Raw genomic sequence first — 72089 nt, 5'->3', positions numbered from 1 at the left:
ATGTTTAGTGAAAATAAATTTAATACTAAAGACAGAAGCCAAGATCAAATCTACGGTAAATGTAGAAATGGGCAAGAAAAAAAAATGAAATGAAATGATTGGTTTCCCATAACCTAGAGACAAAACTCTCCCTCACTTCCTGCATGAGAAGAAGAAAAGAAGACACCTCAGTTCCTATGTTTCCATAGTCAAAGTGTAAATTATTTTTAAATCAACAAAGAAAAATCTTCCTACCATTCCTTTGCCATTTTTTTGCATTAACCACCACGCTTTAATAACTCCAGTCAAGGATTCTCACCTCTTCTGAGAAAAGTAAGTGGAGAGTCCAGGCAACTCTGTTGCTAAGGTCACTCACCCTCAGGTAAAAGTGGGAGAAATAGATGAACCACTTAAAACCTGTTCTTGAGAAACAGAGGTAGAAAAAATTATACATCTTTAAAAAGAGAGAGGTTGAGGTCCTGGGGAGGGAGTAGCCGACTCAATAAACTTCCTCTCATAATGAAGTAAAATAAAAGGGAAGTGTCTGCTACTACCTTAGCAGAAGCCAGAACAGTCTTTTTATAGCCACCTTGGAGGATATCTTCAGGATTTCCAAGTGTTCAGATATTTTCAGCGTCAACCTCTTTAGCACCTGGGGCAACAGGAAGGGCGTGTGTAATTCCCTTAGCGGCACCCTTCGGAAAGGAAGCTGGGTGCACTCTTCAGGACTGCTTCTCATTTCCCTTTTATGAAGACAGGCAGAATTCAGTGACCTTTGTGCATGGTTTTATTTGAATGCCATGTGACAGCAAAATAGCAAAATGGTCATTTTTCTTTTTTCTTACTGCTTTCTTTCACCCCAAGCAGGAAGTAAGAGATGTTGGACTCTGGGTCCTGGGAAACCAATAATTGGCATTTATTTTTTTCTTCTTGCCATTTCTATATTCTTCATTGATTTCATATTGGCTTCTGTCTTTATCATGAAATCTGCCTTTAAAATTGAGCAATTCTAGTGAGATGATTTCTCTTACACACACATTAACATTTTAGTTAATGTCTTACATTCTCCTAAGGCAGACCTTAGGAAAAAATGACTTGGGAAGTAAATAGTACATATGTATCAGAAAGCCGTGATCATCCTAGTCTTCCCTCTTTCTGCTGAGCTGGATGTTGGCTTAGGCATCCAGGTTGCTACCTCTTATTTCTATGTCTATGAGTTTTGTTGTGTAGGTGTTGAGTAATGAGAGAAATGAAGAGAGAAAGGGAGGGAGAAGGAAGGAGGCAGAGAGAAAGAGGGAAAGAAAAAATATGAGTAAATACCCGAGAAGACCCTCCAAGTAGTACACTGGGGTATGACTTTTCCCTGGAAGGTTACAGAACAGAAAAGCAGAATAGCTGCCCCTATGCAGGAAGGAGGTACTGAGCTGTGAACGCTAAGGAAGTGCTTGGGCCACACTAAGGAAATTAAGGTAACTGCTTTCTACAGGAATAGTTATGGATATTATGGGAACAGAAGATGTAAAAACAATTTTCTCTGCATTGTAAGCAGAAGATATCTGACACTTTTCAAGATACTTCAACAGAGAAATAAACTGCTTTCCACTGCAGTTTGTAGGTGCTGGGCTGGATTCTTGTGGGTACCATGATGGTCTGTGAGGTGGGAGCAAAAATTCTGCCTTCTTGTGGCGCTATGATTTTCATCTTCCAGACAGCAAGGAGTCCATTCATTCTCCTTAACAGTTATTTAAAAGACTCGGATGTCACATCAGTATCTTAGGCCCTACCTGTACAGATTTAAATAATTATTTTAACATAAGGATAGGTTACTTTAGTTATTATATTCATGTTTATTATTACTGAGTAATTATAATGCATAAAGAGTTGTGCTAAGTATTATCCACAAGGTAATTTTATTAATCTACCTGCAAACTCTATGAAGTCTGTGCTGTCTTTATTTCCATTGTAAGGCGGAGGTACTGAGACACAGATTTAACAATCTGGCTCATCCTACAGCAGCTAAGTGACCAGGCCAGAGTTTGAATGAAAGCTCCCTGGTTTCTACCCTGAGATTTCATACTTTGTCTCAATGATTCTTCTTGCCTTACACATATAACTCTGAAAGAAAACCACAGAGACAGTTTCCAATTTAGAATTCTAAAACACATTTAGATTCTTAAAGGCGCACTCAAAATGATAGATCCTAAAATCTTGCATTTGAATTGACTGGGTTGATTTTTCAATGGAATTATATCATTCTCCTTTGGGAGAAAAATAATACTTTGGATTATGTTACCAGAGCTTCCTCCTAGAGAGGTGTCCAGAAGGAATTAGACCTTTCCCTTTTCCTTAAGGCTATTCCACCTATCCCAATTTAATTTGAAAATTCTATGTTGTAATTTTGTTTATAGTCTTCTTTTCCAAAATCTAAGAGATCTGAGCGACAGCTCAAAATCTGACACTAAATTCATCACTAATTATTTTTGAAAGTTACATGTTGTGAAATGTGTGATGTCACTTATTCTCAACACTTGATGGATTGCTCACAAAGAGACAGAAGGTTCTATTTCTGAGCTTCCCATCCCACAGCTTCAAACTTTGACTTATAAACCTGCAGACAGACTTCGGAGGAAAAAAATCATGCTCTTCTAGCTGTTTAGAAAGTGAATAGATATGTGAAGGAAAAGGAGTGTTTCTTTTCTTTAGCTCTTGAAGTTTCAATGACTGTATCTCTTTTTCCATTTATGCATGTATAGACACATAAATGTCCACACGCATACATGTGTATAAGGTTTTACTTCCTACAATGATGCATATAAGCAAATCCTCAAATGCATACACATTTATATACAATAATACATTTTTAAAAATCTAAGTCAATATTCTTAGCACACTAAAGCCTTAACACTAGAGATTACTTTTATGAATTACAAGCTTCTAGCAATCCTGGCAGTTTAAGAATGGAAAGTTCTGAAAAAAGTCCCTCACCAGATGCCACACACAAATGAAACTCTGCTTTGAACAATCATCCTCCAAATATCTCCACACTCATTACCAACAGGGATTGCCTTGCAGCACGTGATGAGAAGAAAGAATGATGTAATTTAACCAGTCTTTAAAGAGCAAGAAGGCTGTCTGCAGGCCCAAGGAGCAGGTCAGGATGAGAGAAACCACGAGGGACCTACGTGCCATGTGTGTCCTCTTATGGGAAGCATGATGAGAGGAAATTTCATAGTTGCACCTATAATTAGATATCTAAATATAAGACACACAAGTAGAAATAATGCCCAATTACAAGAAGGCAGCAGCACCTGCTTTGCTTTTCATTGTATATTGAGACCCCAACATATCATTTGTCACTTGTGTGTATACACTTGTGCTGTAATCTTATTTAATGTACTGATCAACTTTCTTTCAAATAAAATTTGTTTTGGACTCATAACTCTCCCTCATTTCTTCCAGGTAGCCCAAGAAACTTTGCAGTTACAGTGCACTTTACATTGAATTGAGACAATGTTAGGATCTCAACTAATTTGTCAGGGTTCTTATATGACAGAAAAACTACCAACTCCCTAAGGCATTACCTCCAACAATGCAGTTTTTCTAGAAGAAATTCCAACCCTAAATTTTATTTAGTCTCACCATGATGGTTATCTGAGATATGGGGGCATTCTTGCTCAGAGCACGTTTTACTGTAATTACTTCAGACACTGCAAAACAGCCACTCTTAAAATGTTATGATGGCTGATACTTATGAAGCCACAGAAACGAACACCTGTTATTTAATATGGCTCTGAAGAATTTTAGAGAATATTTCCATCATTTTATTGAAAAATCTGAGGTGGAAGACATCTTCCAACTGCCATATTTATTCATAGACAAATATTATATTTCTTGTTACATCGCAGTATTTTTGCATGAGGTTTTGGAAAAAGAAAAATAACTTTTTTTTTTGAAAGGGGGGTTTTGCTAGTCTTTTGTTTTTTTCTTTGCAGTGCTGGGAACTGAACCCAGGGCCCTGTCCGTGCTACTCAAGCACTCCGCCACAGAGCTGTATCTCCAGTCCCTCAAAATGCCCAGCTGCGCTGAGATCCGTTCCTCTCACTACTGTCTCTTTCCGTAATCCTCTCCTTTTATTCTTCCTCAGTAACTAGCTTCTGCTATCGGGAACTCCTATGCTGTTCATAGTTCCATAGAAGTGATTATTTTCCTGAGGTATGCCTATTTTCAGACTAATGTTCAAGACTTTAAAAAGAAAAACTAGTGCTTCTTTTTAAAAAATGCAGGAAAGATGGGGTGAGATAGTATAAAGATATTAGTGCTTGACAGGAAATGTTACAAAAAATCAACAATAGGGATCTCATCTTATTGAAAAGCTTTCTCAGAGCAAAAGAAACCACCAATACAATGAAGATGCATCCCATAGAATGGGAAAAATTTTTGCCAGCAAAGGACTAATATCTAGAAAGTATAAAGAACTAAAAAATCAGAACCCCCAAATTTAAAGACCCAATCCAAATGGGCATCTGAAATGAAAAGACCCTTCTCAGATAAAGAAGTACAAGCAGCAAATAGATAAAAAATGTTCAACACCACTGGTCATATGAGGAATGCATATTAAAACAACATTAGGATTGATCTCACTCCAGAAAGAATGGCTATCATCAAGAAATCAGCCAATAACTGCTGGCAAGGTGATAGAGAAAATGGAACACTTCTTCACTACTGGTGGGAGTGTAAATTGTTCCAACCAATATGGAAGTTAATATGGGGATTCCTTAAAAGCACTAAAACTAGAGATTCCTATTCACTTTTTTCAGTATCCTCCTGAAAGAGTTAAAACCATCATACCTCAGTGATATATGCACACCCACATTTATAGTAGTACAGTTTGTAATAGCTAAATCTTGGAAACAGCCCAATGCCCATCAATGAATGAATGGATAATGAAGATTTTTAAAAAATACAATGGAGTACTACTCTGCCATAAAGAAGGATAAACTTGAAACATTTCTAGGTAAATAGATGCACCTTGAGACTATAAATTTAAGTGAAATACATTTGACACACATATTTAAATGTTGCATTGTTTCTCTTGTGTGAGAAACTAAAAAAGTAAATTAGTAACAAAATGAATGATAGATATTGGGAAGTAGAGAGAAAATGTTCAAATGGGAGGAGGAACATGGGGGAGGAAAAAAGCATAGAAGGAAAAAATGGAAACAAAGCTTTTGTAAGTAGGGAAGGGAATAAGGATTGAAGGGAGGGGAGGGGAATGGGGATAAAAGAAGAATCAAATATATCATGTATAGGTACAAATTCCCTATGATGAATGTGATCATTATTTACGTCAAAAATATGCCAATAGAATTAGTTACAATGAAAACTAAAAAGCAAATAGTAGAGCTTGTAAAGGGAAATTTATTAATGGAAAATTTATATCATCTTTCCTTATATGGTTCAGAAAAAATTGGAAATTATTATTCAAACAGGTGTGCATTTTAATTTAAAAACATTCAGACACATAGGATTAAGCTTGTAGCTGGGCAAACAAAAGCAATGCAGAGATTCAAGTACATACTGCATTTAGAAAAACTAAGCAACAAAATGTACAAAAGAAGAACCAATGGCCCCTTGTTGGATCCATGAAGCACTCAATTCAGATATTTTACACAGAAAAATGATTGCATACCTTGTTTTAAAAAGTCTACCAATTGAGAGATTTATCTTACAATTTTAACTTGGAACAATACTTTTTAAAACATTTGTAGCTCTTAAAATCTAAACTAAAGGTAATGCACATTTGTTATTTGAGTTTACAGGAAAATAGAAAAATAAAAGTGTATTAGTGTTGGATGCTTTTGTGCTTATGCAACAAAAAGTCTGGCTGAAATGCCTTGGCAAGTGTGTAGTGCTTAATATAGCGTAATTACTTATGGTGCTTTGGAAGAAAAATAAAGCTGTAAGATATCGTGGGTTTTGAACTCGGCAAAAGAGTAATAGAATGAAATTGGCCCAGGTACTTTCACTAGAACTTCCACAGTGGGGAACAGACTAAGAACGGTATATAAGGAGGGATGGGAAACTAACCGCATTGAGTCCTACTGTAACCTTCTTAGTATCTCTACTATTCAGTCTTAAAAGGAGATATTTTTAATGAGAAATGTCCCCAGGATATCAAAAAATGAACGTAAAGCCATATTTTATCTGAAGTTATTCTCTAATGGGGCTGTAATAGAGCAATAATACATGGACATTGATAATACTTAGTAAATGCCTTCTATGTTTTGACTTGTTGGAAGAATACAAATGTGTTAGTCACAAAGACAATCCAGCCCCCGCCTCTGTTCTCATAGTCTTCTAACATAAGTACAGAGCAATAAAAATTCTCCAAGGCCAGATAATTTACGTGTTAAGAGAGAGATAGCATAAGAGAGATTGCGTACTTCATTGGGCCAGTTGGAGGATCAGGAAAAGGCTTTGCTGGTATTGCTCCCTATTCTTTACAAGAGAGGAACTGTTCCATTCTCCACAACCAAGATCAAAACGTTAATAAATGACAGCACCTTCTCCAAGAACAGGAAAATAATATAATAATGACTACAGGATGAAGAAAATCCTCCAATACGCATATTTCCAGTGTTACAGGAATGCGTAAAGCGTTCCTTCCTTGGGAGGGTGGAGGAGCGCTCCCTCTTCTTTGTGGTGCTGTGTTCCAGCTCCTGCGGCTGACCTGGCTTGTGCAGGAGGTGCCCCTGGTTCGGAGGCAGCACCACTGGGGCCTTTGGAAATGGGTGAGCTCTTACTGTTGTTATGATGAGAAAGGTCTGAATGTCCTAAGGAAAAGTACAAATGGTCTAGTATTGTGTGCTAGAGCAGGCAAAGACTGAGGACTTGTTACCAATTTCTGACTAGGAATCAGTAGGCTTTTTTCTGTTCTTTGAGTGAATCCTATGAAAATAACCCTCAGAAAACCAACCAGAAGTGGTGTCATACACCACTGGTAGCTCGGAAAGGATTTTAGGATTTGGCATCCCAGCTGTTTCTTCTTTACAAGTGTTTTGAGAGAGTTTTGAAGTGAACCTTGAAAGTCACACAGGATTTCAACTCACAGAAATAAGAAGATTCTAGGAAAGGGGAGTTGTATATATGCAGGTGTCCAGATGAGTGGAGGAGGTTGGGTAGTCCTATTCAGTTTACAGAAAGATAAATGAATGTTTTATGAGAGAAATAGTGTTGAAAAAAATGTTGGGCTCATACTGCAAACCAGGATGAGAAAGTTGGGTTAAATTTAGCAGGACTTAGCTGTCTTTAACCTGTATAGTTATGCATGGGACCAAGAGGCCTTTCGGGCCTGGGGCTCAGCGGCACAGTGCCTACCTGGCAAGCACAAGGTCATGAGTTCAATTCCAGGTACCGGAAAAGAAGCCAAAAAAATAAAAAAGTATTGTTTGCCAGGTGTGGTGGTGCACACCTGTAATCCCAGCACTCGGGAGGCTGAGGCAGGAGGATCACTGCAAGTTCCAGACCAGTCTGGGCTTCAAAGTGAGCTCAAGGCCAGCCTGAACTGCATAGTGAGACCCTGTCTCAAAAAGACCAAAAAACAAAACAAAACACACAAACAAAAAAACCCAAGAGGCCTTTCATAGGTCCTAGAGAAAGATGACTTTGTTCTTTGACGTCTGTTCCTTTGAAACTGCTCTATGGACTCATCTTCTCACTCCTGGATGGAATATTGCGGGTAGGTCTCGTAGCTTTTATGGGTAATCAATAAGCAGTCTCATTTTCCAGGTGTTAGAAAGCCTTATCCAGGACAATAATACAACTCAAAGCTGTCATCTAATCTACAGCTTCTGTTTTTCATCAGCCTGGGCATCTGGTGGGGGAGAGTGGCTGGATCCTTCTTTTCCTTGGACCACTTCCTCCCTTACTTTCTACTGCATTTTCTGGTGACCAAAGAAAGGCAGGAAGAACAGGAAACAGAAGAGAAGTCTTACTTGACTCATACAGCTAGAAAGGCACTGTCATTGCAGATGACAAAAGTTGACCCTCTTGCGGGGCACTTTTGAGAGTTCCTTAAACCCTGAACCCCTCTCAATTCCCAGGACTTTTACTGTCTGTCCGGAGCATCCTAACTTCAGTGCAATATGCCTCCCTTATCAGCAGTTGCACTACCAGTGATTTCAGTAACCCATGATCAACTGCAACCCTACAATACTATATTAAAAAATCCCAGAAATATATAATTCACAAGTATTAGATAAATTTTATCATAGTATATTGTTATAATTATTTCCTAAAATCATGTATACTTATCATGCATGAGATCCAAGTAGGATTCCAAAGGCCCTTGCTTTTGTGGACTATATTTAGTGATATTCAACATATTGAAATAGCTACTTTTAAGGCACAAGATTACACAAGCATCTGTTTTCTTAGACCTCAGAGCAAAGACAACATCCTACAACATGGAGCTTCTGGGAAGCTCCTCTGGGCACCTAAGAGAGCAGGAGAAAATTGCACAGAACATCTTGATGATGTTATGGAGGCAGTTTTGACTCATTAATCCCCAAAGGGAGCTGGGGAATCTCCAGGTGTCACTGGGCCATATTTTGAGAACTGCTGGTCTAGGGTGAGGAGGGCCTGGGGTCTAGGAAAGTGGGATTGTGTTTAGAGCTCTCAGGTGAAGAATTTTGATTGTGCTTCTGAGAAGACTGAACAGCATAAATAAAAATTGTTACAATCAAGTATGTTTTTTAAATTAGAAACCCCAAATATTCTGATAACCCTCTGCAGAAACAAGTACTTCAGGTACCAAAGGGGTAGAAGAAATTGAAGTTGAAATACTATTGAAAGCTAAAAAAGTTAAACTCATATTTTTGGGAATAACTGAAATAGATAGCCAAATCACCAAATAACAATATTGTCTATCGCAATTCCAAAAGGCATATTTTATTACTTCTGTTATAGAATTATTTATTCAAACTAATAAAAATACTAAGATGTTCAATAAATTAATGGGGAAGAACTGAAATAGACTGTCACAAAGGCAGATTGGATAACAGGGTTGGAAGAGGTACTAACTAATGTAATGACAAAATATATACCCATGAAGTTAACCATAGATTTTTTAAAAAGTTTCAGTGTTAATAAGATGTGGTCCCTAACGTACCCTTGCATGAACTCTTCTAGTAACCATGATTTTCAAAAGTCTTGGAAAATAATTTGATAGTGTGCATCATAGATCTTCAAATAATCACGTTTTGATTGAAGAACACACATAGATCATATATCTTAAAATCAGTAATAAAAATTATCCCACTAAAAAAGTCCAGAAACAAATGGTTTCACTGCTAAATCTTATCAAACATTCACATCAGAATTAATACCCAATCTTATTCCACAAAATTGAAGCATGCAATATTCTCTCAAACTCACTTTGGAAGGCCAGAATTATCTTGATGCCAGAACCTGACAAAGACCCAGCAAGGAAAGGAAACTGTAGACCAAATCCTGGGTGAGCAAAAATCCTCACAGTAGAAGCAAACCCTAACTAACAGCAGATTAAAAAGGTTATTCACTATGATCAGCTGGGGTTCATCTCCGGGGTGAAATGATGGCTCAACATGTGCAAATCAGTAAATGTGATATAACGTATCAACTGAACAAAAGACAAATACCACATTGTAATCTTAACAGATGCAAAAAGGGCACTGAAAAATTTCAACGTCCCTTCACTATTAAAACCTCTGCGTAAGTTAGGTACAGAATGAGTATGTCTGAATATAATGAAAGCTATGAATTAAGAGCCAATAGCTAATATTCTATTGAATGAGGAAAATCTGAACGCTTTTTTTCTAAAGTCTAAAACGGGACAAAGATGCCTGGTTTTGTCCCCTTCATTAAACATTTTCCTGGACATCCTAGCTAGATCAATCTGACAAGAGAATAGAAAATAAAAGGCATGTAAGTTAGACAAGAACAAGACAAGCTGCCACTGTTTACATAACATGATTTTATATATTGAAAACCCCAATGACTCCACCAAAAAACCTTATTAAAACTAACAAGTTAAGCCAAGTCAAAGGTTACAAAATCAACATACAAAAATCTGTAGATTTCTTTTACACTTAAAAAAATGATCTGAACTAGAAATCAAGAAAGTAGCACCATTTACAAATGCTACTAAAATAAAATATCTACAAATAAACTTAATCAAAAAGGTAAAAGAACCACAAAATTGTTGTCTTAGTTACTTTTCTGTCATTGCTGAGACAAAATACTTAATGCCCAAAATTAAGGAAGGAAAGATTTATTTAGCTTGCGGTTTGTGGAGGTTTCAGTCTATACTTGACTGGCTCTGAGGCAGAGTGGTACATGCCAGAGGGCAAAACGTTCATGGCAGCATAAAACAGCAAAAACAACAAGAGCAAAAGGGAGGAATGGCGGCAAGCAGCCTTTTTCTCTCCCTTACATAGTAAACAGGCTACCCCACCCAGGGGGTGTGTAGCACTCACATAATCTTTGCCCTCCTCTTCCACAGGCTCAGGATGTATACAAAGTAAGCACCCTGGCTCCCTGCTGAGTCACTTAGCCACACCTCTAGACTCCCCAAGTTGACACAATGTATCAACCACAATATTTGTACTAATCAAAATAGTATAGTTTTGGTGTAATAACAGTCACATGGACCAATAAAGAACCTAGAAGAAAACCCACATATCTATAGCCAGTGGAGTTTCAAAAAAGGTGTTAAGAACACATTTTGGTGAAAGGACAGTCTTTTCAATAAATAGTCATGTGAAAATAAGATATCCACATGCAGAAGAATAAAACTAGACTAATATCTTTTGCCACTTTTGAATGAAGACCAGAAACTATGAAACTAGTAGGAAAAAAACCATAGAGAATCACTTCAGGACATTGGAGTAGGTAAAGAATTTTGAAGACCACCAAAATATGGTCAACAAAAGAAGAACTAGACAAATGAAGTTATATCAGACAGAAGTTTCTGAGCAGAAGGGAAATAATCAATGTAGTGATGAGACTTACAGAATGAGAGAACTATTTACCACCTATACTTCTGACAGGGGGTTACAATCTAGCATATGTGAGGGAAACTAAAAACTCAATGGCAAAAGAATAGCTCGTTAAAATAAAATGGCAATAGATCTAAATACACATTTCTCAAAAGATATATAAAAATGCTCAATATCAATAATCATTGGAGAAATGCAAGTCAAAACCAAAATGAGATGTTGTATCACTCCATTGAGAATGATTATTATAAAAAAAAACCCGAGAAAACAAGCATTAGAAAGGAAGAGGCGGGAAGGGAACCCTTGGGGACTGTCCATATGTAAATTAGCATAGTCATTATTAAAATTGTATGGAGGACCCTCAAAACATTAAAAAGGCAATGACAGTCAAATATCCTTCATCAGTTAGGTATATTTGCATGGTCTTTCAATGCAATGACTCATTCAGACTTCATTTTCTGAATTAACTGAAAGAAAGGTGTTTGAACTTTTTCACCACAAAAAAATGATAAATGTGTGACTAAATGGATATATTTAACCTGACCTAAACATTACACAATGTATATATCTAGCAAATTCCATATGGTACTCATAAATATATACTATTTTTATGTGTCAGTTAAAAGTGCATTCAAATTTAAAAACTTTGAGTGGCAAAATGATAATTACATTTCTATGACAAAATAAAAACAATTGTCAAGGTCAGGGAAGTGGTTAATTATAGTCCATCATTATAATGAAATATTATGCTCCCTCTTAAAAATATATTTGAATATTTTCGAAAGTAGGTGTATCAGCCGGGCATGGTGGCATATGCCTGTAATCCCAGCACTCAGGAGGCTGAGGCAGGAGGATAGTTGCGAGTTCAAGACCAGCCTGGGCTACAAAGTGAGCTCAAGGCCTGCCTGAATTGCATAGTGATACCCTGTCTCAAAAAGACAAAAAAAAAAAAAAAAAAAAGTAGTGGTATCTTGGGGTCAGTCTATCATTTTTCAAATCCCCATGTATTAGCTGTGTGTCCTTGGTCAAGTGACATAACCTTGGTAGGCCATTTTCTTCATTTGTAAAGCAAGATAAAAATGCTAATTTTTTCATATGGTTCCTGTGAAGATATTTTTTATATATATACACACACACACACATATATATATATATATATATATATATATATATATATATATTGAAAATACTATCTGGAATGTAGCCAGCACTTAGCAAATATTAGCTATTATTATTATTATTACTAAAAGATATACAGAAGTTTATATTTGTCAAGATCATGGGTGATAAAAATATATATGAAAATGCTGTGTTCATATGTGTTTTCTTCATTGAAATGTTTAATTTTTTACTTTATGTATGTTATAATGAACGTGTGTTAATTTATAAGAGGAGAAATTACTGAACTATTGGAATCAATTGAAAAAGTTTGAAAGAAAGGCATGCTGTCTGTTCTCAGGAAGTAAGAATTCATTAGGGCACCAAGTTAAGAACAGGAATAACCGAGTTAGGGCAGAACGTGTGAATTACTTGCACCGTGATAGGAAGGAATCACTCCAGCAGAAGACAACAGACCTGCTTACCGGGGAAGGCAGCGTTGGGCTAGGGCCTGAGTGAACTAGATTTGACAGGTAACGTTAAGTCCCGGGGAAGATCTACCTTTCTCAGACTGAGAGAACAATGAAGGCAAAGGGAACAATGAGCAAGGGATGACTGCTGACCGATAAGTCAGTGGGAGTGGCTGGGGCATGTGATACTTGAGGTTATCTAAGGCAGAAGTTACAAATTAAAAGTTATAAACTGGCAGTTGGGTCCATTCAGGTTTTATTGTTCACCATCTATCTAGGAAAAAACATAAGGTTTTCACTTTCACTGAAATATGTCTTCTACCTAAAGATATTAAACAGGATTACTGTCACCACTTGATTCTTCTCAATGAATGAGCTTCTCCGCAAACTCATGCTTGTAGCTGAGACACGCAGGGCTTTGCCTGCACCTAACATCCCCAACCCTCTCTCAGGGTTGGCCTGCACAAGGCACTCTGCTGCCCACCTCCTGATAGATGCTCCTCCCCACATAAATGGCTTTGGTCAAGAGACTCCCTTGTCTGCTGATTTCCACACCCGCTCAGATTCTAGCTTGGCTTTTGTCAGGTATAAAGCAGCTCTCGCTGAGCCTCCATGCTTCGTTTCTCCCAAGAAACAAAAAACAGCCTCCTACAGACTGCCCAAGATCACTCAATATTCTTGACTTGGATTTTTTTTTCTACTTGGTATTCATTTTGGAAAGCTGGGTCTGGGTAGATTTGGGAATCACCTGTGATGCTTCTTCGTATCCTCTGTACAACAACTCAATTCTTACAGAGTCAAGGCTCAGTTCTGATTTTTTTTTGCCAAGTCGACAAATTACTCAGCAAAGAAATGTGTGAACACCCGAAACACACAGGAAAAACCCTCTCACTCTACCTTGTTCTGTTTCTGCTCAGATATGTCAAAAGTAGACTTAATTTATTCTTAAACCCATCTAATTTTCAGATGTTATTTGTATTTCTACAATTCTTATGAAGAGTTTTAGATATTTAGCAATAATTTCTAAGTACCATAGCCAGACAAAATTGGTCTCAGGCCCAAGAGTTATTTTTCCTTGAGCACTTTTTGAACGTAACCAAAAATAGCATCTAAATTTAGAACATACTGAATTTAAATGCAGTGGATAATATTTACAGTTTACAGCAGCCCATTTGGAGACAGTTAAATTATTTCAGTTTTGCAACTAATAAAGATGCATAACAAGAAGAAGTCCAGCCCACAGAGGATGCTGTATCAAAGGAATGTCATGATGAATGTTCTGGCAAGGAATATCGGTCACTTTCCCTCAGTAATAGCTTAACACAGGCATGCCCATAAAGCATTTGTAACTTCACTTTGGTTTTCACATTAAAAGTAGGACTTTGAAGAAACAGTAAACACGGGGCTTGGCAAGTGTGTGCAAATGAGGCCTTTCCACTCCCTAATAGGAGTACTGATTGATTCCCTATTTCTGCAGCATAACTTAATACCTATTTTCGGAGGCGTTAAGAAGTGTATTCCCTTTAATATACCCATCTTACTTCTAGGAGTTATTCTAAGAATATAGTCCTGGATATGTGCATCACTTTGGCCACGAAGGTGCTTATCACTATGCAAGTAGCATAGTCTGAGTTAGAAATCATGAAAGTGTCCTGCAATTGCAGACTGATCAAAGAGACTTATGACATACATACTTATATATGTATAGTCACTATGTATAGCCACCATACAATATTCTGGGAAAATGTTTAGTAACATGGAAAAGCATTCACAGTATGGTCAGTTCCGGTGAACAGGCCAACAAATACTTCCTGAGATTGTTCTAAACTCTGGAAATAACAGGTGACATGGAAGTGGAAAGAAAAATGCTATCTACACATTTGAATGGATTTCAGGTACTGTTAAGGGGAACGGAGAAGATAAGATTGGTAAGATAAGAGCCCTGGGAGCTTGGCATGGGGGTACTTTGTCTACGCTGGTCAGAGAAGGCCTCTCTTCAGAGGTGACACTAGAATTGAGACTTGAACAAAAATATGTAGAACATCTTTAAGCAGAAGAAAGTACAAAGGACAGAGGACAGAAACAAGTATTGAGTTAATACTCCCTATTTATCGCAGGCTGATCAAGTCTGCAATCTCCTGAATGGCTTTACAGTGAGGGCTAAATAAAAAGAGCCAAATGGAATGATTTCAGGGCTCCAGGAGGATCAGCACCCTCTCACAGAATTAGAGATTCTTCTAGGGCTAAGACGGAGACCTTCTCTGGATAGCCCATATTTATTTGGTTATCAGAAGAAGGGAGGGGAGTACTCGAGAAGGGTGGAACCACTCAAGAACTTCTCTAACTAAGGTATTAAATTAATCCACCCAGCAGTGAGATGCCTGAGGCTATAGTCTTTATCTAGTTGAGATAGGATCCAGGTGTCCTTGGCTGTGATCTGGTCTTATCCTTTGAGGTTTTCTGGCTTCATCCACCACTACAGGTTTTAGTAGGGATATTTTGTTTGTTTGTTTTTTGACTTTTGTCTTTTTGAGATAGGGTCTCCCTATGCATTTCAGGCTGACCTTGAGCTCACTTTGTAGCCCAGCTGCTCTCGAACTCACAATGATCCTCCTGTCTCAGTCTCCTGAGTGCTGGGATTACAGGTGTGTGCCACCACGCCCGGCCTTTCAGTAGGATTTAGTGACTCACAGAAGTTCACTTATTATGAGTCCACCATTTCCAGACAAGGAGCCTAGGCCTTGGTCAAATTCACAAGTGAACATGAAAAGCCAGTTGATCAATTTAAGTCCCGCTCAGGTCTGCTTCATAGTGGTCTCCATCAAACAAGTTTACAATGTCTGGAAATACATATCTCAGAATGCTGATAATGGCTGTTTCCTATTACATGGTTACAGATAAATATGCCTTTTATTTAAAAATCTGTAAGCTTATTTTTCTATAATTGACATGGATTCATTTTTAATAAGTAAAATGAAAAAAATAAGGTATAATGTTACACATATTTATACAATATCAGTGGCATTCCCAAAATGATTGCTTATAGTAACAAAGATAGGTCTTACTCTAGAAAACTACTGGAGTTCATTCTGCCAACTTTATGCTTGGAGCAGTCTACTTCATAGGTTCTTTTTATCTTGGCCTTTTGGTTTTTTTTTTTTTTTTTACCTTTTTAAGGAAGAAGGTGCTGGGCAATAATTAATTTGACCTAGGTAAGAAATTCTACGGATGCACAGGATAGTTTATTATTGCATATTTCCTGAAGAAATTGGGTCTAGGCTACTATAATGGGCCTGTGCATATCTGGGAATATTTATTTTGGCTCAAAGTTATATTACACAAAATGCAGTCCACTTACCTAAAATTAAAAATCAAATGAGATAAGCATATCTGTCTCATTTACTTCTTTGTAGTGAAAATGTTAAGAATCTTTTATTCTAGTTGTTTTGAAACCTACAGTACCTTGTCATCATCTACAGTCTCCCTGCTCTGTATTAGCACATCAGAATGTATCTCTCTTTTCCAACTAAAACTTTGTACCCACTGACCACCCTGTCACCATCCCTCTGTCTTTCTTACTGCCCTCAGCGTCTGGTAATAGCTATTCTCCTGTCAACATCTGTGACACAGTTACCCTGATTTGAACATTATGCAGTGTATATGGGCATCATCACATGATATTCCGTCAATATGTACAATTTTTAATGTGTTACCTAAAAAATTAAAAATTAAATGGGAGGGAGTAATCCATCGCATGGGACTTCCAATAACAAATGCACAAGTAAGTGCAGATATGCTATATATGATCATGTAATCAGGGCTTCCATGTACCAGCAATCATTGAATCATCACATTTCTTCCCAGTGAAATAAATGCTTTGGTCTTTGGTCCATTTTCTGATAAGCGGTTAATAAATGATCCGGGAGAAAACATTCATTGGAAATCATGTTGTGTAGCTATTTTCTTTTCATTTGAGTCAATTTGATTTGATCTCCAAACACTGATTGTTTGCTGTGGCACCAGAGAGAAATGTGATTAGAACCACAAGGCTGGTTAATGCACTGAAGATACAGAAGGTCTATGGGAACGGGAGCTATTCTTTTGCTCACAGTGTAAAGTTAGCAATGCAGACCTTTTTGGCAAAGTTTTTGGCAAGATGCGAGAGGCTTTGACCTCTACTGGGCTCAATGTTTATGAACAATTTTATCATAAATTTGATATTAAATATGTGGGGGGTTTGGAGTAAGCATACCTTTGGGGATACAGAAGAGGCATGGATGCTTTGGAGGAGAACTAGGAGGAAGAAAATAATTTGTTCACAGTTTTTACTTTAGTTTGGCTCCACCTAAAAGTTTTTAGGATTTATTTGATCTCTGATATTGTATTAGACTTTACCTTTTAATGAAAAGAAGAAAAGATTAAACATCAGCAGAGGCTCACTGGGTAGAAATTTTAATGAAAATTGAAAGTTTACAATAATATTTTTATTAAATATTTAACTCTAGTCAATGTTCTTTTAGGTGCATTTGTTGTTTAAAAATTAACTTCTCTGAAGATATTACAAGTTTACAGTTTAAAGTATATGATAAGGTAGACAAATGTTCATGTTTTATATAGAACAAAAGATCTCACATAATCTTGGTGGAAAGATGATAAAGAACACCACACTTCCATGAAGTACATGTAAAGCAAATAATACTACAGTTTACCTTACTGAATAATAGAATAGATAGAACACATGGTGCTATCTCTAAGGGCTGAAAAGGATTTCTGGAGTTATTACATTTTTAGCCAAAAAGAGTTGCCTTTCAGAAGATTTGATAAAAATATGATGTCCAAGAAATAATGGAAGTCATATTATTATTGAATAAGTTGCAGATTTGGATCTATTTTCACAAAAGTTGCTGTAATTATAGGTGTCTATAATACTTTATGGGAATAAATAAAAACAGCTGGAAAATGTATTTAAAATGTTACTACAACAAAATACCCAGGGCATTAACTTATAAAAAGTAAAGGCTTATTTAGCTCATGATTCTGGAAGTTCCAGTTCAGTATCAAGTGGGTACACTGCTTTGGGCTTCTGATGAGAGTGCTGGACAGCAATGGTGGGAAGCATGTGTCAGGGCCAAACATCTACAACACCAGTGAGAAAGCAGAGAAAAACAGGTACCTTTTGAGGGTTTGCCCCCAATAACCTAAAGACCTCCCACTAAGCCCCACCTTCCCAATGTTCCACTACCTCCCAGTAGCATCATCCTAGAGACCAAGAAAGACATTTGGGGGAATGCTATCCACATTCAAATTGCAACAAATAGAATAAAGTAAGCACCTAATAGGAGTCTGTCATTGCAAACTTTGCTGTGGATTGATGAACACCAATCAATTGGTGGTATTGTAGCTATTACAACAGTCATTACAGAGTGAATTCTAACTTTTTTGCCCACTACAAATCAATTCTCTGTGACTTTACTCAACAAAGAGGCTCTGGATAATTGGACCCTGCCACTGAACAACTAACAGTTGTGTTCAGTTTTTTGACAGGATCGTTATAAAGGAAGACACAGGTAGAATTCTATAAAATACATTCCTAAGCACACATGTCCTTGAGCAGTGTGTTTTCTACATCCCACTGAGGAAGAACCACCTTCAGGACCACCTGGAGCTTTGAGCTATTTATAATGTAACCCCTGTGAACTTTGGGGGTCTACTGTATTCTTCTACATATTGGTAAAATTGGATACTTCCAGATGTTCTTATTAGTAAGTTTAGCTGTACATTTTTTATCTGAGATTATACATTTAGTTCTTTTTCTACACTGACTATTTATACAACTCTTTCTACTCTATAAAACATACAGATCTAAGCTACAGAACATAGACCATTCACAGCCATTAGACCACTGAAGGATAACCTCCTATACTTTGTGTACACCAGTTTATTTGTCTTATACATGTAAGTATTAAATGAAATGCATATGTAACAAGGAAGAAACTTTCAATGAAAATTAAAAGTATGAAATGAAAAGGACTTACTAAAAAATGCTTCTGAATTAGATGTGGGCAAGAAATTTGTTGGTGGGGAGTGATAGCACATTCCTGTAATCCCAGCACTTGGGATTCTGAGGCAGGAGGCTTGCTGTAAGTTTGAGGCCAGCCTGGACTACAGAGTGAGCTCAAGGCCCAACCTAAACTGCATAGTGAGACCTTGTCTTAAAAAAAAAAAAAAAAAAAGGAGGAAAATATTAACATTCTGTATTCTGTTTTCTTTCCAAGTGTCTTTGAGTTGTCACTGTATTAAAAAGGAGGTATAGAAGTTGATGAATTACTGATAAAGACATTTCAGATCCCTTTATTGTTTTGATCCTATACCAAAAGACTAATTAACAGTTAGTAGTTTTAAGTTAAAATTAAAATCTTAGGGTATGTGTATATCTTGTTTTCCTGTCTCCCTGTTTTAACTAAGTTTTCCAATTAGCCAATAGCTCTTTCAATTACCCATCTCAATTACCTATGATTCTGTTATCACAGAGCAGATAGATTAATATCTTTAACTTACAATGATTGAAGCTCACAAAATACTTGAGGCACCGCAAAAAAAATATGTTATGTAAAAGTATAAAACCAAAGTCCAGGTTTTAAGGAGAAAAGGAAAAAAGTGGGAGAGAGAATAACGAAGCTAGTTTTATTCAGTTCTGAGGTTTGGGCCATTTTAGTTTTTAACGTCAAGGCAAAGACACAAAATGACTGCAAAATCCATTGTACCCAAATTCAGAAACAGAAAGAAAGGAAGAAGAAAAGAAGAAAGAAAAAATGAAAACCGAGTTCTGCTGGCAAAACACAGACTTCCCTGATATTGAGAAAAATCTGATTAAAAAAAAAAAGCAGATCAATCTGGCTAGATTATTTGGATACTGGCATTAGCTGAAATAATACATTTTCTTTAAAAATGCTTTAAAAACCCAGTTACATCATTAGACAGCAATCCTTTGGTGTAAATTTCTGAGATAACCTTATGCTGACATATGGGGGAAGGGCCCTGACAGGTTGTTTTCCCGGGCGAGGTCCCCGGGAAAGGAAAGCCCAGGGACTGACGTTAACCATGGCAGCAGCAAGCGTCTTTATTGTTTGGCCTTTACATTCGCCGTTATCAAGCATTACATTCTTGTGTACTGACATAAACATGAGGTACATGCATGGTTGCCGGTGCTAGGTCACACTTAGATAAATGTATTCCACGTGTGAATGTGCTAGGCCGTGGGATCATATCCTCACGGGTCCTCAAATGCCCTGGGCTTTGAGGTAACGCAAAGTGGCTCCCCTACAAAACAGTAGCTCGTTTAAATTTTTTTAAATTTAGTTTTCTTATTAGTACACATGTATAGTACTAAAATGTTTGTAATTTACAATGTTTACATTTCTTGAAGGGAATAAGTGCACGTACCTAACACATATCAATCCCTTTTTTCATCTGCTTTCCTTCCCCACCCTCCAGTTCTTGATCGTCTTTCCCTTTGAGAAAGACCTATCTCCCTACTGCTTATTACCGTTTACTGTATTCTGCTCTTTTTTTATATATTGGGTTTCTCACACAAGCTTTTTCCATGTGTGCTTTTTGGCTCCACCCACCAGAATTCTGATTTAATCCATCTGGGAACAATTGTGGATTGGTCTCTTTTTAAGCCACCTTAAGATGAGGGCCAGTGGAGATGAGGGAAGCAAGCACTTCTTTACTCTTGGTGATAAAGGAGGATTTGAGAAATAATTATCCAGTCCTTAAATACACTGGGAGGGGGTGTGACTGCAGAATGATCTGTTTTGCTGCTTCTCGGTCCTAGATTTGGGAGCTCTTAGGAGAAGTGATACAGCCCCTCACTTCTTCGGATTTTATGGATTTGCCCAAAATACCAGGTTAATTTTAAAAAAAAAAGTTTATTTACTTCCTCATTCCATTCGCTTTTAGTCAGCCTTGAAGATTCTTCTGCTTATCCTTGCAGGTAATGAGCTACTCTAAAACTTCGTGGTATAAAACACCACGATTTCATTTTTCTCAGAGATTCTATGGGTCAAGACTTTGGATATGGCCTAGTAGGTGTGGTTAACGTAGCTCCATGCCGCAGGGGCCTCAGCTGAGAGGCCTTAAATATCATTAATGCAGATGCCTGGAACCATGATGGGCAGAATCACCTGGAGATGTCTGTGCACACATATCAGGCAGCGGCTGTAGTACCCTCTACCCTGGCTCTGCCCTGGGGCCTGGCCTCCTCCCCTCTCGGCCTTAGAGTAATTCAGCTTTTTCCAAAGCAGCCAGGGCTGTGAAAACTAATGTTCCTCCTTCCTCACATTCATGGTCTTTCCACTTTCCTGCTCCTTTCTGCTCTAATCTTGGATATTCATTTTGTGTCACTTCTCTGTACTCTGTTGGTTACAACCGTCATAAAACTGCTTAAGAAGAGAGAAAGACCCTAAACGTGCTTTTTAGACTCAAGGATAAAAATTCATCTTCATGTCTCCCTCCAAGTATGTAATGCCTATCTTAATGAAAACTATCAAATATTTGTTGAATGAACTAGAAAAACCAATACACCTTAAGATAGCATTTACATTCTATTGGGAGACACATAGAAACGTGCTCTTTAAAGTGCATTTTGCTCAGCAAGAAACAAGGGTAAAGGGAGCTCCCTCAGAGAGCTCAGAACATGACTTTAGAAACCATATCCCCGCCTTGCTCCAATCCCAAGCCAGATTTTCATAGCTGGACAGCGCTGGTCATCAATGAGATCTGAGCAAAACTAATGGTTCCATTCAAAGTAATCAATCTTACTAGAGAACCACCTGAAGTATTGCTATTTATAAATGGTTTGATGAATAAAACAGAGTTCTGGGTTTTCTGTATAATGTTTCAGGTTTTCTTTCCTTTTCAGGTGTTAAGTGTTGGGCATTTCAGTAAACTTTTCGGGGATTATTTTTGGTCTCACTGCTGGGTTTGATAACAATGGAAAGTCCTAGATTTGTACTGGGACATTGGATTAAAATTATTCCTTCAGTTTCCTTTTCTTGTTTACTTAAACTGGGTTAGGTAATTGGTGCACTTATTAAGTAGTCTTTTGGGAAGTTTAGGTTAGTGTTTGTTTCAGCTTTGTACTAGGAGAAATAATGATCCTCTAAAGATGTCCAAGTCCTAATCCTCAGAACCTGCGAATATTGGACTATGAAGGAAGAAGAGACTTTTACATGTAGTTCAGGATTGAGATGGAGAAATTATCCTGGATTATTAGTGGGCCTAGCATAATTATTAGAGTCTTTATAAGAAGGGGTAGGGGCTCAGAGTAACAACAAAGAGAAGCAAGAGGTGGGGACGGCACAAGGAAGGGTCATGAGCCAGGGAATGTGAGTGGCCTCTAGCAGCTGACCTCTGCTCAGCTGAGGAACCGGCCTGCCGACAACTTGATCTTAGCCGAGGGAAACTGATTTGGGGCCTTTGACTTCCACAACTAGAAAATAATAAACTTGTGTTATTTTAAGGCACTAAGTTTATGGTACTTTGTTACAGTAACACTAGGAAACTAACAGAAAGCACAGACATTCTTTGAGACATACTGCTGTATAGTCCACTTGCTTGCTGTGACTGCTGGGTAATTTGATTCATAGCCGAGTATCCAAGTTCAGTGAACTGCTGTCAAAATACAATCTGCCTTTGGCTTACATTTCATTTGTGACTTGAGAAAAAGTTACATGTGGCCATCTTCGAGAAAAGTAATTGAAATTCAGAATGAAAGGTCTTATAAAGGGTGGCTGGTCATTTTACCAAAGGATGTTTTGTTTATTAAAGGCAAATTTACTGCTTGAGTCTTCAAGTTATGGAACCCACTAAAATGTTTCAAAAGTGAGTTGATCAAAATGTCAATTTGCTTCTAAATTTTAGGAGCACATCTATTTCATAAAGAAACTGAGCAAGCGAAGAAATAATTTGAGCATTTCAAATTCATTCAACTACTCACTTCTTTTTAAGGATGAAGAACTCTAGGCTTGCTTCATTAATCTAATGCTTTATCTTGGATTCCCCATTAGCACCCAAATAAACTAAGCTCTAAACATAAAGTAAGATAAGTAATGTGCAGGTGCTGGATTAGTACCTGGCACATGGTAGGTGTACAAGAAATATTAGTTGAGGGTGGATAGAGGAGGTGGTGGCAGCTGATGCACTGCCGATGACGTTTATTGGAAGGTGATGGATGTCATGCCCAGCTCAGAGCTCAAAGAGAACAGGTTTTCCTTTCTTTTAAGACAAGAGAAGGGGAAATGGCCTCTTTACTCTGGCCCTATGCCAGGGCCTCCAGCTATTAATATGAACTACCATAAACAACTCCTATCCAGGTGGCATGCTTCTTGACAGTCATGTCTTAATAATGTTAGAGAATCTCTAACAAGAAATGAGTTTTGAAGTATTTACTATATATGATTTATTATAGCAAATCTAAGAAGCTAAGAACACGTGGGTTACTTTAGATTCTTTTTGCTCAATATTTAGGAAAATATTTGATAATTACTCTTTTTGTCAATCGATTATCAGTAAAATATTTTACACTAATGCCACAGTGAGAAAAACTCCCTCAAAGTCATGTGGTGCATACTGTAGGCTGATTCATTGTCACTGATCAACATGAGATCATCTAGAATTTAGCTGGCTGGAGGGCTGAGAAGCAGAGCGCGAAGTGATGCTGAATGCTTGCACTTTGTGTAAAAGGAAGACACTGCATTTTCTAGCTGAAGCAGGATGGTCCCTAATCCAGGGTCATGTTGGAGGCTGCAGACAGCTCTAGCTTCACCTTCTCTTAATTTGTAGTGATGACAATGGAAAAAAGTATTGATAACTTCACACTGCCCATTACATCAGCAAAGACTCAAGCCACACATGGAAACTGGGATTTATGCTTCCCTGAAGTTTGTTCCATTAGAAAACAATGATAGTCATCTATCAAAGTATCTCAGATTCACTATTTGAATAGAGTGAATTGTACCCAATAGGTCTTTCTAACCTATTCTCAATATGTGGTCCCAAAATACCCTGGAGATCTAAATTGACTTCCTGTTACGATTTGTGTCTGGATGTCCCCCCAAAGCCTCACGCAGTCATGGGGCAGGCTTTTAGAGTTTATGATTGATCCCTGATCCAAAGCTGGGATTATGGGTGTGAGTGCTACACTGCCCTGGGGCAGATAGTTTGCATGTGTAAGGGAGAGAAAGAGGTTGCTTGCCCCCACTCCTCCTCTTTTGCTGTTGTTGCTTTTACTAACTTCCCCCACCATGAACTGTTGCCCTCTGCCATGGGCCACCCTGCCTTGGAGCCAGCTAAGTATGGACTTAAACCTCCACAGACTGTGAGCTAATTAAACCTTTCCTTCCTTTATTCTGGATGTCAGGTATTTTGTCTCAGCAACCAGCGAAAAGTAACCAAGACACTTCCCTACCTAAGAATATAATTCTGTTTTAAGCTAGCTGTCCTCTCCAGCATAGTATAAATTATTTTTTAAAGCTGTCATTCTCAACTGGATGCACCTGTGCTTCTTCACAGACATCTGGCAATGTTTGGAGATATTTATGGTTGCCACACCTGGAAGTGGAGCGCTACTAGGATCTAGTGGGTAGAGCTTAGAGATGCTGTTAAACACCCCACTGTACTTGGAACAGCCTCAAACTCAGCAAGAGGTGACTAATCCCAAAATGTCAGTAGTGCCAAGAGTAGGAGACTCTTGAATGCAGGTGTGCAGGATGGAATAAGGTAATGTGAGTCAGGGAGGGAAACCTGTTACCAGTGAAAGCCAGCAGTTGTGTTCCTAGGGAGTGTTTTGCCAGTTGCCTAGTTGCAATTTTGCAATGTTGATTATTTAAGAGGAAGCAAAGCAACCTCTGAGTGAGATACAGATGTGAATTTTCTTAACTATGAGAGGTTGCTCTGTCAAGGATGCTTAGGAATATATCTTGTGCATTTATACAAACAGGACATATAAGTGATTCATCTTCTTAGTTTTACTTTGTTTCTGAAATAAACACTCACAAGCCATTCTGTTTGCCTCAGGCATAGCAAAAGAATTCTCTGATGGGAACTCCTTACCAAGAGATAATTAACTTATACTGGAAAGTCTCGATTACTTTTCTGCTAGAGCAGTGGTGCTGAACCTGTGGCAATGTGTGTTGTTTTTCCTTTAAGACAAAAGATGTCAATGTATGGGTTTTTTTTTTTTTTTTAAACTAAAACCTCAGTATTTGGGTTTAATTGCAGTTGGCACTTAGGGAATCAATCAGTGGGTTCTGGGCTGCAGTCTGGGCACCTGCCTCAACAAGGTTTGCCATCACCTTGCTAGAGGCTCCTGTCCACACATCCTGCACCAGGACTTTGCCTATAAATGTTTAATACCAAGAAATGAAGGTTAGCACTTGAAGCTCTGTGTGGCAGCTTGTGAGAAATGCAGACTCTCAGGTCTGGCTGGACTGCATGAGTCAGACTGCATTGTTACCAGATCCTTCAGGGATTCCTATGCATATGAGAGATCAAGAAGCACTGCTGTGGCTCTGCATTCCATGGCAATTAGGCCCCTATTTATTGAGATTTTGTTCTTATGTGTTTGTGATTCGTGACATTGCACTGGAAAAGTTGGTTTACCTCTTGTGTTTGGTATTCTCATTTGTTGGAAAGGGGGAAGGACGAGAGAGTCTCTAAATTCTATTGGAACTACAATGTTTTTTCTAGTGTAAACACAATCTATAGCGGTGCAGGTTGTGTGGGCTTGTGTAAACTCGAGTAGAGGGTCTGGCCAGTATACGCTACACCAGTGATGGTGAACCTTTTAAAAGAACCCATTTATGTATTGCAAAGTGCCAACACTGCCATTAAACCTGAGTCATGAGGCTTTAGTTTAGAAAAAAAAAAAGAAACTCATACATTAACACCTTTTGTTTAAAAGAAAAACAACACACGTCCCATAGGTTCACCACCACTGTACTATATGTACACAGAGTCATATTAGTCATGGAATTCTTACGCAGTCTACCATCAGCCTTCAAACTCAAACTGTAAAGGGCTGTGCCTCCTGGCTGACACTTGGGCCCGCTCTTTGCCTCACTGGCTGTCTGCACATTATGTATAAATTAACGCACTGCCAAGAGCCAGCCCAGCCTTTAGGAGCAGGCTCTGTCCGGGTGTGTCCCTGTGGCTACCTGTGTGCTCCTTACTAAGTCCAGAAGCACAGCTTTCCCACCTACCTTCAGGGAGTAATAGCTCAAAACAAGGGTGAGTGGGAGATTTTAGTCCACAGCCTGCAGAGAGGAAAAGATCTCTGTGATTCACCTTGTTTTAAGAACTATCTATTGAGAATGATTTGAGGAAATGTACTTTTATTGTTAGTTTTTCATTCAAGAGACTGCATGAGCTTAACCATTTCATTGTGCTAAACCTTTTACAAAGACCTCAAAACATCACATTGTGTTAAATGTACATAATGTGTCAATTATACCTCAGTAAAAATGAAAAAGACATGTAAATGAATTGACCTACGCGTAGGGATACAAAACTGTAACATCACATGTGACCTGATATGCAAGTAAAGTATTTGGTTAAGTTTTTTAACAACAGAATATACAAAATGGAAGAGGGAGAGGAAGAGAGATTGCAAGGGCATAATTGCAAACCAGATCAGCCGGATGGGGTGGCACATGCCTGCAATCCCAGCACTCAGGAGCCTGAGGCAGGATGATTGTTGCGAGTTTGAGGCCAACCTGAACTGCACAGCGAGATCCTGTCTCAAAAAGATAAAAAAAAAAAAAAAAGAAATTGAAAATCAAATCAGGTATCACTACATTTCTGTCCCCACAAAGTCCTGGAGAGTCCCTCACACTCACTTTTTCTTCGAAAGGAAAACAAAATAGGAAAATAAAGTTTATTTTTATTATAAAGCAAGGCATGGAAATAAGTTTATTATTGTACAGTTAGTGAAAACTGCTCTCTGATCTAGAAATTATCATTATCTAGATATAAAAATCATGGAACATTTCTTTGCAATCCGACTCCAGTTCCACCTGAGCCCAGACAGCAGAGTTCAGCATTACTTCCCTTCCGTGTGTGTCTCAGAAACAGAGGGTTTGGCCTTGATTCTCTGGCAGCTGTGAGTTGGTCCTGGAGGTGGCGTCCTGACTGGTGGCTCCTGTAGACCTGGAGCAGTTCTTCATGTGGGTGGCTCTGCCTTTAGCACACGTCTGGCTGGCATTGCAATCCTGCATATTCAGCCTCCTGCCTGGACAGCATGACCCTTCGCAGATGGCTTCACTCCATGGTAGTCAGTCAGCTCCTTTTAAATAGTGGGGAGACCCTATCCTTGCCTCATAAAGTCAGCCTGTACCACTCAAAACTATCTTGATGGTTTAGGTTAAGGGTGTAGACACTTACAGATTTTTAACTGAATGATTTAAAGAGAATTGAAGGATCTGGATCTTCCACTGTAATATATTCACACCATTGTAAAGCCAGGAAACAAACAAACAAGCGAACAACAGCTACCACGAACATTGTTGATATGAATTCCCAATTGAACAGTGAATGTTAAACCATCTCCCAGGTTCAGTTACATCTGCTGTCATAGCTTCTAGACATCACAACTGTATACAAAATATTTTTCTTCATTACGTTCTTTAGTTCTTTTTGTCCAAATCATTCCAAAAATAGGTGGCAGGGGAGTGGAGAGCTGAATTTGATCAGAACAACTATACATAAAGTATTATACACAAAATCTGCATGCCAAACAGCAGAGAAAAAAGAGGTGAAAATACACAATTATAAGAGGCTGTTAGAACAGAAAATGTTGTTGTATTTGTACCCTGGCTTGGTTTTTAGCTTCCTGTTGTTCAAAATAAAAAGCTATTTACAGTTTGATGAGGAGAAAACATGGCATTTTCTGGGTTTTCACAATAAAAACAGAAGCATATGGATCTTTTCGAAGGGACTTAAATATGACCCTTATGGTAAATACAGTCATGTGTCTCACAGATTGCTTTTGCTACCAACCCTGCATGAAAACTAAGATAAAACTCCAAAACAAAATCCAGGGAAACTCTGCAGATGGCTAAAGTAATGTGGCTGACCTACAAAGAACTTTCTTATGGTCAAATATGATGAAAAGAAAATATCAGAGTACATTTATAAATGATGCAGCAAAAAGGCCACACAGTGGATGCTTCAGGTGTAGAGATAAAGCTCAAGCCTCTCTTAGAGTGAAAAGCTGGACTGGACAATGGGGTAGGAGTCTGTAGGAAATTCTGAGGCCCTCTTTGGGTGGCAATAGAGTGGTAAATTTATCAGGGGCACATGTACCTTATATGTTCCCAAGTTTATTACAAAAGAAGTTCTCTGGCTGATAATAAAACCCAACAGAAGAGCCTGGAATCATATACCACAGACAGGATTTTCTGGAAGTATTTTCCTTGGAACACAAACCATAGAATGAGCCCTAAAAATGGTTCTGGTGTCAAGTTTGGAAAATACTGCAATCAATTCTTTTGGAAAATTATGATGTACATTAACACATTCAAGATCTTCAGGAAATGAACCTGATTTTATTTTTGCTGTTTCCTATTTATTTGATCACCAGATCCACAGTTGACGTCTGCTGTGACTTAACAGTCTAAATTTAAACACACCTTAAAAAGCATTTTGCTAGACTGCATCTGAAGACAGTGACTCAGTGTTCTATTGGGATGGAAATATGACTAAGAAAAAGTCACTTTGAAGAATGCAATGAAAAATAAACAGTAGATATCAGCTCTAAGCTCTTGTAAAACCACAACCAGAGTACCTCAAACAAGAGTGAAGTGGAATTAAAGCCTCCTCAATACCCCAAAAGGCTACAAAAATGTATATCTATATCATCTATATCTGTGTAAGTATCTCAAATATCCTAATGAAAGATATTCAAATGTGAAAGTTTCTTTCTACACTATAAACTTTCGTGACTTGACTTTTAAGATGAATTTTTAAAAGCTGTAGTTTGCCAATTTAAGGAAAATAAAGGAACCTGTTGTCCAAATCTTCCAAGACTTTCATTTTAAACAGAAAACCTCAAACATTTTAAGTGTCCAATTTGAAGTTAAGGACTTTTGTTTGATATATACAAAAGTGTAGGATAAATTTTGTTAAATGGCCTTTGTGAAATGCACACATTTAATTTCCCTAAAAAGATGGAATTCTAGAAAGAGTAAGGAACAACCTTGGATGCTGGAGGAGAGTGTGAACACCCAGGTGAGACAACTGCACATCTCATTTGAATCAAGGACAACTGGTGAGTTAAACTGCCACATCATTCTTGTTTTTTTTTTTGTTTGTTTGTTTTTCGTTTTTCTTCGGGTACCAGGAATTGAACTCATAACTTTGCGCTTGCCAGGCAGGCGCTTTGCCACTGAGCTAAATCCCCAGCCCCTGCCACATCATTCTTAAATCTGGTTACATTTACAATACAAATGAGAAGTGCTTTAGTTAGCATTATTTTATATGTCAGCCACAACTTCAACTGAAATAACAGAAGATATAGAGATAGGAATAATTCATCAATAGATCCAACAATACTTATCCTGTGTTTTTATCTGTGATTGACCGACAGAACTTCAAGGACATTGTAAACGCTTGAGGTAGGTAGTGAGGCCAAGAATTCAACTCTCACTTCCCCTCACAGACCACCCTGAAATAACTGTAATCCACTCTTATCCAAGGTTTCTCTTTCTGCAGTTTGTTATCTGTATTAAATGAAAAATTCCAGAAATAAACACTTCCTAAGTTAAATACATTTTATTACACTGCTAAAGTTGTATTTTATGATTAATTTCTTACTGTACCTAATTTACAAATTTTGTCATAGGTACATGTATATAGGGAAACAGCATATAGGATTTAGCACTATTATAGTTTCAGGCACTGGTTGGGAATCTTGGCACATATCCTCCTAGATCGCTGTATTCCAATAGTTTGAATTTCCAAGCCAAATGACATGAATCCAGTCTTTGATGACTCCAGCTTTTGGCTTTGTGGTGTTGAACAATCTTCTTGTGCTTTTCTTTACCTTAAAATCTCACCTTATATTGGAGTATTCAAAATCAACCCTGATAAAAGGATTTGAAATAGTACAAATAAAGCACCAATCAAATATATGCTGTATATAGTGTTCAGAAACAAAACAGCATTTCTGACAATTCTGGTAACATTCTTACTGAATGGTCTTAGATTTTATTGGGTGATAATGTTCTGGTTGGATTAAAAATTTACTACTTTTTTACCCACAAGCTCCTTAGATGCAAGCTGTAATATCCCCAAATAGTTTTAAGGTAGAAAAGATACTTGAAGACATAAAAATGATAATGCTTGCACAATGTCTAACCCACTGCAGTAAAGCCATTTCTATCCTAAGAATCAGGGCAATTTGTAGGCTCATTTGCAAACACTGGACACCCTATGAGGACCCTCCTTCAAAAACACATGCCAGGCTGTGAGTAATGGTGGCTGACATGAGATAAACATCTGGACAAGGCAGAGCTGTACTGTGCTCCTCCATATTTCTTTGCTGTGCCAAGGTTAGAGCCCATTAGACACAGCCTTCATCTTCATTACGTTCAGGTTCTTTTCCAGGTCCTGAGGCACCAGGTGGAAAAGAGGTGCATGATGTACAACCAAACCCTTCTGATTGTTCCCTGCAGAATGGTGAAGCTGTTATAGCCAAGAAGTACAGAGAAAAGCTCTTCACTTTCTTGCTAGAAAGTATTGTAACACAGTAGATGTGTTCTAAATGTGTCCCTTACTTTCTTGAGAAACTATAACCACTGTATTAGTTTCCTATGCTTGTTGTAACAACTTACCACAAATTTAGTGGCTTAAAGCAGAACAGATATATTACTTTGAGTGCAAGAGGTCACATGTTCTAAAATCAAAATATCAGACAGGGTTTTGCTCCTTTTGGAATCAATAGCAGAGAATTAGTTTCACTGCCTTTTCTAACTTTTAGAGGGTGCCAGAATTCCTTAATTTGTAGCCCTCCATCTTCAACACTAACAGCATAGCATCTTCACATCTCTGCCTTTTCTGCTGGTCAACAAATCCTTCCTCTGACCCTCCTATTTTCCTCTTATAGAGATGATTGTGATTACACTGGATCTTCCCAGATAATCCAGGACAACTCTTTGTGTTAGTCAGCTTCCCTTTACTATAATAAAATTTTTGAGATCATCAGTTTAAGAAGGGAGAGGGTTTGTTCTGAACCAGTTTCAGAGGTCGCATGCTACTGTTGCTTGGCTCTGTTGTGGCACAGTACTTCATGGTAGATGTGTGTGATGGAGAAGGTTTGTTCACTCAAGGCAGTTAGGAAGCAAAGAGAAAGCAGAAGCTAGGGTCCCAATATCCCCAGCAACAGCACTTCTCCATGACCTAACTTCCTTTCGCTAGGCCACACCTCCTGAATGAGCCTCCACCTCCCAATGGTGCTACCTGCTGATGACAAGCCTTCAACACACGAGCTTTGTGGGGCATTTAAAATCCAAACTGTTGTATCTAGCCAAGATCCATAATGTAACATCTGCAAAATCTCTCTCGCCTCCAAAATTAACATATTTGTAGGTTCTGGATGTCAAAATAGGAACATCTTTAGCAAGCTGTTATTCTGTTTACCAAAGTATATTGATAACTTTGATAGTTTTTTAAAAGTAGCTTCATCATTGTTAAGATTATATTCATTATATTTACCTCATGGGGATGACATAACCTGAATTAAGCAATGAGTAGAATGGCAGACAGAACAAGGCACTCACCAACTGTCCGTTAGAACAGCTACTCTTAATTGTCAGGTATGGCTCCTAATCTGCATTCACCATGACCAGCGGCCACTTCGCCTTTTGGGCCTATTTCCTCATCTCTGTATGTGTACCTTGAGTTTCTTCATTGTTATTTTTATCCTTTAAATGCTCTGTTATTTGAAAGCAAGTCTAGTTTATACTGAGATGCTAACACTACTACACTGTTTTTAAAAAGAAAAGAAAAAGCAGTCCACTGGAGCACAGCACGGTGGCACAAGCCTGTAATCCCAGCACTCTGTGAAGATGAGGCAGGAAGATCACAAGTTCAAGCCCAGCCTGGGCAATTCAGCAACTCAGTGAGACCCAGTCTCCCCCACAAAAGAAATAAATACATGAATACATACATAAAAAGGGATGGCAAGATGGGAATGTAGTTTAGTGCAAAGGCCCGAGGTTCAATCCCTAGTATCACATGAAAGGAGAAAAAAAAAAAAAAAAAAAAAAAGACAATTTCAGAAACATTTTAATTTATGAAGTTATTAAAAGTATGTTCTTTTAATGTTCGTGTAGAGGCCAAAACATTGATGGGAAAAACTGGGGAAGAAGTTTATGAATTATTAATTTATATTCTTAACTACTACAGACTGCCTTCATCTAACATAGTTATAATACTACACTATAAGGAATTATTTCCCTTATGTAGATCAGAAAGGGGAATGTACATTAAAACAGGTTACTCATATGTGGTCATTAGTTTATTACAATATGTATTATTATATACAATTTTGTTTAATAAGAATACATATATAAATCATACTTTAAACAAAAATCTATGTATGAAATATATAAGCCGTAACATTTTAAAGGAAAGAGAAAAGCTATGAAAACATTTACCTGAAATGTATTAATACTGAAAAACACTAGTGTGTGCATAGTAATGATCAAAAGCTTTTTATAACACAGAAACACTGGTAAATCTTCAGGTATTGAAAGAACAAGCTGTTATAGGAAAAGCTCAAATTAGACACATGAACATCTTTAGATCTGCACTGTCTACAAATACATCCCTTAAAATAGCAGTACTATAAGCCTTCTTTCTTTGGCACTTAGCAATACAGACAAAGGTGTATTTAGTTTAATGTGATTTTATTATTTCAGATAAACTTTAATTATTTTATATAGGTAAAAATATACAATATTGCTTTAAAAATTTTAATTTAAAAGTGTATAACTGGTTGTTACCATAGTCACAATTTTAAAATCCTAGTTTTTCAGCTAAACAACTCATACAAGAACATATGGAGTAACAAAAATGGTTTTTATGAAGCCTTTTAATGAAAAACTTAAACATAAAAATAGAATATTAATCTAAGTCACTGGTTTAAATTCCTAGTGATAACTCACTGTGGAAACAGATTATGAAATATTTTAGACAAATCTTTTTTCAACACTTGCATTAATTGTAAAGACTTAAAATTTTGACTGAAAATGCACGGAACTGAGATACTTTGTCTCAGGTCATGTTTATATACATTAATTTATTTAAAAAGGAGATACAGATGTACTGATCTTGAGAGTCCATATTTGTTTTGAATAATACATTAAAAATGTGTATACGCATTTAAAATGTTATATGCAAGTAAAATAGCAGATAGTGGCATTTTTTCCTTTAAATTGTTTAAGGATAGTGAAGTTGGTAAAGTGACAAATTTGCCTTTAGAAAACCAATTCCTAAAGGTAAACAAACTATGTAGTTTTCTTTTTGTTGATATCAACCTGAAAGCAGTTCAATTTGATTTATTAAAACACACTGATAAAATATATATAAAGCCCAAATTATTTATGTGCATATATAAGGTATGGACTACTCTTAAATGAAATAGACAGTATTTTACAAGTCATTTTGTTCATTATGTCTGTACAATGCACCATTCTTTTTATTCTTTACAATACTCTGCACCGAAAATTTCTATCTTCAACCTTGAAACTCTTCAAATGTGTTAAAAAAACAAAGTTTCCACTGTTTTAAAAAGTGAAATTTACAGTCACTGTATCATAAAGGGCTATAACTCTAAGACATTTTGCATTTGATCTTAGCCCAAAGGCTGAAAGTGATGCTCTAAGACATTTTAAAGAAAATTCATATACACTGAAATGAGTGTTTCACTTAATATAATTGAAAAGCTAGATATAAACTTGTTTTGCTTCTTTTCACTGTAATTTAATAAACATGATTGCATTTAGCACAAGATTTTCACATGGCAACATTCAACTACCATTGTGAAGATTTCAGGAAAGATAAACAGTGGTATATCTTTTCTGAAAACACTGCTGAAATTTAAGTGCTACTGTCTTAATATCTATATAATAATTAAGAAATAATTTAGAAAGACATTTTACTTTGGAATTTTTCAACATAAGGCACATAGCAATATTTAAAGCACAGAAGCAACTAGATTATATAATAAATAATTATCCTATTAATATTTGTCCTTTACCTGAAGATAGTGGGTGAGTAGTGCAGTAAAAATGTGCCTGAATTAATAAAAATGAATTTAGGAAATCTAAGTAATATTTGTATGCAGAATGCTATTAATTTAAAAAGTAAAAGAATATGTAAAATATACATCCTACAGTGTCATAGGTAGGAAAAAATGTGAGGCACTTAAGATCAACAATACAGGAGAAAAACATTGAGAGTATTGTTTCATAAAACACCAAACCACTTAACAGGTGAGAAAAAGCAGAGACTAAAAATATGGGGAGATAAGTTAGTCTTTCAACTTTGTATTTAGTACACTGATGAAAATCCGTAAGTTCAAACTTTAACGTATTCCATTTTTATTCTGACAGAAATAATTCACATGGAGCAAGTTTCCTGACTTCAAAAGGTCTTAAAGTGCCACTGAGTAAGTTTTGCATATTCTGTGGCAGCCAGAAGACAGGAAATGTACGCCACCTCCCTACCTGGCAGCACACTTTCTGTTTTAACAAGGATCGTCCACGTAATGTTGAATTTTACAAAAGCCAAGGTTAAAATTCGGTTTGGAATGAACAGTGTGAATAACACGTGTCACTGCCATCGTGTGAACCTGCTGACATCCAACACGGACAGTTTTTTAATTCTGTGATTGTTCACAAACTAATCAAAAATTAAGGTGAAAACTGGGTTTGTAGTTACAGGAATCCGCTGGGTGTCAAGTCAGAGAAAGGTCTGGTTTCTGCTGGGTGAGGAAATGGCTGAAGATGCATGGCAGCCTCAGTGCTATTTACGTTATTTAACTCAGCAGGGTATATGTCATTTAAAACTCCTCCTCCGTCCTGAAACTGAAAGCAACAACAGCAATGCAACTGATTAGGACAGATCTTCAAAATGTCAGCCATTAAATCACATATTAATATATATCAAATTCTTTTACTGCTGTTAAATTGCAAATTCTTTCAATAAAGGCATACTGAGAAGGCACTATGTATTAGTTGCATTTATCACCTTTTGGTTTGTTCATGAACTACAAAAACTTTTGGGTTTTTTTGGTCTTTTTGAGACAGGATCTTGCTATGCAGTTCAGGCTGGCCTCGAACTCACAGCGATCCTCCTGCCTCAGCCTCCCGAGTGCTGGGATTACAGGCATGTGCTACCATGCCTGGCACTACAAAAACTTTTGAAGATAGTATAGGTGAGTGATAGAACGGACTCACTTCAGGTCATCTTTGGGTCATACAGATATTAACAGGTCAAAGACAACCAGTCATGAGTCCTACTAAACATTCTCTGCATAAGTAGGTTTGCGGTGCCCAACTTCATGTCACTCAATTACCTGACAGCAATGAATAGATTACTTCCAAGATTACTGCATTGGATTGCAGAGGACCCAGGACCCTTCCAAAAAATGACCAGTTCTGATTTTCTGAAGGTTTACTGATAGTCCTAAAATAATACATCATGAGCATGATTTCCTTAACCAATTCTTATTTATAATATGATTTAAATTAACAAATGCCACTAAAAGCACAGCTCCAGTTAAGAAACTGAATTATCAAAAGAAAATGCTCTTTCTTGCCTCTTCCACTGAAACTAGTCTAGTTTTTGGAACTGTTACAAGAAAAAAAAAAAAAAGAAAAAGAAAAAGAAAAAGAATGCAACAAAGAAAGGGCAGAAGGGAGGAAGGCAGGGAGGGAGGGAAAAAGGGAGAGAGGACACAGATATATAGTTTTTGTAGAGTTTTACAGATCACACAACCTTTACATTGCAGTATACAGTGAAAACTGCAGAAACTTTCAAACAGATTAAAATCACCCCCTAGCTCCTTTCGAACAACATCTGCTTTTCTAAAGGCTGTATAGCAGTAGGCTTTAGTAATCAAGAGTGGCTACTCTGAAACCCTCCCAGACACACATCCGATATACAGCAAGCCACACCTGCATCTTAAATGAGTGGCAAGGCCATCTGGAGACGCTGTCAGGTCTCCAGACACGAAAAATCTCATCCGCGCAGAGAACGGCAGGGTTTAAATGAGTGTTCTCATCACTCACTGCACAGTGTGTGTTGGCATTCCCTTTAAATATACTGTACAGACATGCGAATCTGATTTACTTCACTTATGAGTGTGGGCTCTAGTGACGTCCATTTACCCATAAAAGCCTCGAGGTTATCTTTCTTTATAGCTGAGCAATACTCCTTTGTATAAAAATACATCTTTTTTAACCATTCCTCAGTTGATGGACATTTGGGTTGTTTCCAAGATTTAGCTATTACAAACCACACTGCTATAAACATGGATGCACATATATAGCTGAGGTATGATCTTTTCAGCCACATTCAAAGAGATAAAAAAGGTAAATTAATTTTAGTAATACAGTTCATTTAATCCAATAAAGCAGAAGTTATTTCAACATGAAATTACTAAAAAAGATGAGATTATTTGCCATTGCTTTTTCAAGCTGTTTTTAAAATCTGGAGTCACTTTACGTTTACAGCACATCTTGATTTGGAATAGTTATACTTTGAGTGCTCAAGAGCCACATGTAGCAGGCGGCTACCCTGAGGGAATATGTAGGTCTACAGAACTATTATTTTTTTCTATTTATCATAATAATGTTACAACTCAATTTTCTTAAAATGTTATTACTTTTAATTGACATGTAATAATTATTCACATTTGTGTGAACATTATATGGATATGATGTATCAATGTATGTACATCATTTGTAATCAGGACAATTAGCACATCCATCACCTCTCACATTTATCATTTCTTTGTGTTGAGAATACATGAAGTCCTTTCTTCTCTTTTGAAGCACACAATATATTATTAATAACTATAGTCACCAGGCTGTGCTGCAGGACACCAGAACTTATTACTCTCATCCATTTATCTCTACTCAGTAACAAACTCTTCCCAGCCTCCTGTGCCAGCTTCTGCTAACTCTACTTCTGTGAAACCCTGGGTTTTCATCTTCCACATACGACGAACACTGTTGGTGTTTGTCTTTCTGTGCTTGACTTATTTCACTTAACATAGTGTCCTACTGTTTCATCCACATTGGACAAGTGGCAGGATATCATCCATTTTTATGGTGTTCCACTGTGGATATATACCACATTTTCTTAATCTAAATGCTAAATTTTAATATAATTTAAGGATGTCAGGAATGAGAATGAGAAACACCTTTCTCATTACTTTCTATTAAAAGCTCATACATAATCAGACAAACCAAATGTCTGAAAAAAGCCGGAAGAAATAATTAGGGATAAAGATTCAAATGAAGGCACATTTTGCTTTTTTTTAGTACTGGGACTCGAAGTCAGGACCTGGCGCTTGCCAGGCAAGGCTCTTGTGCCACTGAGCTACATCCCCAGCCTCAAGACACGTTTTTAAATTACTATACTATACTCAACTACACAGTAGAAAGGTCAATGAACTTACTTCTAGACAACATATTCTTCAAAACTAAATTGGAATATACTAAAAATGAACTAAATTTTTCTGAAGGAAAGGCATAAATGCATTGCTGGCTTCACTGTCTGTAAGATATTCTTGAGTATTTTTCCTAACACTGGTTTGGTGTCATGAATTTCTTGAAGTGCCCCTTAAACATTATATATTCCTGGGTGGCAATAGGTACCAACTATTATCAGTGTTAAACTTATTTTTTTAAAAACCAAAAACATATATTTAGTTAAAGAGTACTTTCTTGTAAAAAGACTTCTGCTCACATATTTAAATAAAAACATCAAACCTGCCTCCCATGACACAAAGTCACTTTTTAAGAACTTTAGGAATAAACAAACAGACTTCACCTGGATTCCAGGCATAATCCAAGACTGGTGGCAAACCGATGGCACTCACATTACAGTGTTTTTTCTTTTAAGACAAACGATGTTAATGTATGCATTGCTTTTTCTAAGCTAAAACCTCAGGATCCAGTGCAGTACTGGCACTTGGTGGTAAATAATCAGATTTCAGGTTGCAATTTGGCACTTGGTCTCCAAAAGGTTCCCCATCACTGACCTAGGGCACAGGCATTCTAAGAAAGCACACTTACCTTTGACTGAAACCCATTCAAATATGTACGACAAAACTTTGTCTTGGAGAAATTATTTTTAAAACTTCAAAGTTTTAAAAGCTTAAACTTTTAAGAAGTCATAAAAATTTTTAAAGAATCCTAAAAGATAAGTGACATTCTATTCAAAATACACTTTTAACTAATTTCACCTGGTAATTTCGGACATTTTACATTAAGGACATACTCACGCTCCTTTGGGCCTTGGTTTCTTTCTCCTTTATGATTCAGGGAAATAAATCAGTAACATACCAAAAAATCTATATGCTTACAAAACAATAGTCAGTGATATAATTGGCAATGCTGGTTTATAAACACTGCAGATAATAAAATCAGTCACTGAGTCAAAAATTTTGTAACTCATGCCTATTTATTAATAGGGTAAAAAAAAAAAACCTGCTGAAAGGGTTTATTCAGCTCTTTAAAATGCTTACCTTTCCCTCACCCCAGTTTTTTTTTTTTTGGTACTGGGAATCAAACACAGAACCTTGAGCTGGCCAGGCAGGCACTTATGCCACTGAGCTATATCACCAGCTTTTTTTTTTTTTTTTTGGTAATGGGAATCAAACTCACGACCTCACACTTGCCAGCGGGGAAAAGAGAAAAGGGAGATAGCTAAGATAACTGTACCACTAATTTCTAGTGATTTATTGAAAGGAACAGTTAATGTTTAACTGTTTGAGCAATCTTGCATTCTTACATCTGGTAATCTGAGCAACTTCATGGAAGATAACAATATGCAATATAACAGCCATTGTTAATTTCCTATCATCTTATTTTGAAATTCTGTATCTTTTTAGTTTTTGTCTTGTTGTTATTTTGTTTTTGTTTTCTCTCTTTAAAAAACAAACTCTTACCTTGTTTAGAAACACCTGTGGACCTGGAATTGCTGGATTGTACTGCATCTGATCCACACGGCTGTGCTGAGGTTCTGGTTGACACTGATACGCTGACACGGCCCCAGCATAACATGTCTGAGGAGTTACTATGGTGGACTGTGGGTTTATTCCATGCCTTTGGTTTTCAGGAACTTGTAAACAAGTGGCAAAATCTTCTAAATTAGAAGTTGTATGGTACAGAGATGGTTCAATATTCCCTAAGGGAAACTCCAACTGCGTACACTTGGAATGCTGGGGTAATAAAGACTGATCACAGGGAGCAAAGTTCTGTGTGTAAGGCATGGTCCCCAGCTCAGCTTTGTAGGGAAACTGTGGATTTGCCCCATGTAAATCTGGTAACACGTTATACTGCTGTAGGTCTTTCTGAGGACAACTGAAAGGCACAGATGAGTTAGAGCTCCAGTTTGCAAACAGGCCATTAACTTGCATGTGTTTCATTTTCTGACACAGTTGTTGCTGAGGCTCCGCTACTATCTGCTTTTCATGGTGCTGCAGCTGCTGCTGCTGTTCTAACTCTAGATGTTCTTGTACCATACAGCTTGAATTCAGAGCGACAGCCTGGGGCTGCTGGTACTCTGAACTCAGGAATGAAGACTTACGTAAAGAATCTTGGACATAAGTCAGTATTTCATCCCTTATGTCAATGTCTCTGAAGTCGACCTCACCAGAAACATCAGTTCTGAAAAATTCCTCATTCTGCATGCTCTTGATATCTTCAAAATCAATGCCGAGGTTTTTCATAATGTTGTATAGTTCACTATTTTTATTATCTGGAAGAGCCCCAGCATGACCTCCAGAAAGCACTGGGTTCATCTCCTGAGTCTGTCCAATTTGCTTAAGTCTGAGGGTATTATCGTTTTCCATTGGTACAATATTGTCTTGCCAATGACTGTAGTCAATCATAGAATCATTAAAAAAATTTGTTTCAAAAGGTACAGTATTTGAAGCAGGGCAGTGATAAATAGACTCATCTTGTTGCATCATGGCAGCCAAGAGGGAACTGGGATGGAGAGAATCGTTATTCTCAGTTGGTCTGGTGGCAGAATCTGGTCCACTAGTGGTGCTTTTAGTCCGTATTGGTAAAGGATCCATCATTGGAGAAAAAGGGTTGCTCGCCTCGTACAGCACAGCTTCTCCAGTGGTAAACATAAAAGGCAATGTTGTACTGCGTTTTCGTAAATGCTCTCTTCCCTCTTCATCTCTAAAATTTTGTACAGAAAAGTCTGTATATATTAGGAAGGGTTTCATTATAAACACTTTAAACAAGATATTAAATAAAAAGAAAAATAGCAAGTAAAATATACTATAACTGAGTCCAACAGCAGGGCGCACGGACTTGATTTTGACCTAAATTAGTCTCATGACTCATGCTAGAAAATATAGACAAATACACTTAAATGACTTAGAACTCTGATTTAGGGGCCGGGTGTGGTGGTGCATGCCTGTAATCCCAGCACTCGGGAGGCTGTGGCAGGAGGATCATTGCGAGTTTGAGACTAGCCTGGGCTACAAAGTGAGCTCAAGGCCAGCCTGAACTGCATAGCGAGACCCTGTCTCAAAAAGACAAAAAGAAAAAAAAGAACTCTGATTTATAATTTTTGTCAAAATGTAACATGGTGGTTAATTCCATTCTTAGGCTACATTCTTATCCTGATATCCTACAGAAAAAAAATTTATCTATTTTTATATTTGTAAATATAAAAACAACCTATAAGAATTTATGACTTTGATCAGAAGAGGGATGTGCAAATAAAATAGCAAAACAAAAGTTTTATAGATAAAACAACGGGATAATTGGCAATGTGAAAATCAAAACTTTCTATATATTTGTAAAATAATTCATAAATCAAATTTAAGCATGGAGAAAATTATACGTACATTTATACCTTAGTATATACATGCAAAAATTATATATATATGAGTGTATATATATATATATTTTTAACATGTAAATGCAAAATTTCACATCACAGGCAAAGAGTTCCAATGAGTCTACAAAAGACGCAAAAGGTACACAGGCAAGTAGAAAGCCAAACGATATTAACTGGAAATTCAGAAAAGAAAAATGTTTCAAAATGGTATAAAAAGGTAACGTGCCTCATCCGTAATTAGAAAATGAAAGCTTCTGTAACTGTTCTTAGTAACTCATAGAACACACATATAATGATAAGTAAAGATATGAACACAACAAATAAACTAGATCACTGATACTGACAGTCACAAAAAGACCACACTTGTGAACAACAGAACAAGTATCTTGTACAGGATATATGGGATATTTTATCAACATAGAACATATACTAGATCATAAAATAAGCTATCCTATATTTCAAAGGAATATGAAATCCCTTCAAAGGACTGAAATTCATGGAGAATGTTTTTGACTACAATGGAATTAAGCTAAAAGTCAGTTACAAAATAAATAGAAAAATTGGGGCTGGGGATTTAGCTCAATGGCACAGCGCCTGCCTGGCAAGTGCGGGGTTGTGAGTTCGATTCCCGGTACTGGAAGAAAAAACCAATAAATAAATAAATAAATAAATAGAAAAATCCTCTGATATCAAAAAGTTCAGTAACACTATATTTCTAAATAACATGAGTACAAGAGAATAATTAAAATTAGAAGAAATATTTGCAATTGAAGGATAAAAATAAGAAATCAGAATGAAGGTTGTAGTTAAAATAATCCAAAGGAAAACTGATACATATTTTCAGATAGTCAAGAAGAAAAAAATTGGAAAAAAATAGCAAGTTATTTCCAAATAAAAGAAGGAAATAATAAAGAGAAAACAAATGAAATGGAAAACATGTGAAATAAGAATCAATAAGCCAAAGGTTGTATCTTCAAAGATTTGATAAACTGATGGTCTTGCAACACTGATCAAGGTTGAGTTCAAATTTGTATGGGTACATAAATACCCAAGTCTCCATACTCACAGATACATATATACTCGTACTTATAGGAGTACATACACACATCCATGCATTCATCACGTTCATGGATTAGAAGACTTAGTACTGTAAAGATGTTAATTCTCCCTCAAATGATTTACAGTTTCAATGTAATCCCACTGAAAATTCCAACAGATATTTTGCTGGGAACTAACAACTGATTTCTAAAATACACATGGACATATAAAGAGTAAAGTGAGTTGAGGCGATCTTAAAGGAGGACAACCAAAGCCAAATAAATTAAATGAAGAATATACTCAAATATCAAAACAGTATAAACATACAGTAATTAAGGCCATATAGACGGCACAAAAATAGACAACTAGCCCAATGAAACTAGACCAAGAATGTCTAGAGACAGAACTACAGAAGAAACCCTTTGACTGAAAGCCAGGACAATAAACTGTCTTTTCAGCAAGTGTTACTGGTCAATTTGCTATATATAAAAGAATAAAAATCAGTATTGATCCTTATCTTGGAAGCCACATACAAAAAGCAATTCTCCAGAGTGACAGAAACTGCAAATATTTGACAAAGAGCTCATTCCCAGAATACATAAGAAAATCTTATTAAGCACTGCTGTGTTTAGAGAGCATATTCTAAACAAAGCATTGTTTTATTTTTCTTTTATCTTACAGATGGTGATAACTTTTCACTTGTCCTTCATAAACCCAGGATTAAAATTTTGGAGTGGTCATTATGTCATTCTCTTTCTGTAGCATTACATGTTTCACTCCTCAATAAAGATTGTGCATTCTGTCTTCTCAATATCTCTTACCCATGCCTCTTATTTCTATACATACAGTATTTTACATTTCAATTTTCAATTGCCTTAGTATTAAAGTTTTTATGTAAGAAGATTTATAAACCAAACTGTTATCAAAGAACCAAAACAAGACACATTCGCAGGCTGCTTGCTTACGTCAGAGCTCGCTGAGTGGCAATGATATAGTCCGGTCTTCCATTTTTGTACACTACACGTGCGTTAGACTGCATCCAGGTCCAGCGGTTGTGCTTTGTCAGGAGCCTGAAAACCGTCATGCCACTTTCTCCAGTCTTCATCACTAAGATAAAAATTCAGTCATTGAACTCGGAATCAATATACTTAAACATTCTCTGAAACAAAGCCCTCCAAAATTTTGATGAATGCATTGCATATCACCCACCAATGATGATAAGCATCTTAACAACTAGTAAGGCCATGGAAACAATTTTTCAGAATTTCTTTTTTTTTTTTTCTGTTTTTTTTTTTTAAATTTTGGACTACACGTTTACAATGTTAAAGGGAAGATTAGGTATCAATGAGAGGATCTGGGTTAACAGATGCAGTACACAGATGATATTAATTTGGTGGGGAGGAAGATTTTTTAAGAATTGCTTTACTTTTAAATAGGGAATATATTCCCACACATTTGCAATACTTCACAATTTTAAACTTTAAACCTAAATTCATATAACTTACAAATTAATAATGATACCATTCAAGAATTCCTGAGCAAAACTTTTTGGACTCAAATTGTCATTTTCATAATAATTAAAGTACTATGTTGCTGTGTGGCAGCAAAGCTACCATGGTGAAAACAGAATGGTACTGGTAAAAACAAAATAAAACACCAGACCTCAGGAGTGAAACAGATTAGAAGAAGCAGACACAACTCCAAACACACTCAGACACCTTATCTTTGACAAAGGGACCAAACATGTTCACTGGAAGGAAGACAGCCTCTTTAATAAATGGTGCTGGAAAAACTGGCTCCGCACATGCCCAAGATTAAAACTAGATCCTTATCTCTCACCAAGCACTAAACTCAAACTGAAATAGATCAAAGACCTAAATATTAAAACAGAAACACTAAATCTGTTGGAAGACAGAATACGTAGAACTCTTAAAGACACAGGTATAGGCAAAGACTATGAATAAAACCCAGACTGCAAGGGAAATATTACAAAGAATCAACAACTGGGATCTCATCTTATTAAAAAGCTTTTGCACAGCAAAACAATCAACACAGTGAAGAAACAACCCACAGAGTGGAAAAAAAAATTGCCAGTTGTTCCTCAGATTAATATCAGGGTATACAAAGAAATTTTAAAAAATCAGACTCCCAAAAGTTTAAAGACCCAACTCAAAAATGGACATTTGAAATGTACAGACACTTTTCACATGAATAAGTAGAAATGACAAATAAATATATGAAATAATATTCAAGCAAGTAATAATGCTGAGATTCCACCTCACTCCAGAAGGAATGGCTACTATCAAGAAATCAACCAATAACAAATGCTGGCAGGGCTGTGGGGAAAAGTGAACCCTTCTCCATTGTTGGTGGGATTGTAGACTGGTGCAACCACTGTGGAGATCAGTGTGGAGATTCCTCAAAAAACTAAAACTATAGAGGTTTCATTCTACCCAAATATTTGCCTTCTTGGTATCTACCCAAAAGAATTAAAAACATCACACCACAGTGGTATGTGCACACCCACATTTATAGCAGAACTGTTTATAATAGCTAAATCTTACAAACAGCCCAAATGCCCATCAACCAAGAAATGAGTGAAGAAGATGTGTTTTTTGAACAGTGGAGTACTACTCTGCCATAAAGAAGGATAAACTTGAGACATTTCTGGGTAAATGGATGCACCTTCAGGCCATATGCTTAAATGAAATAAATTGGACACACATGTTAAATACCACATTGTTTCTATGGTGTAGGAAACTGAAAGGGTAAATAAGGACCAAAATGTGTAACAGATATTGTGAAAGAGGAAGAAAATGTCCCAATGGGAAGGGGAACAAGGGAGGCAAGAGGGGGAAAGGGACTAAGGAAGAGAAAAGAAAAGAAAAAACAGAAGGAAAAAAAGGGAAACAAAGCTTTTGTAAATAAGAAGGGAAAGAGGAGTTGAGGGGAGGGTAGTGGAGTGGGGAGAAAAGAAGAACCCCCATCATTATGTACAGATCCAAATTCCCTGTGATGAATGTGATCATTATGTATATCTAAAATGTACCAGTAAAGTTAATTTAAAAAGGTAAGGTCACCATGATTATTCAAGATTGTATGATAATAAGTAGAAGTTTATCTAAATAGTTTCCTTAAACACTATATTTATGTAATAATTTGAAACATGCACCAGAGTATACGCCATTTTGTCAGATTCGGGAATATGGGTAAGGAAGTAACACTCACTCCGCAGGTGGAATTCAGCGCAATGAAGCATATCCCCAGCGTGAACAAACTGATATCCTGACCCTCTGGTGCACAGCTCTGCTTCAGTGTATCCTAAAACAATCTGCCCTCTGTTCAAAAAAAAGTAAAATTAGAGGGATTTAAAACTTAACGTAAGATAAATTCAGTGGTTTATGTTACTTTCTGCAATTTGACATTCAGAATTTCACATGAGTAGAAAAACCCCATGTATGCAAATTGCACTCTTTTGCTTATGGCTAAATTTTTAATTTTTTTCTGAATAAAGCATGGAAATTAGTATGGCTAAAAATGAATTTAACAGAATAAGTTCTAAAGGTCACAAACTTTAATGAAAGTCTAGAATGCATACACTCCATTAGGATTTCCCCATTCAAAAGGAGAAAAGATTGATATGCTTTGATATGCTATACAAATGCTCAGTATCCTCTACTATGTCAATTTTTGGAAGTTACTAAACTTCTAGGGCTAAAAATTCATAATAATAATAGTAATGTTAATAATAATTGTATAAAGTAAGAAATTAGTAATGTAATTAGTGGAATAAACTTTGCAAGTATCATAAGGAATTTCAAAATAATATGATTTGTGCATCTGATGAAATTAACTTAATCAGGACATAATATAAAATGATAACAACTAATATAATAATAAATATTAGAACTTACACTGCACATTGTGTAGAATAAAACACACATTTGATGAAGTAAAAGTTTAAAAGTTTCACTTACTTGGCATCACAACCAGTAGGTGTAAAATCCAGTTTGTGTCTGGTTCTAAAAATGAAATTTTTGGTTCGAATTTCAAGTATGGATGGTGACTGAAGGGGAGTAGCTATAGCAAACAAAGCTAGCTGAGGAGGAAGGACTGATCCATCTTTCCCTTTCTTGTTCTGTCCGTGAAGATACTTTAACCTTCCTTGGAAATTCATTGCCTTAAAAATAAAAGTGCTCATTAAGAAGAACAGTACGAAATACTTCCGTTAAAAAAGTTTTCACCATGACTATTTCCAGGATACCTGATATTGCATGCAAGTTTCTAAGGATGAGAACTTTCAATTACTCCTCTCTCCAAAGGAAGCAAAATTAAACCCACCCCCAAAGTAAAGTGTGAATATTTTAAAGCAATTGGTAAGTGAACCACTTTTTTGCTTCTAAAGGTGACAGCAGGAGTACCTGGACTATTTTCTGTGCTTGCAACTACCCTATCATTTTCATCTTCCACAGGTCCTTGCACACCACCCCTTGATGTATCTGGATGTATTCCATGAATGAATGAATAAATGAATGAATAGGGATAAACCATAATTTTCAAACATGCACTATATTCCATATCATGGTAATCTTTCCTATAGGCACAAAATATAACTTTATTAAAAATACTAAAGTGAACCATTATGAAATCACGTGAAGAATGTACAACCATATTAAAGATAAAAGAGTAAGTTTAGATGACAGAAGATAATTTAACATGATCAGTGTAGGTGACTGAAACAGTATCAAGCAGCCTGAGGAATGATTCTGACGTCTGTCAGGAGCAGAAGGTACACAACATTCTTGCCCTAGAAATTCCATCTCAGAAATACATGTTAACTGATTCTGAGCCCCAGCGCTAGGAAAAGTATGTCAAGTCACAGCTCTAACTCTGGTTCGGCAGAACTGTCTCCAGAAAAAAACAGAAATAAAAAACACTGCTTGGAAATGCTTAATATAAGATTTGCTATTCTACTTCAAATCCTCTGTAATTCACAAAAACAGTTCACATGGTCCGTATTCTCTTCTTTACTTGGCGCAGTGTGCTGTGAAGGATGCAATCAGCGGAAGACTCTGAGAACCCTGCCTCAGCTGCTCCTCAGAGGCGTCCTATGCAGGATTCAGACCACGCATCAGGAAACATGGTCTCATGTCAGGTGATGATTCCACACCAGGAATACACAATCAGTTTTTATATGGCAGTCATTTCACACACATGGAAAAGGCCTTAATTCTCCTATCTAGCAGGCATTAAATCCCAAGATGGTAAGCATCCTCCTATTACATAGAAGGACTAGGTAATTCTCTACCATAGCTAAAAAAAAAGTCCTAAAATGTTGTTTTGTATCTATTTTTTGATACAAGGCTCCATGTTACTTCACCTAGTTTTTATTATTATCCTAAAGGAAAGAGCTTTCTCAGTTATGGAAAATATTAAAAATCTAGAGTAATAATTTTTTTTTTTTTTTTTGAGACAGGGTCTTGCTATGCAGTTCAGGCTGGCCTTGAGCTCACTTTGTAGCCCAGGCTGGTTCTGAACTCACAACAATCCTCCTGTCTCAGCCTCCCAAGTGCTGGGATTACAGGTGTGTACCACCATGCTTAGCTAAAGTAGTAATTTTTAAAAATTACTTTCTTTTTAAAATTATTCAGACCATTTTAAAAACTGAACTCAAATTTAACCAAACAAAACTAGCTTCAGTTAACTTTTCTTTTTGCCTTCTATGCCTTAACAGTATAAGCCGGTATTTTAAGGTTTTGTACCTTACCAGAAAGCCAGATGAATTATCCAGCAAACACCTTAGTCGGCATATGAAGTTCCTTTCCATAAAAGACTTTTCTGGAGGAAGCTGCTCTGAGGTATAAGAGACTCCTGCCTGCAGAAGGCCGTGAGGCTCTGAGGAAACAAAGCAACACAAACTAGACACTTCATTTTGTGGTAAAACTATTCGAATAATTTAAAATCTGTATTAATTTAAACACTGGAGTCTATATTTTGAATTAAGAAATCATTTTTAAAAATGATTTAAAAAACCAAAAACTTATTGGATAACTTTTATCACACAAGACTTAACTTCTGTTTGTATTTTTATTGAGCTATCACTCTCAACAATTTCCGTATTTTTCTTTTTGTTGTTTTAACACTTTTCATCTTTTCAGACTTTTGAAAACACTGCTTGCATTGAAAAATGCTTTTCATATTTGCTTATGCTGTTTACTTTTTTATTTGATTCATTTTAATCAAAGCAGTTATAAGCACTCCAGTTTCTATTTTATACATTTTACCCATCTTTCATGATGGTACCAGAGTTATCCTTATAACATATATTACATCTTTGTATATGGCAACATCTTTTGTGTTTAATTCCTCAATGGCTGTCATGTACGAAATATTCCTTAGATCATCAGGATCTGGTGACCTGGCTCTGGCCTACAGTTACAAACTCACACCTTTTACCATTTTCTCCACCTTTAGCATGGAGTTCTAATCTCTAAAGGTTCCCCACTTCCTTTTACAGAACCATATTAAAAAACCACCAACACTATGCTTTGGTAAACATCCTTACCAGGAACTGCTTGTCCAGAGTCCGTACACTGGGAAGGGTTGAATGCCCAATGGAGCTGACGCTGAAATTCAGCTCGATCTTCAGTGTGGATAAGTTCATACACACTCTGATGTATGACATCAGACTGATGAAAAACGAAACAAGGAAATAAAACAAGAGCATTGATTAAAAAACTATAGGGCTTACTAAAATAACTTCAGAACCTGTCTAGATTGTTAGTGGTGATGAATGTAAAGTGAATGATTGCCAAAGCTCCCTGTCATCCAGAATAGGAAAAGCTAGAAAAAGAAACTAGCAGGATAATCAATAAGCTCGCTACCCATATGAATGTTGTTAATCAACAGCTGACCGCCACATTCCTTCATTCATTAAATGTGCCATATTAAGATCTGCTTATGGTCTTTATCCATTTATTGACCTTTTAAATCCTACCTCTTCCATGAATCCCTCCATGAACACTCAGTCCTCTATTACTTCTCTATCCTTAACACAATTCATCGCACATTTCCTTCACTGTGCCTTGGAAGTGTTCTTTGTTTTAAACATGACTACAAGTACACTCCATAAGAGTAAGGGATCATCCCTTTATCATACTGGAATGCCCTCTTTCCTCATGTCTCTCAGGATTTACTGCAATGTGATATGAAACACGTATTCTCTCTCTTTCTCTCTCTCTTACACGCACAAACATGAACACTTAGAAAAAAATTTCATGAAACACTTACCTTCGTGTGTGATGATATTGTGCACTCTATATTATTTTATTTCATTCCATCCTAAGCAACTAAAAAGAAAGTTTGACGGTGATCCACTATATCAACTGCATTATTACCCAATAGTGAGTCACAAATGCAGTTTTTAAAATGGTGCCTTAATATACTACTATGTCAGAAATGAATGTTTGCTTAAAGAATATTCAGGCTATGTGTATGAATGAGAAAAAGTAAACTGGAACACGGCTAATTTCTTAGATTTTCTTAACTAATATGAACAATAACAGCAAATCAGAGTCAATATAGTTTTGTAATTCACTAAGTTTCAAATAGGCTTTTCTGTATTTCCTTTGAAATCAAAGAAAAACAAAATTTAGACTAGTGGAAGTAGCCAGATTCCATTAGTTTAGTAATCAATTCTTAAATCATCTTTTAGCATTATATTATTTATGACATCTATTAAACAATTGCCAAAATTTAAAACATAAGCTAAAAGATTACATTTCCTTTGGTATGCATAAAATATGCATAGTCAAAACCAGTCTATGTAAGTGTCATATAGTGCTATGCAGACTGGCAACTTGAGGCTACCTCACAGTGTCATACCGACATTATTATTCAGACCAGAAGCCTTAGGAGATTCTTAGGTATGCAAATTCACAGCCATGCTATGACCTACTGAATCAGAGTGTCTGGGCATGGAACTCAGAGATTTCATCAAGTTTTATCAAGTTTTTCATGTGATTCTTATGCACATTACAATGTGAGAACCAGATACATAAAAATAGCAAGTATTCAAGTGTACTGTACTTATAATCAGCTCTCAAGTCCTAACGGATATTTGTGTCCATCAAACACATAATACAACTCCATTTATCCACCATTCATTCAATGCTGTTTAATAAGCCAAACATTTGCTCTCTTAAAAGACTTCCTGCCTACTCCTAACAGAATTTCTACCTTCCTCCGAAGATCCCTATCCTCCCATGTGAGTACTACACATTCTTCAGGTCAGTTTTAATCTATTTCCTTTATTTTCTGTAAGCCACCTGTAAGTTTTTTTCTCTTCTTTTCTTTTCTTTTTTTTTGGACACAGGGTCTTGCTCTGTAATTCAGGCTGGCCTTGAACTCACTATGTAGCCCAGAGTGGCCTTGAACTCATGACAACCCTCCTGCCTCAGCCTCCCGGGGCTATAGATGTGCACCACCACACCTGGCTATTCACCTCAAAATTTTTTATATGAAACTATTGATAAGTCAAAAAAGAAAAATCAATCAATCATATAAACTCTTAACGAAGTCACAGTGCTACCAATTATTAGTATTAGAAAAAATATATTAGCTGCAAAGGAACAATTTTTCATTCTTGTAGCATATATGCACATACACACATTTGTTAACTGATATTTTATATGTACAAATGGTCAACTCTATCCCTAAACTATAAGATCATAAGAAGTAGAAAGTTCATTTTCTAAAACATTTTATTTTAAATGCTATATGAAAAATCTATTTACTTGCTGAAAGCCCAGGTAATCTTGTATAGTTGAAGACACATAAAAGACCAAAGCATCTGTAGTGACAGCCAATACAAAGCCATTCAGAGCCTACAAGGATAAAAAATTATGTCAGTAACAGTAACAGAAATTAAAATTGTTACAACAACCAACTCTCAGATTAAAGAGAACTGCTTTTATCTCTGAAAATTCTTCCCTTCAAAATGTTTGAAACTGTTATACTGCATAAACAGACATAACAAATACCCCTGGTGTCAGAAGATACCTATTTCTATTTTCTGAATAGGAAAAATAGCTAAAGTGAAACCTCAAACACAGAAACTTTAATAGAACATTGATTTTGTCTTTTACCTCACACTCTAGGAGTTTCTCTTTTAAATAGATTATAGCTATTTTGTAAACATAAACTGTATAGAAATCAGCACTATAACCTAGCATATGGTGTTTTATGAGAAATGTAGCAGGTAAAGATGCTGCCTTGAGAAAAATTTAGATAGGAGAAAATATATTTTTCTACACAGATATTTCAAGCACTGATACTCTGTGTAATTTGGATCTTTCAAATAACTATAAAACGTTAAGTCCTTTATTGGAAAACAATACATCTAAAACACAGAATTCAAATATAACGCCTATAAAAATATATAGCACATAAATTTATTCATTAAAGTCTAATGAAATACTAGTATATTCATGTTTAAGCCAACTATTTTATATGTGCTAATGCTATTTACTCTGTCTGCATCAGGCTTCTTTCTCACTATCCCTTGCCTGCTTTTGGTCAGTTATTTACTATTATTCTGTATTATTTCTTTCTTTTAGTTTAAAAGTTGTGCCCTGTTCTGCTATTCTTCTAGCAGGTTTGTTAGTTCAATGTTAATTAATTTTATTCTCTCCTTGGATACCAAAAGTATTTTATATCACATTAAGAGTTTATTGTTATACATTTTAATTCTAAAAGCCTCCCTATTTCCTGCTTAAACTCAATTTAGTACAGGATGTAATTCTTTGCTATGCCATCATGGCTTACCTCTTCAGAGACTCTTTCTCCCAAAAGGTGAAGAAGTGGTCAGGTTAGTGTGAGGACCACACAGTGTGCAGTCACGTGTGGGCAGGGCTCCTATCTCTGTCTCTTACTGGCTTGGTGGCTTACGCCATTTACCCCTTCGAGCTTTGGTGTCATTTCAAAAACTAGCACTTTATTGGGTGGATAAGATGATGCATCTAACTTGGTACCTGCCATAGGGTGAGCACTCAATTACTCTAAGGCACGATACTATATGATAGTGGGAATGAATAAAGACTAGTTTACATGATCATTCCTTGAGAATTATAAAAAGATACATTGATAATAATTAGCTCATTCAACACTTAGCAAAGAGGACAGACGCAAGTCCTGGGGTTGAGCTAACAAGCTGTTGTCCCTGTGCTTATGATGCTCACAGAGCTGAGTGAATACACTCATTATGAGATGAGGTAAAGAAAGTAACAGTAACTCTCCTTTCACTCTAATTCTTTCACGTTCACGACCACTGCTCCATGATATACTTTTGAGAACTTGATTATAAGATCTATTATTTGGCAGGGTTTCTCTAACTGTTCTTATGTACTAAAGTGGCTTAATCCTCTACAAAACTCAAACTGGATACCATATTCCAGTTTTACAAATGAAAAAACTGAGGTACACAACTGTACAAGGTCACACAAGCAGAAAAAGCTGTGCCCGGAGGTTAACTTAGCCTGGCTCAGTAGCCTTTGTAGTTAACCATCATGAACTGATGCCTTGCAAATCGACTGTTCTTGATTGCAAATGGTTGCCTGGCTCTCATTCTTTAACTACAACTGGTGTATTGGATCTGTGATTGCAGAACTAATATATAATACCTGGCAATATTCCCACATATTGAGAACTTGAATATTCCATGATAAACACATCTCAAAATTGATATTCTTACATTTGGTGGGCAGTAACAATGTATTCTCCTATACTGTTTCATCCTAAAAATATCTTTTTTCCTAGAGAATAATAATAATTTATTATTCATATTATTTTAGAGAACTTCTTCCAAAGAGTAAAACAAATGTGGTACATCTGAAACACTCATCAAGATGTCAGAAGACAAAAGGATAATTTAGGACATGATATCAAATCCTTCTAGGCAAGTGTCAGAAATAAAAAAAGAGAACAGATGCTTAACATTTTTTCATAAAGCTCAAATGATCTTAAATATGTATAAGAGCAAGGTTATTACTTATACTGAATTATTTTCTTGACAAATTAACAGAAAGAATATAATAACTATACAAAGACAGCATTCTTTTGGTTTTAGTTACAAATTATTACCCTCTCAAAATCATGTTGAGGTTCCCTTAGTATTTAATGCAATATATGAGAAATAATCCACAAATCATACTGCCTAAGTCCTTTGGAGTTTACATCTGGCCACAAGCTGCCCTGGATGTTGGACATGGAGCTTCAGGATTTAACGTTTACTCCAATGGTTTTCAGTCTTGCTTTGGTCTACTTCCTTTCTCTCCCCAATTCTTTCCTCTTGGGATGGCAATGTTTACCCAATACCACTGTATATTGTATTTAACTTTCTTTTTTATTTCTACAGGTGCTCATACCTAAGAGTTCACTAGACACTTTGGACTTGGACTTTTCAGCAATGATAGAACTTGTAAGCCTGGCAACTCCTAGAGATGGACTAAATGAATATTATAATGAGATGAATATATGCCTTTTGGGGACCAGAGGCAAAGTGTTACAGTTTAGATTTAAAATTTCCCCAAAAGTCTCATGTGTTTGGAAGGTGACTGGATCACAGGTTGCTGTACTCGTGGGTGGACTCATCCTTTAATCATTCATACTTCATGTGCTCTTAGAAGTGGGGCACAGCTGGAGATGCAAGTCACTGGGGCTGTGACCTGGAAGGGTAAGTTCTTGTCCCTCCTTCTGATTTATTCCTTCTCCCTCAGCTTCTGAGATCCCATGATGTGAGCAGCTTTGCTCTGCCATGCCTTCTTCCATGCTCTGTACACTTTGGGGAGAGCTGACCATGGACTAAACACTAAAAATAGCCAAATTAAACCTCTCATCCTTTAATCTGTGCAGGTCAGGTATTCTGTCTCAGCAATGAAAAAGCTGATTAGCAGATTCTTCATAAAGAAACACGATCTTAAGCAAATGTCATGCTTACTGAAGAATAGTCTACAAATGGTTATCAATATAATTCACAACATGTGGATTCATTTTAACTGCGGAAGGGTCTTCAATTTTCAGATAGTTAAGAAATGTGTAATTCTAGCTTTGTATTAGTACTGTTCTGTGTCCTTGGCAAATGATATGCCTGTCTAAACATTTTTTTAAAAAAATCACTTGATCATAATTTAAACCAACTTATGAACTGCTGGGTCAATCAATCCATATTTTCACTTGGAATAAAGGATTTCTTTAACTTAATATACAACTCAAAATGTGTCTAGTCACACTAAACAGCAATTATTAGAATGTTTTCCTCCTACCTGAATGAGGAATTTTCATGTTTTAGCTAAATATACAGAAAGAGCTCCACCAGGGAGTGGGAGAGAAACATGCTTGAATATATTCAACTTATTTAGCATCATGAAAGCATGGTAAATTTTGAAAAACACAGAAACTTGGACACAATTAGAATAAAAGTATTATAAATTATTAGGCTGCACTGTTGCATTAACTAATGAACTAACGGGGTTACTAAAACTGGTGGCAACTTTTTGTCACATAGCAAACTCAGTTCTTCCATTCGGATCACCGAATGGAACTGGAAATGATCATGTAATGACAGGACCTATTATAGCATACATCTCATTCTATCTTATTTCAACAAAATAAGCTTCTGAAAATGCTAAGTGAGAATCAAGCATAGTGTAAGTTCTAAAAGAAAGAAAACAGACCTTAAAATGATTTAGAATGCTTTCACAGACAAATTAGAAACTCAGACAAATTTAAACAGACAAATTTAACATATTTAAACAGACAAATTTAACAAACAGACAAATTTAAACAGACAAATTTAACAAAACAGACAAATTTAAACATAGAAAGTAGGATTGAAGTTTTTGAGAAAAACTATAGCACATGAATTAAGTCAACATAACTGCTGAAATGAAATACAAATTGCAAGACAATACTGAAAAAGTTCAGATTAAGAAAACATTTAAAATGTTAAATAAATGCACTTAAGTATTTTTATTGAGCTAAATTATGGAAAGAAATACATGCCTTAAATACAACATGTAGGGTGATGACATAAACTCTAATGAATACACTTCACATAATTTCATTTTATCGGGTAGTAGTGTACACCACTGCTATGGCTCATAAGAAAATGGCACAAAACATTAGGTGGGAATTAGTAAAAGATCAGTTGGTTAATCTTACATTTACAACTTTCCCTATTTTAAGAAACTATATTTACTAAAACTTACCTGTAATAAAAGTTCTCCTTCTTGCAAATTCAAATGATCTCTGAACTGTGCTCCACAGTTATCCTGGCCTCCATTTCTATTGGCAGGGGAGGATTTTAATGCAACTGTAGAAAAAAACAGTAACAAAGTCGGTAGATTTTAAAATAAGCAATATTAAAGAGCTGTAATAGAATATCTCTGACTACCAAATACAGAGAATAATTTGAAACACTGGCATCTACTGAAACTACAATGACTGTGTAAATAAGTCTTTTGCCAGTAAGTCGTTTCCAATTCTATACTAATAACAAAATTGAAGTATATAATCAAGCTGTCAGCTGACAGGTTGTTAAATAAAATTTTTCATGATTTCACTATAGTCTCATCGTGTGACTTAGGAGTCTGAAAGGACTGTGTGATACTGGCATAAGCACTTGCCATTCCTATTTACTTGTTTATGAGACTAAAGAATGTAACCTACAAAAATGATTTTAACATCTGTCAAGGAACTAGTGGTAGAAAGGAGAAAGAAGCAACCATATGCCTTATTAAGCAATGTAGAATCCATTGTTTCTAAAAAATGTAGAATCCATTTGTTTAGCTCTTGGGTTAAAAAAAAACCTGTTAATACTGTTATTAGGTTCATGTTAAATTTATAAATCAACTCATGGAGAATTAATACATTTATGTTGAATTGTCCTATCAAATATATATTGTTTTCCACTTGTTCAACTCTATTTTTTGTCCTGTTTAAAGTTGTTCACAAATAAGATTTGATTTATTTGTATGTTTATTCCTAGGTACTTCATCTTATAAAATGTTTTTTCCTTCATTACCGCTTCTAACTGCACATGGACTGCATTCACAAAAGGAAGTATGAGGCCATGGTAGGATGTTTACATTGGAGGCAGCACGCCGTACTGCTACTTCTTGTCTCCTCTCACTGTGTAAGAGTGTGTGTGTGTGTTTGAGTTGGGAGACAGCACAGCTGAAATGGAAGTAATAACTATAGCTCCATTTACTTAGGCATTTGATTAAACACTTAAAGATATCTCAATGAAAAGCATGGGTTGCATGCCTGTAACCCAACATTCTTTGGATGGTGAAGCAGGAGGATGGCAGGTTTGAAGCTAACCTGGGCAACTCTAGGAGACTCTGTCTCAAAAAAAAAATGTGAAGTGCTGAGGATATAGCCCAACGGCAGAGAACCCCTGGGCTTGATTTCCAGTGTGTCAAAAACAAAAAACAAAACAAAAAGAAACCACGTGACTAATGCTATCTGATATATCTAACAGACATGGGTGTAAATTGTAGCTTTGCTATTTACTAAATGGGCTAAATGGGTAAGTTTTTGAGCCTATTTCTCTGTGTGGAGTGGTAATTAAAACAGAAGTCCATCCTATTGAGAAGGGTAATGAGAATATAGCTGGAGTTCTTGATATACAGCAGATCAACTGTTAAATAAAAGGTAGCTTGTATTACTAGCAGTGTTTCCAGAGCCTAACAACTGCCTTCTTTTAAATATAATCCTTAAATAATTTCGTTTTTTTTGGACCAGGAATCGAACTCAGGAGCTCGCGCTTGCCAGGCAGGCACTGTGCCACTCAGTTATATCCCTGGCCCATAATTTCCATTTTTATCTTTCAACTTTTCTGATCTTTTTTTAAACTTGTCATATTTAAATAAAAGAAATCACTAAACAAAATTGACTTGTCAGTCCTTTTAAAACTTTTTATTAGATTTTTATGTGCTAGAATAATCTGGCTCAGGGAAAACGCAAGATTTACCAATGACTAGATTTTCTCGCAGTTTAAGTAGTGTATCATATAAACATTTTTCATGTTTGCAGCATATTTTCTGGTAAACCATCAGTGCACGTGTCACACCAGAATCATGTGCCAAGTTCTTGCCTGTGCAGAAGTTGAAAGCTATCTCTCTGAAAGAAGAGATCAGAAGCCTGGCCTCTGAATATAACAATTTCAAAAGGCCAGAGAACAGATTTCCTTAGGGCAAAAAATAGTGAGGCAAACTCATCTAACAGTTTATCAAGACCAAAGAAAATTTAAACTTCGCATTGAAAGGTAGCGAATTACCTTATCTGTAAGTTATGTTCTTGCTGCTTTTTAACAGCCCAACTTGCAATGCAATGAACGCTCACAATGGCAAAGTGAAGGACAGTCTGCCACTTTCCCAAATACTTAAATATAAAGCACAATTTAAGTATAAAGCACAATTTGCACTAAGACTTGCTGGTAAGAAGAAACAAAACCCAAACCCTTACATTACAAAATATGCAAACTAAGCCTAAAAATGGACAGATTATCACAGTGTCAAATTACAAATGCCTTAGTAACCATGAGGGATCTTAAAATCAACTTTTAATCAGTGGAACTGATGTCAGTTCCAACTAGAGTCAACAACGGTAACATTTCTTAACCACAAGAAGTTGAATAAGAAAAACAGTATTTACCTCAGAGTAATTTTGATTTCTTTTGCATTAAGGCTTGTATTAAGGTTATTAGACAATGTAATTAGACATGAGGTAGACCTTGCCTTTAAGTAGGGTACACAAGCTACGGACATAAAGAACCAGAAAAGAGCGTAAAAAATATTGTGCCAGAATGGGATTTAATTAAGTATCACAGGAACTTGGAAGTTAGAAAAAAATAATGGAGGAATTCATCTTTCCAAACAGCAAGGCTTTTAACTAAAAATGCTGGAAGGGCGATATTGAATATGTGCAACTATTACTTACGCACACTTTGGGGACCATCGTGGGAGGTTCTATTTTTATGTTGGTTATCAGGAAAGGATTTAAGTAAATATTGTGCAAAGATGAGTTCAGGAAGGGTGGGATCATTTCCCAATGTCATCTAAAAAATACTATGGTGACGTTTTACAAAACTTGTTTTATGCCTAGTTCTCTCAATCTAAACTACATAGTTTTTAGCCTTCTATCAAGTTTTCCCTCTAGTTGCTGTCTCATAAACACTAATCCTCTCTTCTTAAAATGACTAGAAGGTATATTAATACTATTCACCTTCGTGTAGGTATGGATGGCATTAATTAGAAAGCAATGGAAGAGTAATAAGATAACACGAGATTCTATCACAGGGCTACTTCCTAACATTAGAGTGACTTTAAATTACTTAGTAACAATATATGATAATTATCACACTCTCCACCCAGCACTTTCCATATCTTATTTAATGTCCATAATCGTCTTAAGAGACTGGTACTCTTGTTTTTTCAATACATGAGGGAATGGAGACTTTTGGATGTTAAGAAAAGACCTAGGAAAGAACAATTATAATTTTTAGTTTTAAATAAAGTTAACAAAGTTGCATGACAAACAATGAGGCAAAAAATATTAGACCATCACATCTAACATTACTTCTAAGATTGTACCTAATAAATGTTAAATCATCACATCTAATATATTGTCTTTCCCATAGTATTTTAGATTTCATGAATTTAAAATATTCTAATGTAAATAATTGTGAGCTTTGTAAAATGGTATTTTAAGCATATACCATGAATCAAGGACTCAGACGTTCCTCTACCTCTTAGTCTTTGAAATAGTAACTTGAATTCAGAAATTCAGGTCTGTATAGGCTAATAACAACCTATAAAAAAACATCTTTTTTTTGTTTCTAAGTCTTTTTCCCCACAAATTTATACATCTCAATTATGAAGGTCTCACAAAAATAGTCTATGACTCAAATATAACAGAGGATATTAAACATTTCTTGTTACTGTAATGTTACATTTTAAATGGTACAATACAATAAATATCTTACTGAATTAATGAATGCCACATGATATCTAACCACTACTACTGTGAGGGAAACATTTTTCTGCCTTTTTCTTCTCATGAGATATTTAGCCTTTTAAACACAAAGACAGTCATTTCCAAATTTTTATTTTTTTTCCCCAAAATTTCATTTTTGGGATTGCTACTAAAAATACAACACTTACATGCAGATGAACATTTCCAAAAGGTAATAAGGAAATGTAATTAAAATTAATACATATTGAAATTACTCTTAGAATAAAATATCACACTGATGAAATTGGTGAATAGTCTAGTGTTTATTGTTTGACAACTATTAAGATACAACAACCCTAACATCAACCAACTTCAAAGATTAGGTTGTAACCACCCAAATCCTAGTCCCTGTAAATAAACTACTGTTCTTCATAGTCATTAAATGATTTATATTTTGTAAAATACCTTCCATCTCAGGATAGTGTGATAACTGACCTTAATACTCAGTAATGTCACACTAGTTCTACTTTACCCCACCTGAGAAATGACTAAGTCCTGCTGAAGTACTTAATACTTATATTTTAGGATGTTTCAGTTAATGAGAAACAGATAAATATAAATGATTCACTTCAAATGGAGACACTGCTTTTCAGACAGCAACAGTAATGTATTCATGCCTCCAGAGTTTAAGAAGATCCATCCAAGTTGGATTATTTAAACTTGCAATAAATAGATGTATTTTCTTGGAAAAATATCTATTGTTATAGTAAAACTTGAGTTTCCTTTCTGAAAAGATTGTATGATTATTCGTTTATATTGTTCTTTCCGCAGGAATTTGCACACCCCTTGTTTGCATCCTGTTATTCATTTTGAGCTTCCCTTCACTTTGCTATACAGTTTCCCTAACAGTGGGAGAGGGAGTCTAAGTGTACAGGAAAACCCTAAACACCGAAGCATGCTCCAAGTTTCTGACTTTGCATATAGCATTTTTCAGTTCTAAGGGTTACCCCAAATTTTATGCTCTGAAACACTGTGTTGTCATTCCAGACCAATGACATTCTGGAGAAGATGCTGAGATCTTTTTTGTTTTTAACTAATTTGTACCCCTCACCTTCCCTCTAACTCTATATTCCTTCCTCTATAGAGTAACCCAGGGTACTGTGTAGGACATATACACGATACTAAAACCTAAGTAAACACACTTATGGTCTTTCTAAAATTTTGTTATGGCGAACCAAATAATTTTTTTAAACTAGTTAAGGGCACAATCCAGGCCAGGCTAAGATGCTGCTGTAGACTCTGTAACATGCTTTTCAAAATTCTGATTTCTGTGTTTTTACATAAAATCCATTGAGTAAGCACGTAAGAGGCATGCCCTAGAATGTGCATTTCAACATGCTTTCCAGGTATTCTTGTGCCCACTGAATTTGGAAACAGCAGCGTACAGATTCTAAAATTAAAAATATTATAATTGATGAAATAATAAGACCCTATTGTAGATAATAAGATCCTACTGTCAAATACACTAGATCACAAGAAAAAGTAAACTAACTTATTAATAAAGAGCTGAGAAAATACTCTTTAACAAGAACTCCATGATGAGCCTTGTTACACTATAACATTCTTTAGAAGGTAAACCCGGAATCTCCTTTATTTGAGGCACTCAATAACAGAAGTCAAATTATATATGTATGCACATGTGTATGTATATGTGTACATGCGTGTACGTATGCGTGTGCTCACATACACACATATCTACCTAGAAGGCAGAAATTATGCTAAGACTTGAAAGGAACACTGGTCACACAAAATACCTTCAGTTTTGTTCTATTAGACAGTCTACCTATTTTTTAAAAAACATATGTAGTTTGACTTCTCATTATAAAAGACAAGCAAATGGAAAAGTAAAATAACCCAAGTCAATAAATCTATACCAGACTCAAGCTTCTAGGCATAAACTCTAACGGTAGGGATGACATCTTGCTGGAATCCCTACCAGTCAGGCATTAGGGCAGCATGTGAGTAAGTGCTAAGGAACAAGCCAGCATTCCAGGAACCTGGGCATGGGCATCAGGTTACAATCCACAGCAGTGGCCCCAGACATCAACATGCACCTAGACCCACAACCAGTATATGATTCCATAGTCTAGGGTGAGGCTCAAGAATGAGCATTTACAACCATTTCACAAGCGAGGCTGACGCTGTTCACTGAGGACATTTGTGAAAACCAGAGACCTAGGGAGAAGTCCTCAGAGTTTGCTATATGAGGGTTCCCAGAAAACAAAGACTAACTGAGATTCAATCAGAAAAAATAATACATGGAATCCAGAAGTTGTATTCTACTTTCACCTCTCTCACAAAAGACTGTAGAGCTGATAAACCTACACATAATACACAGATCTGTCACTAACTACTGCATAAGTCATCCCCAAGATGAACCGTTTGGTAAAACAAAACTGAAAATTCAAACACAGAGAAAATATAATGTCTACTGCAAAACTTTTAAAAGTTCATAGAAGGCTGTCCATTCTTTCCCTGAAGTCACTACCTCCTATCAATAATATACTGCCCAGATCATAACTGTTGAAACTCTACAGCTTCTATCCAAAAAAAAAAAAAAAAAATCATGTAAGTAAGCTTACAAACCAACACATAAAAAGGTGCTCACACCAAACACATCAAATCGTATCAACATAAATCTAAAGGAAAACTGTTACACAACATTCTAAATACAAATTACAATTTCAGTCTGTAAACATGTTGTCTGGAAACTGCCTGATGACCTAGTCACGCACTATCAGCATCATCTGAACGCTTCCTAGAAATGCAAAACGTGTGGCCACACCCGAGCCACCTGAAGAAGAATCTGCACCTTAACATGATCCCCAGGTAATTTGTCAGCACTCTCAAGTTTGAACGGCACTGAGACAGGCCACTGAGATTCTACCACAGTCTGTAAAATAACATGACTTTAGAAAATTCCCTTGAAAAATCTATGTTTGATTTATATACAGACAAAAGAGAATTATTTTACATGAGAAAAGTCATTGAAATATCATTCAAAACAAAAACTTCCCATTTAAAATACTCTTATGACGAAATATTGTATGATTGATGGTAAAAGGTAGCACCTAGCCAGTGAGCTCCAAACTCCAACCTTTACAGCTAAGTAGACTAAGGTACAGGGATGCTGCCTGGTTTGGTTAAAGTAAAAAGTTTGTCAGTAGCACAACGGAGAATGAAATTCAATTCCTTTAACTCCTATACTAACATGTGCTTTCTACTGAGGAAAAATGTTTTTAACTACATCTTCTTATAGTAAACATACATTTTTGTTTGCTTTGTTGTTTTGCCGGTACCAGGTATCGAACTCACGACCTTGCACTTGCCAGGCAGGCGCTGTGCCACTGAGCTAAATCCCCAGCCCCTAGTAAACATACATTGATATAAGAGATTAGAAGTACCTATAATTTTGAAAAGAAAAATACAACACAGCCATGAAAACAGAAATCATAGTGTTAATGTGTATCTTATTCTTGCCTTCTAAAAAAGAGAAAGACACTTTAAACAACTGAATTGGAAGAAGAATAGAACTAGAAATGAACATACATAGTTGGAACACATTTCTAAATACATGATTATTATACAATGACCCGTAACTGTAAGTGGCTGCTCTGTTTGATGAATGGAACCAGAAAATTGATTTTAGGAGCAATCACAAATTTGACTTTGCCACTTCAAGTTTTCCATATAGCAACAGATAAAACTTTTCTCACACATGGCTGATTTTTATACTGATCAACACAAGGACAGCTATACTCAATATGAAGATTTTGTAAACTACTGTAGAGAAATCAAAGCTACCATCATACCATCAAAGAAGCTTTTGGCTCTCAGGTAACTGACACTGAGCCTCAGAACCGAGAGTTTGTCCAGCTTATTAATAACATCTTGTGGAAAAGGCAGCAGACTAGCCAGACGGTCCAACTCTGTATTAAGTCGATCTCTATGTCGCTTGGAAGGATTTGACTTGACTCCTTCAGCTGGGACCGGCTTTACTCTGAAAAGCAAGCGAAAGACCATAAAAATCCTTTAAAAATAGAAAGCAAAAATAGCTATTGCATTATAACATCTCCTTAAATATTTTTGGAATATAACAAACTTTAAAAATTTACTTCAAATTTACCTACATCTTGACCAAATCTTCCCTTCATATCTTAACTAAGTAAAACAGGGAAGAGGTAAAATTCTTCCTAATGTTTTATTTAAAAAGCTTATAAACTCATCATAGGAACATGCTAAATACATATTGGGGAAATGCTTACCTATATTTCATGCACATATAGTAATCTGCAGTTAACAAGTCTACTAGAACTTTTTTCTCCCTCAGACATAGCCATTGTGAGATGAAAAAAAATAAATTATGTGAAAAGTGTGCCTTCTCTGTTGTCTTCCCTGAGCAGCATCTCAGCATAATTTATGTTGCAAATAAATAGAAAAAGAGTAAGTAAAGCTTATTTTCACCACTCCAGCCTCCACTTTCACCTCATTAGTGAAGACTTCCTAGACCCCTCTCATCACCTAATACAGTCCCTTGTCATTTGATACGGTCCTCAAATGTTAAAACAAGAACGGATTTGATTTTACTGATATTTCCTGAATGACAGATATTGGGTGGTTAATTCTGATTAACAGTAACTTTTGCTTTCTTGACTGAGCAGATTCTATTTAATTATTAGCTTTCGTTGTGTTAGAATGTTCAATTGGAAAGTTCGATAAAACCCCCAAGAATTCCACTCGACATTCACCTGACAGAAATGAGACTTATGGGAGGGAGAGGAAAATGAACTCAGAAATGAGAAATTGGAAACTTTCACACAAAGGCCTTCACCAAGATTTCACTGCAGAAATCAATCACTTATAGCGAATTTATAAATCATCACACACCCATGCTAAAACATAAAGAAACTAAAAAGCCAAGATAATTTTAAGGATATGACTCTACATATTTCCAGTGTATTCGTACAACAAAGACATTTGTGATAAGCCAAATGGAATTCTATTGTCATACAAAGCAGAAATTAGCTTAGGTACAATGCTAGTAATTTGCTTTGATCAAAACACTTCTAGATAGTTTATTTTTTAGTGATATTTGTAGAGAAAAAATATTTTGTGTAAGAAGATAAAGTATATATGAAATTTTATTATGCTTTTACATTGTCCATAAGCAAGTAATTTCTCTAGGACTGAACTATTTCTGTATTTCTTTATTACAGTTCATATTATTTCTCTTTTAAAAAGGGTAAGAAGTTGGTAAAGTGGTACATAGCTAGAAGTCAGTACTTCCCCCAGACTATTTGTATAATTGCATATTAAACAAAAATTGGTGACTGTTTCCCTAGCTACCTCCCCCTAACTACACAATACTCATTCATTATCAAATTTAAGTCATGCCTAATTACTGCATTTCTCCAATGAACCAACTAAATTTCAACTTTCACTTATGCTTCTTTACTTTCCTGTATAATTCTCTACTTGTTAATTACTAAATTGTTACAAACCACTTATTTGTACCTATCATATCCTGCACCCAGCTAGCATTGTGGGTGCTAAGTAGGAGTAACTGTGTGATGAAAGATTTTACAGAAAAAGCAGCATCTGGGAGGAATCTCAAAAGATGAACGGGATTTTGTGGGAAAGCAAAACTAGGGCGGACTGAGCCATGAAGCCTCCTCGCTGCACTGTGATTCCCAGGGAGAAAGACAGAGAAGGGACAAGAAGTTTGTGGCCAAATTCTTTCAACAAAGACTCCACACCCATGATGATGTGCCAGGTGCAGAATACTGAGTAGTGAGCACAACATACAAAAGCTTCTGTTCTCATGGCGCTTACTTTCCAGTTGGAGGACAGATGATAAACTTAGTGCTTTTCCAGCTGGAGGGTGTTCAGAAAAAGAAAGCAAGGAACTAAGAAGTGACGGGGATTCTGGTTTTGATAGCCAGGGAAAGCGCCTGGTGTGACGTATCACCACAGACACATATACAGTGAAGAGGGTGTCCTGTGGGTATAATGCAAGTGTTCAAGATGCAAGAAACTAAGTTTCCTCAAAGTCACGGTAGAAAACTGGACTTTGGTACCCAGGAGTCATCCAAAGCTCTGAGGTGTAGTGGATCCTTCTCATGTTTTGAAGGCAATAAAGATTATGGGAAGCAGAGGAGGGCTTGCTAAAGTTAAGATTCTCTCACCAGGAACTTCTTTCTGAAACATAAACCTCTAGCACTCCTCTAGTTAAACTTTCAGTAGCTTTGAAGTGTCCATATTTCCTAGTTTAGCACACAAAACCCTTCAGGATTTTTCCAGCCTCATTCAACCCTCTGGCTTCATTTGTTCTAGCTAAAAACACTTCTTGTCCATTATACCTTAGTTAAGAAATTTCCACAGTTGTCAACATGGATGCTCTGCAAGTCCCTGCTCATGACCTTCATAGTCCGCTGTCCTACCTCCCGAAGGATTAGCTGCTCTGCTCCAGAAGTCTTCTGTATCTTATATACAAATGTCTTGTACAACCATTCCACTAAGGAATATTCTGCACAGATAACTGCACATAAAGTGAAACTGTGTACACAAGCTAGTCCTGCAGTCTTGATAGCTGTCCAGTAATGATCATGAAACACTGGCCAGAAGACAGCAACACAGACACTGAAGTAAGACAAAGAGAGTAAGACACAGAGAAGTAACAGCACTTACAGGTACTTCTCTCTAGGTGGTATCTTGTGCTGCCCCAGTTCTATTCAACCCTATGTGATATTCCCACAGCCTCTGTAGTACTCAACCCTGTGCAATACCGTCAGGCTGTTTCTTTACACAATGCAGAACTGTCTATATGTCCAACATATTACTGTGCATCTTATTAAATATTTAGCATAAGATCAAATTTCTAAAAGTATTTAGTAATTCAGTCACATGTATCTGTTTTTCTGGCACTCTCATTACTCTAAATATGGGCATTTTGCTACCCTCAGGGCCCAGCATAAAGGATGATACAACTAGACTCTCAGATGTTTGCCAGCCACAAGTGTTGAGAGAAGAAATAAATGATCAGAGCCTGACAAAAGGTAAAGGTGGTGAGGACAAGAAAGGAGTGGCTTGAGGGGAGATTTAAACCTGACTCAGATATCTGCTCAACTACGGACTGAAAGGAGAGGAAAATGTTGAGTGGGGCAAGGTTACAGACAACTCTGAGGCCTCTAGCTCAGAAAAATAACTACACTTCCTAATGAGGTTTACCAAACAAGAGGAAAGTGGCTTGAATGGTACAAAGCTGGGTGGGGTGGAGGGCTGAGGTGCAGGCAAACGACCAAGGAGGAGGAATTAAGACAGAGCAGAACCAGGGCAGACAGAGTACTTGGGGGTCACAGAAAAAGTCAAATGTACTTGCTTCGGGAAATTAAGAAATTATAAGGACTTATGAGTAAGGCCAGGGCTGAGAACCAACCTCTGGACTCAGCCTTTCACATCTGCTGTCTGTTCCACTCGATTTGAAGCTTTTCAAGTTTCAGACTGTTAAACCTACAGTGATATATTTGGTCCACTTGTTCACCGATTCTTTGGAAGGACTCAGAATTATTTTGTGAAAACATTTCATAATATATCTGTACACATGAAAGATGAGCAGGATAATCATATGTGAAGACTAATCTTATACCAACTGTACTTACATTATGCCAGCATTTTTACTTTTATATTTTTATACCAAAATACACTGACAACCATTATTTAAATAAAAGGCTGCACTTTAGATATAAATTAACAGCTCTATAAGATTGGATTTGGGCACTCTCGGGTTCAGCAATCTGAAACAGACTGTAAGATGTTAAGGAGGCAAAGAAACAACTTACTATTTTTTTAAAGCTCAACCTCAAAAATCTTGTCCCAACCTGTAAGTCAGAACTGTTGTGAAATCAGGGCCCCAGCGGCCTAGAAGCCACACTTCTGCTCTTGAAGCACTGCACACTGTAATGACTGGTGGTAACAGGCCCAATGTCCAATCCCAATCTGATGCTTCTTAATGTTGCAATCTAAAATATCTATCGGGCTCATCACTTGTGCCCAGTTTTTGAAGCAAAATGAACAAACAAAATAACAATCCAGATGAGTGAGTATAAGTGCCTTATATAATACTTATTATAAAAAGTCGAAATGACATGCAGAAATAGTTTCAGCAATCCTATGAAACTAAAATGACATTTCCTAACAAGTGATCACTTCTCAAGAGTACTGAGCTTGCTCTGTCGGCAGTTCCCTCTGGGCAATTTAATCTACTCCCACTGCGTCAGTCTACCTACCAATGATTTGCTTATCTTTATTTGCAGTCCCTGTGCCTGAATGTCCTCATTCATGTTTTCTAGAACACAGATCCTCCTCCTTAACATCCACTATGGTGCTATTCTCCATCTACCAGGTCGAAAATATAAAGTACAGTATTGCTTAATATAACCCGATAATCTCCACTTCCTCCTGTTAGCTTCAGTGAATACTTACTTCTGAACGAGATCACTTAATGCATACAATCATAAACTGTGTGATCAGTGTAATATGACAGAATGGAATTGATGTATATAGCACAGATACTGTCAAACTTTAATATTAGACTGAATGCAGGTGGATATTTTATATCTCTACATAAGGCAAAGAAAATCTATGAAAACTTCTGAGAATTCTGGTCAGAAGCCACTTTGAATGAATAAACATTCTACTGTCACTCTCTTATTGCTGCTCTCCAGTTGTGTTGGGTTCTTTGAGGAAAAATGAGGTATAAAAGCATAATTTCCAACGCAACACACTAATAGTAAAAACCAGGAAAAAGAAATATGCTTTAGAAATCACTATTTTTTTTTTTTTTTTTTTTTGGTTTTTCTCCGGTACCGGGAACTGAACTCACGACCTTGCGCTTGCCAGGCAGGCGCTTTTGCCGCTGAGCTAAATCCCCAGCTCCTGAGCTAAATCCCCAGCTCCTATTTTTTCCATAATCCTGAAAAAGTTATTATGGATGTTCTTTCTCTCTTTTTCCTATGTATACACATACACAATTTTAAGTATCATCCCTAAACCTCACCTAAATAAATTCACTATGTCACAACCATTAATACAAAACTGGAAAGATTTTAAGTGGTATTCAATTGTTAATTTCAAACATCTACTATGTGCATAGTATGAAAATGCTCCAGTAGTTACAACGACAAATGAGAGTCCTCAACTTTAAGGAGCTTACTTTTCCTAGTAGGAGGACATACACTTTATAACACAGTAAATCAAACATAACATATTGCTCAATAACATAGGTGTTATAAAAGCCATGCTCAAGAGAGTTTATGGGGATGTGGGGATCTCAATCAGGCTTAAATATAAGTAAGACGCTTCCAGTTTCAGGAGTGTATACTACAGAGATTTGTATAGTGACCCTGCTCTTCCAGAAAATCATGCTAAAGTAAAGAAAACGAAGAGACAGAAACACAAACCAAAGAAACAGCTAAACCCAAATGCAAATAAACATGAAGCTGGAAAACAGGTAGAAAAGAAATAGAAATCAATGTTAACATAGAACCAGAAAGAAAATATAATCACAGCACATTACTTAACTTGGCATTAAATAATATTTACATAGTCAAACATCATGAAATACCAAAAGGGTATTTAATTTGAAACTTGAAGATGGAAAATAGTGAAAAATATTAAGGAGAGATGAAAGAGTGCTAAAATTCTTAACCACTACAATAAGACATCAAATGATAATGCCCAATCTAAATTTAAGAAGGCACTATGTGCCTATTATTGACTTGTCAAATATGCACCTAACTACTTTATTCATTTTAAATAACGTTCCAACAAAAAAGACAGAAAGACTGAAAAACTACTTAAAAATATAAAACAAAATAAATCAATATATGAAGGACACTTCAAGTAGAAAATGTGCAAACCACACACAACCACAATCTAAATTCATCTTGTCTACCTTTTAACCTATAAAACTGTTAACATTTTAAAGTGGCAATGGAAGGATATAGGCATACCAACAGACTGCCAGGGGCAATGAAATTATTAGCAAATTTCTTATAGTGTAATTTGATACTATCTACAATATATCTGACTCAACTTTAAGTGTGTATATATATCCCATCCCCAAATTCTACTTAGAGGAATTTTTCCTAAGGAAATAACTAATAATTTGCATACTTTATATATCTCAAGGAATTGTTGTGAAATATCAGCCAAAATATTGAAAGACTGGAAATAACAGAATTGCCTTCAAAAGGAAAATAGCAAAACAAATTGTGGAACAGATCACCATGCAGACATTAACCACAATATTTAAAGGGGAAGGTAGGTAGCAAGTCAGTAAGATGGAGGAAAAGACTTTTAAGGAAGGACATGAATACAAGAATGAGAGGCTCAAGTACAAATTGTGTATGGCAACAGCAATGTATTTCAGTCATAACGCTATTTGAGGAGAAACAGCACAGCAGAGAAAATCCTTAATATGGGTGTACCATAGGGTTCACTGAACTTGTTCACTCAGGCAGTACCATGAAGTTGGTAAAAGCATAAGCTTTGGAGCCAAAAGACCTAGGATCCAATATCCAAACTTAGGAATTCATTTCCTGCCTCACCAATTTTGAATCTAAAGCCTCAGGTCGCTATCTATAAAACTTAGTATTGTTTCCTTAGTACTACTATAAAAGTGAAAAACTTGAGGTATATAGAGAGCATTGTGCTCAATGTTGGTATCAGAGTGCAGGCAATAAACAGAGGTTAAATTAAACCACTATGCAAAAAAATAATTTAAAAGAAATAGGCAAGAAGAAAAGTACTGCACTGTTGTTAAAGCTGTGCATGGTCTTTACTTCTAAGTAACTGTCTTAACAAATACATGAACAAGCATGTGGTACCTAAGTTTATTCACCAGTGAAATGGCCCGTTTCGGCTGAATCTGTAATTGAGAACATACTCATATACTGCCTCTTACTGTTTCAAAGGAGAATTGATTGTTCTGTGCTAACACGAACTAAAAGCACTTACAATGCAACACATGCTTCAACCTCAATTACATCTGTAGCAGTTTTCGCACTTTACAAAATGATTTTTCTGCTAGTTTTAGTTGTGATAGTGGCAGTGTTGGAATAGACTGTCCTGCTTTATTCATAGGTCAAGAAACTTGACCAGATCTACAACTATAAGCAAACTAAACGTCATTTTTTAGAGTACCCTCAACTTACAGCAAATTATTTCTTCTTTTTGCCACTTAGTGTAACCTATAACTAAACATTTTCACTTATTTCCTTTGATATTTCCAATGTGCAAGAACATCCATAGCCAAAATGTGTAAGCTCTCTAAACAAAAATACTTCAGAGGAAAATAATGTAGAAATAACTACGTAACAGAAAAAAAAAAACTATCATTTTATTCCAGGTACAATTTAGAAAATGGCATCATACTATACTTACATGAACCATTTAATGAGTATCATAGAGGTAATAAAATTTCCTAACATATACTATATAAATGAGGTTCATATTGTTGAAATAAAATCAAATGCAACTTAGCAAGAAAGGACTAGGTTTTTACGTGCGTTAATATTACTAGTGAGTCAGTGTACATTTTAACAGAGGATCATCTACTGCTAGAAGTTACTTCCAGTTCTCAAGATTCATAACAGCTAGCCTGTCACCACTACTGCTGGTATCATATTTAAGTGTAGATGGCATTTATCCAACACCAGTGTTCAACAAATATGGACAATTGAAATATCATTGAAACTCTTTCCTTAATAATCAAAACTTCAAAAACATACTCAAAGTTATCACCATTAAAGAAAAATAGATCCTATTTAGCTTTATAGTGCAGTTTTCAACACTCTACATAAAATACACAGAGATGTTTTCATTTCCAAAGAGACTAAAACAAGAACAGGTTTTAAATAAAAATATTAGCTTTCTTTCTGAGTAGGTTTACCAAGTATGGAACAACATTCTCAGAAGAGTTACAACAGATTGTAGTTATTTTTGAAATTTTCTTCTGGAAGGAAGACAAACGGGTCAGATGTAAAGTTGCTTCAAATCGTTTAATTTCCTAATTTTCATTACTTTAAAGAGAAATGAAACATTTTTTCAGTCTACTATACAGGTCAGTGGGATTAAATTTAATACATTCTAAATTTATTTCCTACTTAAAATTTCAGTGTGAGACCAGCCACTAGAGGGAGTGTGCTGTGTTTCATAAACTCAATTGAAGATTAACTAAAAGAGCTTCAGGTGAAAATTATGTCACCACCTTCGTTACAAGAATTTATGGACTTGTATATATAAACAGACATTGTTTTCTTTATAAGTTCTACAGTTATGTTACAGCACACTTCTCTATAAATAAAATAAAATGGTTATCACTTATAGGTTATCACAAAGTTAAGTAGATCAGGATAGCATTTCCAGCTCAAATAAGATAGCAATTTTTCCCAGTGTTTGTTTTAGACCTCATCAGCCACCTACTAGCAGTTAATTTAAAAACTCGTATTAAACATATAATTAAATATCATGGTCTCATTCTTAGAGTGTGATTCACTTTGATTATCCGCGTCTTTCATTCAGGTAAAAATAGCTTACATGAACACTTTCACTTGTTAGTGTAAATGCCAGCACTAGGCTTTTCTTATACATCAAGTTGGTGACATTTAAGGCATTTGTTTAATTAGAAGCAACTGATGGCATTCAATAAACAGCCGATAAATGTCTACAATGTCTAAAGTGCGGGAGGAAAATACAAGTACATTAAAGTGTAAGGAAGTACATTAAAATATAAAAAGAACTTCTTACACAAAACAAAAATGCAAGAAGATCTTTCATAAAATATTAACTAGAAACCAAAACTGTGACAGTTTACAATTAGGGCATTTAATTTTGTTTACAAAATAATGTACACCACTTTTTAAGGGCGTATTGATTAAAACTCAACATCTAAAAAACCCACCAGGGCTTCAAATTTTCTGACTTATGTATGTAAACTACCCATATTGTAAACTATTCTAAATGTACAGTTGTATCAACAAACACATAGAACAGGCATTTGGGATGCCTCTCATTTTAATTATCAAGGAAAAAATTAAATTAGACAAACACCTGTTAATAGAAGAAACCATTCTACCAAAAAGAAAAAACAGTATTGTAAACCTGTCTCAGAACTGACAAGAGAATGCTGACTCGACAACATTACTGTCAGAAACACTACTATAAAACTTCCAAATTTCGG

The 72089-nt window shown here is 36.2% G+C and overlaps 1 protein-coding gene across 1 annotated transcript; it reads right to left on the bottom strand.

Moving 5' to 3' along the window:
- Positions 1-31935: 31935 nt before the first annotated feature.
- On the bottom strand, positions 31936-62887 carry Ahr (aryl hydrocarbon receptor). The gene is made up of 10 exons (XM_013510570.1): positions 62662-62887; positions 55042-55145; positions 50572-50661; positions 48342-48465; positions 47544-47671; positions 45754-45956; positions 45005-45114; positions 42742-42883; positions 38826-40068; positions 31936-34731 (listed from the first exon to the last, which is right to left on the bottom strand). The coding sequence occupies exons 1-10, from the start codon at positions 62870-62872 to the stop codon at positions 34582-34584; spliced, it is 2505 nt and encodes an 834-aa protein (XP_013366024.1). The 5' UTR covers positions 62873-62887; the 3' UTR covers positions 31936-34581.
- Positions 62888-72089: the final 9202 nt, after the last annotated feature.

The sequence above is a fragment of the Chinchilla lanigera genome, unplaced genomic scaffold (assembly GCF_000276665.1).
Source record: "Chinchilla lanigera isolate Chin_1 unplaced genomic scaffold, ChiLan1.0 scaffold00009, whole genome shotgun sequence".
NCBI classification, from domain to species: Eukaryota; Metazoa; Chordata; class Mammalia; order Rodentia; family Chinchillidae; genus Chinchilla; species Chinchilla lanigera.
Note: the sequence above shows the minus strand (reverse complement) of the source record. Positions and strands in the feature narration are given on the sequence as shown.

Coding starts and splice junctions, on each gene's coding strand:
- Ahr (XM_013510570.1), bottom strand. CDS start 62,872: ATGGTCTTTCGCTTGCTTTTCAGAGTAAAGCCGGTCCCAGCTGAAGGA. Junction 50,662..55,041: donor AAGGAGAACTTTTATTACAG/GTAAGTTTTAGT, acceptor TTATCCTTGTAG/GCTCTGAATGGCTTTGTATT. Junction 42,884..45,004: donor CGCTGAATTCCACCTGCGGA/GTGAGTGTTACT, acceptor TTTTTATCTTAG/TGATGAAGACTGGAGAAAGT.